Source organism: Doryrhamphus excisus, chromosome 9 (assembly GCF_030265055.1).
Source record: "Doryrhamphus excisus isolate RoL2022-K1 chromosome 9, RoL_Dexc_1.0, whole genome shotgun sequence".
Lineage (NCBI taxonomy): Eukaryota > Metazoa > Chordata > Actinopteri > Syngnathiformes > Syngnathidae > Doryrhamphus > Doryrhamphus excisus.
Window position 1 is genome coordinate 12,160,100 of NC_080474.1, and position 57,644 is coordinate 12,217,743.

The 57,644-nt window shown below is 43.1% G+C and overlaps 3 protein-coding genes and 1 long non-coding RNA gene across 4 annotated transcripts; 1 reads left to right on the forward strand and 3 right to left on the reverse strand.

Annotated features, from left to right (window-relative positions):
* Positions 1-22,288: 22,288 nt before the first annotated feature.
* LOC131135858 (ADP-ribosylation factor-like protein 4C) lies at positions 22,289-23,280 on the reverse strand. Its single transcript, XM_058082229.1, has one exon. It carries the CDS (start codon positions 23,032-23,034, stop codon positions 22,462-22,464), a length of 573 nt encoding a protein of 190 aa, XP_057938212.1. The 5' UTR covers positions 23,035-23,280; the 3' UTR covers positions 22,289-22,461.
* A 2,539-nt stretch (positions 23,281-25,819) lies between these two features.
* LOC131135857 (SH3 domain-binding protein 4) lies at positions 25,820-43,180 on the reverse strand. Its single transcript, XM_058082228.1, has 5 exons — positions 43,010-43,180; positions 36,439-36,640; positions 33,674-36,024; positions 28,506-28,694; positions 25,820-28,238 (listed from the first exon to the last, which is right to left on the reverse strand). The coding sequence occupies exons 2-5, from the start codon at positions 36,560-36,562 to the stop codon at positions 28,014-28,016; spliced, it is 2,889 nt and encodes a 962-aa protein (XP_057938211.1). The 5' UTR covers positions 36,563-36,640; positions 43,010-43,180; the 3' UTR covers positions 25,820-28,013.
* LOC131135859 (uncharacterized) lies at positions 40,083-43,536 on the forward strand. The gene is made up of 3 exons (XR_009131663.1): positions 40,083-40,298; positions 40,480-40,680; positions 42,987-43,536. It is a non-coding gene; the product is annotated as an uncharacterized LOC131135859 (long non-coding RNA).
* A 3,314-nt stretch (positions 43,537-46,850) lies between these two features.
* pde1a (phosphodiesterase 1A, calmodulin-dependent) lies at positions 46,851-56,846 on the reverse strand. The gene is made up of 16 exons (XM_058082922.1): positions 55,368-56,846; positions 53,659-53,685; positions 52,323-52,436; positions 52,067-52,249; positions 51,528-51,594; positions 50,947-51,063; positions 50,710-50,850; positions 50,496-50,596; positions 50,283-50,408; positions 50,104-50,205; positions 49,876-49,996; positions 49,728-49,809; positions 49,299-49,419; positions 47,742-47,926; positions 47,562-47,663; positions 46,851-47,485 (listed from the first exon to the last, which is right to left on the reverse strand). The coding sequence occupies exons 1-16, from the start codon at positions 56,363-56,365 to the stop codon at positions 47,445-47,447; spliced, it is 2,628 nt and encodes an 875-aa protein (XP_057938905.1). The 5' UTR covers positions 56,366-56,846; the 3' UTR covers positions 46,851-47,444.
* Between the last annotated feature and the right edge of the window lie 798 nt (positions 56,847-57,644).

Consider the following 57,644-nt stretch of genomic DNA (forward strand, 5'->3'; position numbering starts at 1 on the left):
CGACCCTCGTGAGGAAAAAGCAGTAGAAAATGAATGAATGAATAAACTTTCCGTACAAGCCCCAAGCACAGGGTTGTCCAAAGTGCAGCCTGTAGCTCAATTTTTATTGACGCTCAGCATAAACTAAAATAAATTCATTATTAATTACATATTTTTTTTTATTAATGACATGTTTTGAGCTAGACTCCAAATTGTCCATAGGTATGAATGTGAGTGTGAATGGTTGTTTGTCTATATGTGCCCTGTGATTGGCTGGTGACCAGTCCAGGGTGTACCCCGCCTCTCGTCCATAGACAGCTGGGATAGGCTCCAGCACCCCCCGCGACCCTCATGAGGAAAAAGCGTTAGAAAATGAATGAATGAATGAATGTTTTGAGTTATGACATTAATCTACTTTGTCACCTGCAACATGAAGCTACTCTGATTTGATTTCAGCATTTTTAATGAGAATGGCCCAACTCACATATAATGTGTCCTGACTCTCGCCAAAGAATCTGAAGGGACAAAGGCTGATGTTGTGCATCACAGCTGCTGAACCTGTACAGTATGAGCAGACACACAGTTAAGCCATCAATAGCCACCATCAGTAGCAACATCCAGGAAGTGACAGATCATCATACCTGGCAGCTGGCTGAGCGCAGCTATGATGGCCAGGAGGCGGATCATGCTGGAGGTGACCAATCAGCAGACAGAGAACTGGAGGAAAGATGGGACATGTTTGAGTTCTGGATCACAACTTTTGGGTCAGTATAGGGTTGGAAGTTTCTCACAATCCTCCTCGATGAGCTCTGTAATGATGTCCAGTACCTATCCAGTACCTGCACTGGCCACACAGCCCCATAGCATGATGGAACCACCACCAAATGTTACTGTGGGTAGCAAGTGTTTGTTTTTGTCATTCCCCATGCGTACCGCCCCTTGTTAAGTCAAAATAACTCCATTTTAGTTGCATTTGTACAGAAAAGGCTTCTTCCGCATGACTTTCCCGTACAGCATCCCCTTGAATAGCTGAACGATGCACAGTGACATAATCTGCACCAAGGTCATGTTGTAGGTCTTTGGAGTTGGTCTGTAGGTTGACTTTGACTGTTCTCACCATGTTTGCCTCTGCTCCATCTGCTTTTCGGAGATTTTTCTTGGCCTGCCACTGCGGTAACTAGAACTGTGCCTGTGGTCTTCCATTTCCTCACTATGTTCCTCAGAGTGGAACCTGACAGCCGAAATCTCTGAGCTAGCTTTGTGTATCCTTCCCCTAGACCATGATGTTGAACAATCTTTGCTTTCAGGTCATCTGACAGTTGTTTCGAGTTACCATATTTCTACTCTTCAGAGAAGATGCAACTTGCAATTGGCCACCTAAATACCCTTTATTTTTCTTTTTTTCTTTTTAAACAAAAAAGTATTTTTATTTTTGAAAAATAAATAAAATGCCATTTTTTCATATAATGCAATTTTGCTTTGTTTCTTCATAATGCCATTGTTTTTCGTTTCTTTCTCAGTTTCTGAATCGAATCTTCCGTTCAAACGAATCTGTAACTGCAACACAACGAGCACTCCATTTGTACTTCAGTCTTGGTAGACATGATCCCGTACCAGCTGGAAACACCATCTTGTTATGGGTTACCAACTTCAGAGCTACTGGATCTGCATTGAAACCAAAATCAACCAGCCGACCTCGCAGCACCAGAACTGATTTAATTATTATTATTATTTATTTTTTTATTTTTTCATACTAAAAACCCTTTCTAATAAATGGCTACCCTTGTGTATGCGGCTCACATTGTCGCAAACTCATGATGTGGGACCGCATTGAACGGGTTTAACCAGCCAATATTCCAGGCGTGTTTGACATTTAACAGCATTAAAAAGAATCCTAAATATTTGTCGGGCAAGGAGCAGTCAGCCACCATGTGACAGCTGGCATATATCATGTCTGACATCTCAGCAGCATGAAGAAGGACCTTTCATAAAACCTCAGGTTGATTCCTTTTCAAGGTGAGCACAAATTAAGACCTCAGACAAAGACACTTTCTGGACCACCAGGAATCGTCTTTTCAATCCACTCTCTTGGCGTTGCGTTTGAATTGTCTTTAAAGTCAACTTGAATTCCAATAAAGAATAAAGGCAGCAGTGATTACAAAGAAGAAAACCCTTGAGGCTGACATGCTTCAAAAGAGAATGTCATCATTTTCAAATCTACTTTGTGGAATGCCACTGAACTTGAAAGACAGAGCAGAGACACTGGGAAGATGTCTTGATGGTCCTGAAGGACAAGTTCTTACGTCTTCTAAAGATATTTTTACTGAGCCATGGGACAGTACAGTATGTTTTTTGGACAGAAATCCAGAACAGGCCCAAGGTTCTCTATTGGGGAGGGCAGATTGATCCAAATAATGATCGTATCAATACCGATGGGAGCATCAGTTTTGTGATTATTTTTCTGTTCTCATGATAAAATCAGGGAATAAATTATTGGAGACGGAAGGGCTTTGGGGGCAAAAAGGCAAAACAGTTTTAATGAGAGCCAAGTTGTTTACTTTTTTTTTGCATCTGCTTTAATTTGGTCAAACAACTGGATATAACAAATGGAAATCATTGTATTGTTTTTTTCATATTATTACATTGTTACATACTTTTCAGTTTTTGACAAATTATTTGTCCCCTGTTTAATTCTCATTATAATCATAATTGACAAATGAAAGGCAAAAATAGTATCAAAGTATGAAAGTATCAATGTCAGTGTTGATATCCAATTATTGTATAATTTGGATACATAATTTGTGGCGATAATACAATTGCTTTAATTTGTCACCCGTTTTAACCAATTGGGATTTCTCTGACATCATTAACTTTGTTGTTTGAACATATTGACATTTATATATTTTAAATTATACATTCTATTTTTGCATTCCAAGTCATAAGGATGGTATGATATAATTTTTTACATTTAAAAGTCAGATTTTAGGAATTATGTCAAAATGAAATAAGGAAGCAAAAGTGGAAAATCCCACACCAGACTCCAGAAGTTTATTAATGAGTGAACTGACACTTCAAATAAAAAATGGACACTGATGACAACATAACATTATTAGCTTACGATCATCTAAATGTTGCATTAATTCATACAAAGTGACAAAAGTTAAGAAGTGGAAGTGAACTCACCAGCAGAAGCGGTGCAGAGATGCTGACAGACCTTCTGGTGGCTCCTCAGTAACAATGAAGTCTCTCCTGACAAGCTGCCTATAAGGTCTTCTGACGCACGTTTGGTGTACTTGAACTTCCCAAACTAGTTTCACCCCAAAACATTCCGCTGACATTTGACTGACAACGTCATCAGAAGGTAATTATTTCAACATGCTCCAAAAAATGACAGTAGAACGTCATGTTAGCTAGATGGTGGGACAAACTAGAGAATTCCTGACATAACTGAGATGTCCAGCATCTTCTTTTGGGTCAGTAAGAATTCACAGAGAGCATGACGACACTGGGCATCAACTTTTACACCACATGCTTATTTAATTCTTAATTGTTGGGAGATGCACTTCAGAAGCAAGCCATGACGATAAAACTATTTGGGGTGGGTGGATATGATGACGTGTGCTTCATTCTTGGCCTCTAGCAGTGGTGTCTGAACTTATTCCATATTCATATACAGTATACAATTATAGGTTATCATATGGTTTGTCTGGTATCAGACCATGTGATGATCTTATTATCACATACTATTTAATCATGAGCTTATTATCACGTACTATTTAATCAAAAGACCATTTTGTTTCCAGAACATGTTCAGTTTATTACATGTATTATATCTAAACAGTGTCAATGTCTGACAATTAAAGTTCCATTAATCAAGTTTGGGGCGGCACGGTGGTCTAGGGGTTAGCGCGCAGACCTCACAGCTAGGAGACCAGGGTTCAATCCCACCCTCGGGCATCTCTGTGTGGAGTTTGCATGTTCTCCCCGTGCATGCGTGGGTTTTCTCCGGGTACTCCGGTTTCCTCCCACATTCCAAAAACATGCTAGGTTAATTGGCGACTCCAAATTGTCCATAGGTATGAATGTGAGTGTGAATGGTTGTTTGTCTATATGTGCCCTGTGATTGGCTGGCGACCAGTCTAGGGTGTACCCCGCCTTACGCCCGAAGACAGCTGGGATAGGCTCCAGCACCCCCCGCGACCCTTGTGAGGAAAAGCGGTAGAAAATGAATGAAAGAATGAATGAATAATCAAGTTTGGGTTTTTTGGTGACTGGAGAAGCACTAGGCACTAAGCACTCGTGCGCTGTTCTCTGATTGGTTGTTTCACGGGCACGATACCAGAGCAGCGCGCTCTGAGTGGAGAGCTACGGGGGCTGATACTGGACATGGTTAAACTCTATATTTTATCAGTATCACTGCCCTGGGCTTTGACACAGTATCATTTCGGCCTTTTCCCGTATCATTCATGGGCGGTTTCTAGGGTACAGGGCCAATTAATACTGTAGTATGTGATAATATACAGTATTTCTACATTCTAGCCACTTGGATATTCCTCATCTTTGAATCTATTAAGCACACGAAAATCAATCATGTTGTTTGGTCTAGAGACGGTGCCAGACAGGAAACAGAACGGGAGGTATCAGCGATGCGGATGCTGAGGTTCTCATTGAGAGTGACCAGGATGGATAGGATCAGGAATGTGTACATTACAGGGACATTACATGTTAGAGGCCTTGGAGATAAAGTCAGAGAGGCAAGACTGCGATGGTTCAGAGGTTTATGGATGTAGTGAAGGAGGACATGAGGGTAGTTGGTGTGAGACAGACATTATTATTACTACTGTAATATTATATACTTGGGACACTCCTGACCAACACCATTAAATATTGATTCTGTTCAGCACAATCTGCGTGACAGCATTATACACAACCATTTTGGTGTATTCTTGCATTATTCCATCTTTGTATGTGTCCTTTGGTTAGAATAATAGTGTACAGTATTAGTATTGGTGGTATAGTAGTCATTGCAATGAGTTGAAATTGTATGAGAGCAGAGCCGTGCCTTATGAAGAGAAAAAACTGGAGGCTGAAAGATGTCAAAGAAGAATGTGACTGAGGTTCAAAGCAACTTTATGGAATGTGACCAAGCAAGAATTACTTAATTATACTTTTATAATCATAATTATTTAATTATTAAGAGGTGATATCAATATGGATATGAATTAACATTGTGGTTAGCGTGACTGCGGTGTACAGTCATGGTTTGGTTCTTCTCCTTTGACGTCACAGTGATGTCCTCCTGTGTTATTATCCTCCAATGTGTTAATTATGCTCCGCTGTCATACAGGTTGTTGTTCTTCATGCTTGCTATTTGGGCTCTTGCCACCACATACTTTATTACAAGAACATTCTTTCAAGTCCTGCCTGAACCTGTTTCTGTCTGCCTGGGTCCATCTTCTTTTGTCATCACCGCCAAACTGTAAAACTGCCTATTTGTTCTTCTTTACACTATGTCACAAAGATGAGTAGAAATGACATACTACATACGTATATATGAAAATGCGCCGTTTTTCAATAGCGGCTATGTGGAACTTGACATGCAAAGAGAAATTACAAGGGAAACAAGTTAAAAGCTTTAATTTAATACGGCATTTGAAGAACAAACACTTAACGACGTTTGGTGAGTTATCAGTATAATCATCAAACGGCAGCTAATGCAGCTATGTGGACTATATAACACTCGCCGTATGTGACAGTCATAAGGCAAAGCAAATAAAATAAAACTGAATTCATCAGACATGATGATCAGCCTTTCTCAGTGGTGGAGGACTAGGGTTCTTTCATTTAACTGAAAGTCTTACCACCAATGTACTTTTACATCCAAAATCCTCTATAAGTTTCAGAAGATGAGTATCAAAAGTGGTATATGGTCTCTTCAAAAAGTAAGTCAAATATATTTTTGTCCAACTTAAGATGGCGACCAGTCCAGGGTGTACCACTCGCCCGAGATACCAGCATACCCTTGCGACCCTCGTGAGGATAAGAAAATGGATGGATATTGCCCTACCCCCTTCTTTTTTAATTACATTTATTTGTAAGTACCTATTTTCTGTGTCCCCTGGTAGTCAAATTACTGACTTTCCCCTTTATATGGCACCCCTGACCAATAGCACCCATCATAAATAACATGAAAAATGTATAATATATATAATATGGTGATATGATTTGGATTATCTCTTTTGGCATCACCAGCATAAAGCCCTGATCTGAGTATTTTTGCTGGGGGGGGGGTCTTGAGTTTTGTTTCTATAATGTGCCACATGCCGCAAATGGGTCGCAGTTTGGACACCCCTGAAATAAAGCAAATCAAATCTCTCCACTTTGTAACTATTCAATTCATATTTCATAATTGCTTCCTGAAAATATTGGGATTTTTTGCATGTTGCATTTTTTTTTCATTGATATGTGCACTGGTATATTCATTCATTCATTCATGGGGGGTGGCAGGGTGGTGCTGGAGCCTATCCTAGCTGACTTCGGGCGAGAGGCCACCCTGGACTGGTCGCCAGCCAATCACAGGGCACATATAGACAAACAACCATTCACACTCACATTCATACCTATGGACAATTTGGAGTCACCAATTAACCTAGCATGTTTTTGGAATGTGGGAGGAAACCGGAGTACCCGGAAAAAACCCACGGACGCACGGGGAGAACATGCAAACACCACACAGAGATGGCCGAGGGTGGAATTGAACTCAGGTCTCGAACACCGAGCAGCCCACTGGTATATTTTGCTTTCAATTCTCATTTTGGTCTTTTCACTCTTTTTCCAGCAGAGGGAACTAAAGACTTTTATGTTTTTTGTTTTCCTGTATTATTATTAATTGTGTCTACCACCAGAGGGCGCCCTCTGTACACACTACAAACCATATTGGCCATTTCTTGTCCTGTCTTGTCTGCTGCTTCATGTCATCCTCTCTTTGCACAGCAACAGCTTCTAGTCTGAACAAGCCGGAAGAACACAGCGTCTTAGGTTCAAGCCAACAATCTTTGAACTGAAAGATACCACATTGGAGTTCTGATAATTCCACCACAAAAACACTGACCTCCATTAAACACGCAAATGAAAAGTAAAGTGTGTTTAATCTCACTGATGAACAAAATTAAGACAAAGAAACATCCCATACATGTTCTTTCTTTAAATAAAAGCTAGGATTTACTTGTGTACAAGCTGTTTACAAGCTGTCATCAAACCAACAACGCTTTACAAAGACTTCTCAACGTGTGCGACATGTCTGGAGCTGCTGCAGCACATTCTTTTCTCCAAACAGTAGATTTTTAACGAGCTTCTTCAGGAAGTGCAACACTTTTTATCTCTTGACCACAAAGTTTCCACGTAGCAAATCAAGCCACGCCTTCAGGCAGCAGCCACAGGAACACATCGGATGTTTATCATTAGGACCACTCCTTTAGGGTTTGGGTTCCTTAACTGGAACATGTTGATGTAAAGATCAAAAGTATTCGTTGGAACGGACACGTGAACGTCTCTGTGTTGGTGTGGTGTTTTATGTGGAAGAGCGACGCCAAAAGAAGGCTGGTAGAGTTTCATGAGAACACATGAAGACAATAAAGGCTTGAACGTAGGAGTCAGTCATGTGACTACTCAGAGCGTTAAGTCTTCAAAGTGAAAAAACAGCAGCCAGGAGATGAAAATCCGTCACGGTCCAATTAGGACATTTCCCTGCTGGGTTATCCCTCAGTGACCTCTCTGAACCGGGATCTTAGACCTCATTAGAACTCTGAATTTAAGGTCTTCACCCTTTTTATGTTGCAGTAGTTACTGTGGAAATACTTACTTTAGTAGAAGTTTCCAGTCTATTAGTGGATTGTCTGAACGCAAGTAGACTCAACACAAAGGACTCAACTTTCTTCTTAGCACAAGTCGTTATGCTTACTCGGTGATTATTGCAAATGTTTGATTCCATTTGTGGCACTTGGATCGCAAATTGCACTCGGCAGTTATGCTTTGTCGTCTTTTCACGGAAAGTAGCTTCACGCAATTGACATGACAACAGCGCTAGGCTAGCTGACTCGTGTTCTAGCAAACTGCTGTGTTTTGCAACCACTTGAGCAATGTTTGAGTCTGGATTATGTTACTGCGTAGTAACCTAGTAGTACCCTACTACCCTCAACACCGTCTTGATGCTTTGATAATTCTTCATCTGGGTTGAGCAGATGTGCAATTCTGTACCAAAACGCTAGGGGCAAATGTTTGCCAGAGAGTGAGCAACCATGACACTCATCGACTATTTATTAGCTTGCTAGCTTCCTTTGTTGTAAGTGAATAATGGTAATTTAAATGAAACAGAGACTGTTATTAGAGCTGGAATGAACCAACGTGTTACAACAGTCACTTTTATTGCAAATATATCCAAAATCAAAGGAGAAGGCCTCCACAAAGATGAGAGCATAATCCAGACTTTAGCTAGCTGCGTTGTTGTTGTCAGCATTTACATTTCATCATCATACCATCCCTAGTTTACACCAGTATGTAGAAGCTCTTTTATCTTTGTAATGCTAAAATATATTTAGTTAATTATTGTTATTCATGACTTTTCTAATGTACTATTTAAAAAAAACAGCAACAAATCACAGCAACAAAAAACAACTGTATACAACAGGGGTGCTCATTAAGTCGATCGCGATCTACCGGTCGATCGCGGAGGTGGTACTGGTCGATCGCTGGTCAATTGCGGCGTGACATTAAAAAAATCTCATCCCAGCATCAATGCCGTCACTTGATTGATATACAGGGCAGCCATTCAGATGACAACTGAATGTTGCCCTTCGGGCGACCAATCAAATCAAACAACGTCTCTAAGTGCAGCAGAACTTACGATGTCAGCCTATCATCCATCCCCGTTACTTGATTGACATACAGGACAACCAGTCAGATGACAACTGAACTTTGACCTTTAGGTCACCGCTCATGCATAAACAACGATGCAAAGTGCTAAGCTAGTCGGCGAATTGCGAGATTTGAAGCCCTCGCTAAAGTTTATGGTCACTAAAATGAGTGAAGGAGCTGGACGAAGTAAAAAGGCAAAAAACATATCACTTCCATACGGATATGGAATATTATACGGATATTATGATACGGATATTATCCATAACTGATAAACATTTGGAAGTGTGCTTGAGGCTGGCTATCAGCAGCTACTGTCCGGACTATGCATCCCTGGCTGGTTCAATTCAGTGCAAGTCATCAAAGTAAACTCAGGTAATTACAAAAAATGTTAATAGTTAATTATGTGTGTTTTGCAATATTGGCTCATTTGGTTATGTAAGGTACATCAACATACATTGTACGTACAAATAATCCTCAATACATTTGAAAATAAATAGATGTTTTGCATTTTTGTAGTGGGTAGATCATTTTGACTCGGTCATTTTAAAAGTAGCTCGCATGCTGAAAAAGTGTGAGCACCCCTGGTATACAATGTGTGAAAAAAAGTTGTTTCTTCTTCTAAGAATACCAGTTCAATAACAATACACTTTCTACATTGAGTGGAACCAGATGAGGTGGCTTGGACATCTGGTCAGGATGCTTCTCAGATGTTTCCCTGGGGAGGTGTTCTGGGCATGTCCAACCAGTAGGAGGTCGCGGGGAAGACCCGGGGCACGTTGAAGAGACTATGTCTCTCAACTGGTCTGGGAACGCCTTAGTATCCACCAGTAGGAGCAGGACAAAGTAGACAGTATACAAGGGAAGTCTGGGCTCCACCACCATGTTCTTCACATTCTCGGGTGGCTGACGTCCACAAACAAGCCTGGTAATCCAGTTTCCCATCTGTACAGGACAGAATGGTAGCACTGCTGTCAACAGCTTGTCTGATTGGTCAACAAGTCCATCATCTACGTACAATCACGTTCGCGCAAATTTCTTCTCAGTCGCCTCTGACATTTTGAATGTTGACACTTTGTCTTTGAAGACCCCCCCCCCCCCCCCCCCCACTTCAAAAGACAAACGTAACGTAATTAGTTGAATGTGGACCAAGTCCTATTGACTGGTCCAAATACAGAGTATGTACATTTTATGTATTTTATGTACGTATTTTTCTGTTATGATGACAGCATTTGTGACCTGCATCAGATCTTGGGCTCCATCTCATTGACTGCATGGACGGCTGATGAAAGCAATCAAAGCAGAAAAACGAAGCAGATTGTCTTCATGTCAACCCGGCTTAGTGCTGATCAGCACGCCATGTTTAACCTCCCGTTAACCCCGTCTGATGCACCAGCCGCAGGAGAAGGACTAGAGGTTTCCTGCTCTGATGTTTGTGTTCTCTGATGTGTCAAAAGCAGTCAACGTTTGTGCGTCGTTTCATCACAGCAACATTGCTTCTGAACTTCAGCATCCAGCAAAAGAAGAACCACATCAAGATCCATCTAATCCCACTTGTCTTTAACACATGGACATCCTTCTAACAATCCAGGAATAAATTATCCTAACGACATCTATTAGAGACGTCTATAAGAGCGAGCTAGAAATTACATTTTTAACTTATACATACACATACATACATCACAAATAATAGTCATGTGGACATGTGGAGTTTGCATGTTCTCCCCGTGCATGCGTGGGTTTTCTCCAGGTACTCCGGTTTCCTCCCACATTCCAAAAACATGCTAGGTTAATTGGCGATTCCAAATTGTCCATAGGTATGAATGTGAGTGTGAATGGTTGTTTGTCTATATGTGCCCTGTGATTGGCTGGCGACCAGTCCAGGGTGTACCGAAGACAGCTGGGATAGGCTCCAGCATACCCGCGACCCTAGCGAGGAGCAAAGAAAATGGATGGATTATTGGTGTTTTATCTGCTATACGTATGTGGAGCAACACCATGAACTTCTCCAACATTCTGACCATTTGTTTAACAGTAAACTGTAAAGGACATCCAGTGGAACGTCCGCCCCGGTTTGCACATATTTTGGTTTACATCCAAAATGTATACTGAAATTTCACCTTGGTTTGCATCCGCCCATTAGGTTAGTATGCAATATGGGGTGTGTAACAAACTGCTGTATTTGTATTAGTGTTTGATTTTGTTTATGTAGCCATCTTGTATCACACTAAGTATCCCAAGGTTAAATCTTAGTTCTATGGCACAGTCCTCGCTGATAAATATCTGTGAATATCTATTTGCGTTCTGGTTTCTATTGGAACATGTGTGTTGATCTCAGAGAAGCAGACCTTGATGTAGATGTGGACCACTTAGCTGCACTAGTCAGTCATGCCCAGTGGACCAAAACGAAAACATGCAGTGCATACAGTCCAAAGTCAAAAAGCCTCAGGGGTGAGTGTGGGATGGCTGACCTTAAAAAGTAGTAACTCTGCATGATTGTTGGACGCTACAAGGTCACGCCATGTGTGGAACCAAGAGGCGATGTCAGGTTATCACCATGACCAATCAGCTTGGAGTTGTTCTAAAAAGGAGATGTGTAATGTGTTTCTCCAGATGTTATAGCATTATTTCTTAATTGTTTTGTAAGAATATGCACAGTACCAATAAAAAAGACAACATTGGCTTTGCTCAATAGCAAGTTATAATTAGCACTAGTGATGATAAGATAATAATAACAATGGAACATTTCTTTGAGCTACATCATGTTGTTGCAAGGACATGTGTATCACGTTTAAAGCAAAATTTGTGTACATGTTTAAAGTGTGCTTGCAGGAGATTATAGAAGTAATGCAACATGAGCAAAAGTGACATCACTTCCACTTTCACTCATCATTATCGATTAGTGAGTCCCTGTGGACTCTCTGGTTACAGGAAACGTCCCAGCATGGTGAATATCACTTTGGACTCTCCAGATGCTTGCCATGTACATGTACATGTAACATAATCACGTCACAAAACGAATAGTTTGTGAGACATCCTGTCAATCTTTGGACCAGATGATCCAGACCTTTGTTTAGACCAGGGGTCTCAAACTTGCGGCTTGCGGAATTGCTAGTTTATTAATTATTAAGTTTCATTAATGTTCATGTTAAAGGTTAAATAACTGTTAATACTGTACATTTGAATCTGAAAAAAATAATTTCTCTACCAACTGTATGTGGTTTCTTACGTTTTTCTTATTTGCTGTTTTATTATTATTTTACTTATTCATTACTGATTGATTGATTTATTGTCTTTATTCTTAATTTGTTTATTTATTTTTTTATCTTATTTTGTGTATAGAAAAATAAAAATTAAGATATTTGAGAACAGTGGAATGTTTTATCAGATATTTTGGTGTGGAAAACCGGAACCAAAGTACTGAAAAAGTGTAGGGTATAGCAGAAGCAAAAGCATTGAACTTTTTTCCAGTTTTTAATAAATGCGTTTTGTTTTGTTTTTTTAAAACCTGTTGCGGCCCGGCTTCACCCAGAACCCCAGGTAAATTGAGTTTGAGACCCCTGGTTTAGACTAAACAGATCTGTAAAAGTGATGTGAACCAACCAGCGATCCGGTCTTCCTGATCCTCGAGCCTACTAACTGTTTAATTGACTTTGCTCCACTGTGAACTGGTTCTTGTCACTTGCCACAAGTCTCAACTCATCCTACAGGTTCAAGGTGTCCCTCAAGGTTCAGTCCACACTGATGGATCACTCAAAGCAACTGTGTCTCAAATGGAATAATTCCATAAGTGCACTTCAGTAAGTATACTGTGTACACTGCGTACTTAGTGCTGTCCCAAATCCATGACTGTCCTTTTTACCAGTATTTACCGGAAATGACAATCGTAATATTTATCGTTTCTTCTTCTCCTGTTCACTACTTTCCACATCTATGGATTGCACTGCAGCCACCATTATTTCATATAGTCCTTCCCCTTCCACTACATAGCCAAAACATAGCACTTTGAGTGCGGTAAAGTGTTCATCGCTGCATACTCAACAGCCAGGTTCTAGTGCACCGCATTTTGCCATAGGCACTCACAATGCAAAGAATAAATGTCGAAAAGGTATATGTGATGTATATTCCTATAAAAACAGAACAAGCACTGACAAGATATTGGACTCTTAGAGTTACAATAGGAAGAGAAACCCACATTGCTTGAGGCTCAGCTGTCTTTTTAGAGGTGTAAACATCTCCATTCAACATTCCCACTCCTTCAAATAGACTGCACTGGGAATTCTGCCAGGACACAAAAAGAGACCAGCACATAAACACACTGCTAAGAGATTAATGCTCATGTCTGCTCCCCCTCAAACGTGCGCAAATGTGCATCTTGTGCAGGATTAGTGCAATGTTGAGGGACCAGACATGGTTGCCTGGCAACGCCGTCTGCACGTGAGCGAGCGAGGGAGCTAGACGCAGAGGGAGAGCGAGAAGAGACAGGGAATCCTCAGTCCACTTTGGCTGCAGATCAGAGGACAGCTTGTCATGAAGAACACTAGAGGATTAGCAGTGTATCAACATGTCGCTGTGACTACGTCTCACAGCTTCATCTTCATGTCTGCATGTGCAAGAACGTTTTATGGTCATGTTTTATTCTCTATCTATTCAGAATCATATAAAATCAAACTGACAGGCTTTGAAGTGCATGCTGGAGAAGCAGGTAGCGCTATAGCACCTAACTGGGAGAGCGTCTTAGCCAATCAGAAGCCAAAAAAAAAAAAACTTGTGGACAAAACACACATAAGTGCAGATGAATGGAAAAAAATGCACTCAGTATCTGTACGTTGGACAACGGTCAAAATTCATAATATTTTTTCATTCATTGATTTATTTTCTACCGCTTTTCCTCACGAGGGTCGCGGGGGTGCTGGAGCCTATCCCAGCAGTCTTCGGGCGTGAGGCGGGGTACACCCTGGACTGGTCGCCAGCCAATCACAGGGCACATATAGACAAACAACCATTCACACTCACATTCATACCTATGGACAATTTGGAGTCACCAATTAACCTAGCATGTTTTTGGAATGTGGGAGGAAACCGGAGTACCCAGAGAAAACCCACGCATGCACGGGGAGAACATGCAAACTCCACACAGAGATGGCCGAGGGTGGAATCGAACCCTGGTCCTCCTAGCAGTGAGGTCTGCGCGCTTAATAATTCAACACAGTAAAAAATTAAAAAATGGAAGACATCTTTCATGTCTTCTTCCCATTGTGAAAGTGACCATTCTCTCCTAGCTGTGAGGTCTGCGTGCTAACCACTCGACCGCCGTGCCGCCCATATCAAATTCCTTTTTAATTATTGCACAATTGAAATGTGGGTAATAAAGTTGGCAAATATTTTCCGGGTGATCCAAATGTTGGCAACAAGTCTCCATCGAGTGGTTGCAAAAAGGAGAGAAAGACAATATTCCGATCATCAATTCTGGTTAGTGCACTTTGGAAATAATGACACAGTGTACACAGCATACTTAATGAAGTGTACTAATAGAAGTATTGCATTTGGCAGTAACACATTAACAACAATAGAAGAAAAGTAATGTAAACACATTTCATTTCACACGTGATGGAGTAAAAGTGGTTAACAGATGGAGATGAGACTTTAAAAAAATACAGATTTTCCTTTCTAGTTTCTGACCAAAGAGGCCTAAATTTGACTTCTGAAAGTTTCACTTTCAGTTTACAGTCAAAACAAACAATGGTGCATGACAGTGTTGGAGTATTTGTACTTTTACTATGACATGGTCACATGACTTCCATTCATCACATATGAGATGTAATAGTGGCCTGGCGTGCACATTACACTCTTTTCTGACCCTGTACATTTTCCAGAATGTCTTTACCACCATAGAATGTTTCTGTAAAGTAAATTCTTAGAAATGTAAAACATCCAAGCATAGCAAAAAAACAACCATTGACTGCTTCATTGATTCATTAAAAATGATGAGTCCTCAGACAGAGGTCCACCTTTGTTTCGGCAGCAACCTGGAATGACTTCCTGTTCATGGAACAACTTCAACACTTCAAATGCCGCTGATGTAAAGCAAACAAAAGGCGAGTTAATGGAAAGCCGGAGAAAAACAACAGCTTTTGTTGTGCTAATGGGGGATGGCGGTTACATTTAGTGAGCGTATAGCGATGATAAAAAGAGGAACTCCTGCTGTGTTTGTTACCCCTAAGCCATCAAACAAACACCAAACTCACCCTCACCCCCCCCCCCCCACCACCACCACCACCATCCCCTGCTGCCACCACAGTTGACAACTCTGAACTAGTAGAACTGAAAGGAGAAATCTCTGCCTGGAGGCTTCACTACAGTCTTCTTGGTTACCATGGAAACACTTGGAACAGTGTGGCTGCTATTTGCAGTATGCTGGCAGAAGTGTTTTTCTTCGTGCTCAGCAAATTATAACAAACATTCTCTGCTGCCCCAAAGAATCCTATTTAAAGTATACTTGCTTTCCTAATTACTACTACCACTACTACCTTACTTACTTACTTACTTACTTACTTACTTACTTACTTACTTACTTACTTACTTACTTACTTACTTACTTACTTACTTACTTACTTACTTACTTACTTACTTACTTACTTACTTACTTACTTACTTACTTACTTACTTACTTACTTACTTACTTACTTACAGACTGACTGACTGACTGACTGACTGACTGACTGACTGACTGACTGACTGACTGACTGACTGACTGACTGACTTACTTACTTACTTACTTACTTACTTTTTATTTTACTTACTTTACTTCTAACTTTCATATGTTACTTATTTTATTTTTTTAACTTATTTTACTTCTTGCTTTCATACTTACTGTATTTCTTACTTACTTTCTTGCCTTCATTTTACTTACTTTCTTTCTTTCTTTTTTTTTACATACATTCCTACTTGTTTATTTTCTTACTTACTGACCTTCTTACCAACATTCTTACTAACTTACTTTTTTACTTACTTTTCCACTTACTTTACTTTCTTACTTGCTTAGTTATTACTGTCTTACCTACCATCTTGCTTACGTTTGTATTTACTTACTGTTTTACTTACTTTCTTACCTACCTTCTTATTTAACTTACTTTTTTACCTTCTTACCTAACTTCTTGCTTACTTTAATATTTACTTACTTTTTTAGGTACATTTTCACTTTCTTATTTACCTTCTTGCTTAGTTTTTATTTACATATTTTACTTACTTACTTTACTTACTTTGCTTATTTTACTTCTTACTTTCATACTTACTGCATTTCTTACTTCTTGCCTTCATTTTACTTACTTTCCTACTTACTTACTTTCTTACTTACTGGCTTTCTAACAAACCTTCTGACTAACTTACTTTTTTCCTTACTTTTCTACTTAATTATTTACTTTCTTACGTGATTAGTTTTTGCTGTCTTACCTACCTTATTATTTACTTACTTTTCTATTTACTTATTTACTTGTTCCTTACTTTATTTTTACTGTCACACCTACATTATTGCTTGATTTGTATTTACTACTTTACTACTTTCCTACTTACTTACTTACTTTCTTACCTACTTTTTACTTTCTTAGTTACCTCCGTCCATATTTTCTTATTGATTTACTTTTCTACTTACTTATTTACTTTATTACTTATTTTTTCCTGTCGTATACACATTATTGTAACTTTTTTATTTACTTACTTTCTTAAGTACTTTCTTACTTACCCTTTTAACTTCGACCTACCTTCTCCCATAATCTCTTATTTACTTCCTTTGTTACATACTTTCCTACTTTTCCTTCTTACTTACTTTCTTCTCTACCATTTATACTTTCTTACTTATTTTCTGTTGTCATTTAATCAAGACAAAATGCCACTAAAGAGTTGATGAGATTAGATTGGATTTATTTATCCCTTGGTTGTGTGCCCCCAGGGTAATTAAAGTTCCAGTAGAAGCAACACCATATGCAGCATACAAGACAACAATACATATAGCAGGACAGAACACAGAGGATGGATTAAGTAGAATAATAAAGTTAGAATAAAAACACGTGTGAAAAATCTACGAGGTAAAAGCCACACGATTGCACATTTCCAGGTTTAGAAAGATTCATCATTCTCTGCGTTTGTTCACCTGGTCACTGGTCACACCAACATGTTCTGACCCGCTTGCACTCACATGCTTGAAGTTAACACCAGACGTGACATGTGCTCATTAGAGACACAAGAGTGCCTTTTCCAGATAGCTGCTCGATGTCCCCAAGAGACAGGAATTGAACAACCCATACCCCCACCCACTGACCGTATGACCCCTTCTGTCGGTGCCCTTTACTGTAAACAGCTATGTAATCAGATTACCATGGCGATTGCTCAGAGGTTCACTGAGACTTAAACAGCTCATCTAAACACAAAATTATCTTTTATTTCTATTGTACTGTGTATTGTATTGGTACTATGTGTTAAATTACACTTAAATGTGCTAGTGTTACTTTCAGTTGGGTTTAACACCTTACTGACTCACTGTCACCCTGTGAGGAGAAAATTAATATTGCAAGAGGATGGTTGCTTCTTCCCGTAAAGCGTGAGCGTCAGAAAGGAAGTGATGCGCTGCTGATAAATGAGATGAATTTCTCAACACTTTAAGTTGCTCTTTCACTTCTTCTTTGCAACACTCTGCCCTGACGTCAAACAGCAATGAAAGGTCGGCAACAACTCAGGCGGGTCCAGACCCGTTTGTACTTATGTGCAGACGCCTCTGCAGAGTGCTGACGGGTAACACGGCTATGCAGCGAGCATGAGCTTGTTGCAACATCACATTACACACGTCAACTTTTTAAACGTGTTGCAACTTTTCAGGGTTTTCTGGAATGTTCCAAATGAACATTGACATACTCTCTGTATGCGTTACATTAGTTTGGACTCTTTTGGAATAATAATCTGTGCTTCCGGTATAACAAACAAAAGCAGACTGTGTATATATATTTATACAGTATATTTTGTTTTTTCACTTTTAATAGATGTGTCTGCACCTTCTTCACCAAAACAAATTCCTAGTATGTGTTTGATCATGGTTAGCGCGCAGACCTCATAGCTAGGAGACCAGGGTTCAATCCCACCCTCGGCCATCTCTGTGTGGAGTTTGCATGTTCTCACCCGTGCATGCGTGGGTTTTCTCTGGGTACTCCGGTTTCCTCCCACATTTCAAAAACATGCTAGGTTAATTGGCGACTCCAAATTGTCCATAGGTATGAATGTGAGTGTGAATGGTTGTTTGTCTATATGTGCCCTGTGATTGGCTGGCGACCAGCCCAGGGTGTACCCCGCCTCTCGCCCGAAGACATCTGGGATAGGCTCCAGCACCCCCCGCGACCCTCATGAGGAAAAGTGGTAGAAAATGAATGAATGAATGAATGAATGTTTGATCATACCTGGCAATAAACAATTTTTGATACTGATTCTGATTCTGAAAGAACAGTATAATCCCTCCTCTTGACACTTTGAACAAAAATCCATCCATCCCTACCCATCGTGTTGAAGCATCCCATTAGCTTTTTCAACTTTCCACCATATTTGATTTAATTTTGAGCATTTTATCACTTTTTATAACTTTAACTTATAACTGGCCCTGAAATCCACAAAATGTATTAATGCTTTTAAAGTTTTTATTTCTGTCATTCATCCATCCCTACACTTTCACGTCCTCCAGCTGGAGTCGCCGCCCCGCTTCCGTCTCTCTCCGGTCCCTCCCCCGGTGCCCTGCTGACCCAGCACAAAAGGAGACGAGGGGGACCGGGGGGAAGGGTGGTTGGGAGGCGGTCACCATTAGTGCTGTGGTGGGAATGGTGGTCTTTAGTGGGAAAGGACAAGCAAAGCTTTATGTTGGACTTCTAGGCCGTCAGCTGCCCCCCCCCACCACCACCCGCGCCCCTTTGCATCATGTCAGGCCTTGTGGGACCACCGCCCCTTTTCACTCTTTATTCTTTTCAGTCCATCCTCCACCTGTAGGTACATAAAATACCTCAGCCTTAGCTCTACTGCTCAGGACCTACGAAGTCAGCTTGATGGTACTGGTACTGACTGGTACTGACTGGTACTGGATGGTAATTGCTTTGTTAACAATTTTTACCATTTTAGCTCTAATGTAACTCCTGACCTTTGACTGACTGACCCATTTGGAGCGGGGGTCAGGGGTCCCAGCATTCCTATATCCACAGACAGCTGGACGGGAACCAGCTGACCCATTACCATGGGAACGCCACTCTTGGCTTTCAAGACAAAACAATGGAAGGCGAGTGCTTTAATCCCCTTTGGGTCGCCACCCTGCTGACGAAGCTTTAAGTGTTCTAACCAGAGGACCTGAAAAACCCTCTGGAAGCATTCGGTTTGAACCTGGACTCTCTATCAGAGTCACAGTTGCACATATCGTGTGTCACATGACCCTTCCACCCCACCCTTTGTGACATCAGGGCGGTGTGAAGTTCAGAGTCACACATTTTGTACTCTAGTCTTTGCTCTGGTGCCGCTTGTTACCACGGCAACAACTGTCAGCGCAGACGAGGCAAGACATGATATGTTTTCATTTACTTACATCATAACATTTGCATACTTTACTGCAAGCGTCCTCACTTCCAATCAACATGATTGACAGCACTTCAGAGTTTCTGTTTTTTATGTTGTTAGATCTCTATGATGTCAGACATCATCCATTACTGGGCTATTTCCAACTTCCCAGCTGTCTTTGAAAGCATCATGAGGTCAGATCACACAAACACTGCATAGAGTCATGAAATCTTCTTTTACGTCATTGTGGCCATGTGTCTGTGTGTATGTGTTGACCCCCACCCCACCCACACCAATGGAATCCTGGCCTGCTCAAACATTTAACGGGCAGGCTGAGGGTGTGTATAGAAGTGCTGTATTGTATGAGTGGGGGGTTCAGAGCCTGGCCATATGACTACGGAGACACAGGGAAAATAAGAGATGAAGAAGATAGTCGAGTTTGGTGGATATGAGAGCGATTCTGACTGATGTTACCCCTGTGTGCATTAACCACAAAATAAAGTGAAGATATTCGGAATCTCAATAACAGGTTTTTATATAGTGTATATTTATTAATAAATCAATGCATAATCATTGAATACAACCTAGTATTAGTCCAAAAATATGCATATTTAAGCAAATTTGAGATATTTTTTGCCTAAATTGAGAATTTTCAAAAATGGAAATGCCTGAATGAACTGAAATACAGTGCATAAGGCATTCAGAAGATGCATTCAAAGACTTGTTATAAGTTGTTATAGTCACCACAGGATGTAATGTGCAGAAACCGAAAGAAAAAAACGACAAGAAATTTGCTAACATGTGAGTATATATTATAGCTTATGTTCTGTTATTATGTCTGCCGTAGCGCATTATAACTTATAATGTGTATATTATATGATATACTATGCACGGTCTGTGGTCATGTTTAACTTTAGCAGATGGTCCCGAGCAACATCGGGTCAAATCGGGTATGTAAAAAAAATGTCCCTCAAAATATGATAATTTTAAGCTTCTTTTATAATAATTACTCATTTGTCATCTGGAAACACTGAAAAAAGTAAAGCAGTCACGACTGGAGACGTCAGTGATTTTTTTCTATGTCTTTGAGGAGCAACCACAAGAACCAAAGCAGATGTCATTTAAACATGTTAAAATGTGCTCGAGAATGCTATGTTATCCATTTGATCTGCTAAGATGTCTAAAAGATACCGTTTACTGTCATAGTGCACACCTTGCTATAGAATGCTGATCTTCTTGGGCCTTCCTTCACTACACCAACACACATGAGCAGATAAGTGTTTATCCAATAAGCATTGTCTTAATGCAGCGTGTTCTGGTTCAGAGGTTCTGCGTGGCAAAATGGGGAGGTCATGTTTCATTTCCTGGAGCCTTTCTAGAAGAAGTCACAGAGGTTGATGAAGACAAAGCAGCCAACAAAGCAGGTCTGCACAGGTAAAGTGTTTGGAAGTACTGGACCAGGTGGAGCCAGACCATAAAGACATTGTACTCTACTGTGTGTAGGTGTGTGCTCCAAAATAACATGCATGACTCAGTCAGTAAGTACTACTTAGTTGCTGTGTCTCCAATGGAATACTTCAGTCAGTACAAACAGTTAAAGTAAACAGTGTACACTACTTAGTTGCTGAGCATGTGAATTTTGATAGCGTCGTGCTGTTCCTAATCCATTAACATTGTTGCACACTTAGCAGAAATGACAATCACAATATTTGCCTGTTTCTTCCACTGCACTATTGCCCTCGCAGATTACTATGGCTCATGGGTTGAAACCATCTCCAGTGTGAACTGCAGATTAAAGTTAATACATGGGAAATTCCTGGGAAATTATTTAAACATGAGAGTGATGGGAAAGAAGGGCAAAATCAGTCTGTAGAATTACAACTCGAGTTAGCCCCTCGCCTTCCACAAAGTAGCCAAGATGGCGACTATTAAGGGTGGTACTGCGAGTGCATGGTTTCGCCTTGGTTTAGTCTATGTCCAGTAGCACGCCAATTGAGACCCAGCCCGACTTTCTGTTCTCGTCTTTTTTTTTATGAGTCAGTAAACGTTGAAGTGTAGTCACATGGCATGATGATGATGGCTACTTTATTAGGTAAACCATCTAATAACATCCAATACAAAAACTCAAACAAGGATGAACATGTTGACTTTTGATGGTCAAATATGTTTCTAATATTTTGACCACCTTCTGTAGCTTCGTAACGGTCAAATCATTAACTACAGCTGCTTCATTGTTAAGTGTGTGTGTGTGTGGTCTTGAGTCGTTGTCCATATTGAGACATGTTTGTTCTCCCAGACTAAACTACAGCAGCAGGACGACACATTCGTCAGTGCACTGTTAAACACATCAAAGCGCACACACACACAGTCTTCTTCATTGTGTGAAGGAATGTTTGTTAGCATGTTGGCATATTTGCACTCATTATGTCCAACCTCACTATTATAGCCACACTGGCTAACTTAAGCAATCTTTAAATAATGATTCCCATAGGAAATAACGGAATCAATCTGTTCCAGTGTCAAACTACGCCCATCATAAAAGCTTTAAGAGTACAATGCAATGTACAAGTGTAAGAGGTGAAGCATTGTATAAATGTTCTAGATTGTAGTATAGCATAAGACAAGTCCTGTTGGGTTCACTTGTTGTGCTTCACTTCCTTTTACACTTGCAATTGACTTGCCTTGTACACTTCATTAAACTTTTACGACTACTTTCACTCTGGAAGAGACCATTTCCAACAAAGCAGAGGCCAACCAGCGTCCTCCATATAGTCTTATACGTCCCAGAGAATTTGTCATATTTACAAGTAAACAAAGTCAGTGAGATGCTGCTTTGAAATGTTTAATACTCCCCAGAAAAAGAAACCTTCAAATGTCCAAATAAAAAGTGCAAAGTTGGACATCTCGTCCCTGCTGAGTGTCTCTGTGGAGGTAGCCAGGTGAGCGTCCAGCAGGTAAACAGGCCAGCCTGTTGGGTGTCCTCAAGCGTTGCTAACATCACCGCTTCTTTTTCGCCTTGAGGCTTTTCCTCCTCTTGACGATCATCTCGTGCAGCTTGTCCATGCCCTCGTGCAAACCCTCGCCGATGATGGCGCAGGCGGGCTGCACGTGGTAGCAGGTGGCCGGAGCCAGCTCGTGCAAGGCCAGCTGCTTCTCGATGGCGTCCACCGGAAGTGACCTGGGCAGGTCCTGCTTGTTGGCGATGACCAGCAGCGGCGTCCCCTGGTTCTCCGCGAACTTGGTCACCTTGTGAAGCTCGGTTCGGGCCTCCTCGAGACGGTCCACGTCCACAGAGTCCACCACGTATACGATCCCGTCCGTGCAGCGACTGTAGGACTTCCAGAGGGGGCGCAGCTTCTCCTGCCCCCCCACGTCCCAGAAGTGGCAGCTGATGCCCTTGGCGCTGCTAAGCTTTATCTTCTCCGTGTTGAAGCCGATGGTGGGCACCGTGTTGACGAATTCGTTGAACTTGAGCCGGTAGAGGACGGTGGTCTTGCCGGCCGAGTCTAGACCCAGCATGACGATGTGAAGAGACTGGAAGGCGGACACGTTGGACAAACTGTTGCCCATCTCGGCGAGGCGTGGCGGGCTGGTCCACCTCCCTGGGGCTCAGGTGGCGAGCATCCAGTAGTTCCGGTCTAGACTGGATCTTGATCTGGATGTCAGTAGTCCTTAGACGCCCAGCGGTGCGTTTCCTACAGACACGTCCTCCATGGACTCTTCGCCGCTACTAACAACAAAACCCGCATAGAGGAGGAGGCCCCGCCAAGCTCCGCCCCTAGCGGCGAGAGCCAATCAGAGGGTAAGATGACCAGTGGCTTTGAACAGGAAGCTTGAAGGAAACAAAAAAGACTGAAAAAAGTGAACCGTCATGATAAAGAACACCTTAATAAATAATAATAATAAAGAATAACCTACATTGATATTGTATGCTTATTACTATAGATCCACTTTTTCACAAAGTACACGAAACTAGCGACACTTTCTGGTAAAAAACGGCAAGACAAAATGCAACTAGTTCTACCCCAAACTACTGCATTAAATTCTCTTATTATATTTAAATCTATACAGTTACTGGCGACAATTATGGCCACTATAAGTTTCAAACTATATCAACTCTTTATTATTTTTAAATCTATCTTGCTCATTGTCGACTCTTATATCCGTGTAGTAATTGTCTCTTTCACAAAAAGCACAACTCTGGCGCCCCTTGTAGGACACCAAGCAGCAGTATTACTTCACATTTTTCAATTTTTTAAATGGAAATATATAGTATTGTAATATGATGTTTCTCCTCTCATTTGTTCGCCTTAAGAAACAACACTGCCAATTGGACACAATTTAAATATAAATAATATGCGTTAAACTGTGGCCATCTTAAACGTTTTATTAACTGCACGGATTGTAAGTTCAAAGATTGCAATCGTGTTATCTAACTTTACTAACGAAAATAATTGTTTATTTGTTTATTATTATTATTTTATTTTATTATTGTATATATTTTTTTACCACTTTAATGTGACAAAGCCAACGTCAGAAAGACAAGAAACCAATAGTACTTCTTTCTACCGTTAGAGGGAGACACCGTATAAAATTTGGACTGCTGCGGTGAGCTTGTTGAGGTTTCGTCTTTGTAAGTTACTGTAAAACAATGTAAAAAAATAATAATAATACTCTACACTGGTAATATCTCCCCAAAAGTATCCCCATTGCAACTATTTTGTTGAAAAAAAAAACTATTCGTGTCCATTCGTGTATACATTTCTTTGGATGAATTGCAGTGTATGGGAAAAATAGTCATCCACAAAGTAGGAAAGTCATAGTTAGAGCATAGAAAACCTGTTTGACTTTCAAAATACGGGTTTTAATATTATTAGTGCCCTTTAGACACGAAATACCAGTCTTATAGTCATCTTTACGCTCCTATTATTCTTTGTTTTAACCACATTGCGTAGGCTACGGGATCACTGCAGGGACATAACAGATGGCCGCCGCTCTTAACATGCTGTACAGTAAGCTAGCAAGCTAACTACTTAGCCTCTCCAATTGATTTATTCTAAACGTAAGAAAGTGTTTCAAATGAAGCAGTGAAGAAGGGCAGAGTAAGAAGCCCAAAACTGCCGACTTCCAAATGGGAGGAATTTTCCTCACTCGGGTATGCTGGAGTCGATCTCAACTGACTTTGGGCAAAAGGCGGGGTACACACTGGACTGGTGGCCAGCCAATCACAGGGCACATATAGACAAACAACCATTCACACTCACATTCATACCTATGGACAATTTGGAGTCACCAATTAACCTAGCATGATTTTTGGAATGTGGGAGGAAACTCGAGTACCACACATGCACGGGGAGAACATGCAAAAATCTGCAAAGTCCAAAACATGCAAAATCCAATGGTGATTCAGACCCAGTGACCAGACTACATCTTTCAAATATTTATTGATTTTGGGCGCAGTCAACCACGTCTTGTTCGCCTACAAAGGGTTAAATTGTCTTAAAAAGCATCCAAGGCCTCACTGTGCATCGCCTTTATCATGTCGTGCACGACTGACCGCACTCCAATCAGAATTCTTTTGGGGAGAAAAAAAAACACGGGTGGGGTGCTGTGTAAGTTGATGGACTACATGTAGCCCCACCCTAGTGGCTGGTTGCGGTAGATACAGGTCAACGGTCATCATGCACAATCGTCGTTAACATACACACTTAATCAGTTCCCACGAGGTCACGCTTTGTCACCTCCAGCAGGCTCACACACACACAAAGGTTGCCACGGAGATGAGCATGCTGTGCTGTGGAGGTCGCCATGGCGCCGGTGTTTACTGGAAGCAGAGGTGGCCGTGTCTCCACCAATGACAGCACTCACTGACAGCGGGGGGGTGGAGCCAACTGTGAGACAAGTGGCTGATGGGCATTGAAAGCACTCAGGACAAGATTGTCTCTCCAAGCTTCTCTCTCGCTGTGCACACACACACACTTATGCACACGCGGGGGGAGGGGGCTCCCAGGTGAACACACACAGACATAGTGGATCGCCCCACCAGGTTTCGGTGTCCCATCACCTTTGACCAGGAGGACAATAAGGCTTTTGTAGCAGCTTTCTTCTTCCTGATGAACACACTTGATAACTTTCTATGCAAATGAGTCACAGCTCAACATAAAATGCTTCATTCTTCAAGGAGTTAACACTCTTCGCTTTAACTAGCACGTGTGGACAGCTTGATGGACGGATGACGTGATCACAGTGTTAGACCTCTGGGGACACCTATTAGGGATATAAGTCTGGTGAAAACCACTGGGGTCAATTGCTCACCTCGTTCAAGACATGGTTAAAAGTGTGAGCAAAGACGCAGGAAGATGGTGCAAATATTTACATTTATTTATATTATTTATTATCCAGGACGCAGCGCACAGACACAGCCAGGTCACATGGCATTGTGTGCCTTTTTGGCAGATGTTGATCAAAGACACAAACGGTCCATGCGGTGAAAACAACTCAAAAGCTACTTGTTTGTTTTGGAGCGTTTGCCCGTTACCATGACAGGCAAATATGGATCCTCAACTCAGACTCCAGGTGCTACACTGAAGCAGAAGCTGCTCCAATATTTGAACCTTCGGCCAGAATGAGACCAGAACCAGAACCGTTTCTTGAGTGGTTCCATCTGAAACTCCAAAAACAAGTCATGAAGAGAAAACGAGCTTCGATGGTCCAGTCCTGATTCTAAAAGCATCCAAGACAGAACGTACGTGTCCCATACGAGGCTGGTTCTGAACGTTTGGCAGCAGGCGATTGGACAGGGTGTCCCTGAAAGTCTGGAGACATGGGCAAAACGCATACACAGCGTAACAACGGCGGTTGTCGACACAACCGAAACCAAAACTAGCCATTGCCTTCACACTTGCTTCAGACTTTGACTGGAGCCATAGGGAGAATTGGCAGTAATAAAGGATTTTTCAATCAATAGAAGTTTGCTGACATGTTTTTCTTCCATGTGTGTATACTTTTATTTACATTATTCTGTTTAATATATTTAATACTCTTTTCTCACTGTGCTGCTGGTGTATATCTTGACTACAAGACTGTCAAGTTTGTGTACAGTTCCGGTGACAAACAAACTAATAAAATAACATTTAATGGCTGTGTTTTGCAATTTACTGTGGTTAATACAATGTTAATACTGCTGTGTACACATTAATTCTGTGTAGCTAGATTTTAGTTTAACCGTCTTAAGAAAAGTATTTAAGTAGTACTTTGTCGACATAAAATTATTTTTTGTAATATATGAATAAATATTTTCTTTTTTAATGTATTGTAAAATTGTAAAATATACATTATCATATGTTGTTTTTATCCATCCATCAGGGATGCTGGAGCAGCTGTCTTTGGGCGGGAGGCAGGGTACACCCTGGACTGGTCGCCAGCCAATCTCAGGTTTTTATATTTTATTTGTATTATTCTTTTATATTTAAATAAGATGTTATTTTATTACTATTTATTAGGGTTGGGCGATATGTTTTATGTACCGGTATAGATTCTTTCAATGATAAGAAATTGACGTATACCGGTAGAAATGATAAAACGTAAACAAGTCGAGTGACATGACATCGTGCCACGGTGGATATGTAAGATGAATTAAATGCCGTAATCGTGAAGGGAATATTCAAGTGTGGAAGTATTTACTTGGCAGACTGCTCAATCGTGGCACCACATCAATATAAACACTGAACAGCCTCCTCCCAACCTGATCAGGTTGACTTGGCGATAAACCCTGGCAAAGGTTGACTGAGTCTCCTCTTACTGAGCGTGATTGGAAGCTAGCAGGGTTAGCGTGTGTGGTTGTGTGTGCGCGACTCCGTCTTGATGATTGCGTGTTTTACGGCTTTAGTGTAAGGGACGTTTGGGACGTAAGGGACCCATGTTTGCATAAACAAAACAAGTGTCATGCAAAATATCTTCCTTATGCAGTTGGAATGGCATGGGTGACTACATCTTCTGTCATCACAAGCACAGGTATTAAAATATGTTGAAGATTTAGTAGCAATGTGTGCAGAGGAAAAGTTAGCCAGTTTGTTACCAATAAATAAATGTGCTTTACAATTTGAGACAAGTGTATTTCATTATATGGCTTAAGACTCTGAATTTGAATCCCAAAAATATCATGACCTATGCTAAGGTCCATATCGCCCAACCCTACTATTTATTATTTAATCAAATAAATTATTTAATGTTTTTGTTATGATGCATCCAGACTTTAGGGACACCCTGTAGGTCAGTGGAAAGCTCACAAAAATAATAAATTACAAGGAATAGTGGGCTTCTGGAAGGACCACAGGAGATAGAACGTAAATAAATAGAAGACACAGCTGGAACCACATGTCGCCATCCACAGTTTGTAACCAAGAAGTTGTTGTGCCACACTCTGATAGAAAAATACATGACGCCGCGGGCCGACGACTACAAAAAGTGTCTGAGGGAATACTGCCAGCAGTCCCGGGACCAGGAGGCACAGGCTGGTGGTGTTGGTAGGAGGGGGAAGTCAGGACAGCTCAGATAGCATAGTCGTCCTGAACAGCAGGGCTGAATGCGGAGCTCCGCAGGGCGTCCAAGCAGTTGACCAGGATCAGCGTCCCAGTCAGATGCTTCCAGCGTTTGGTGATGGGACTCTTCATCTTATCCAAGCCCAAGTGAAGGTCCTGGATCACGTCACGGTAACTGTCGCCGATCTGTGCCGCCCATGTGACAAGGAAGTCGTAAGCCGGTTTCCACATGGCCTGGAAAAAGGTCACATGATGTTTGTGCTTAGGCCTGTCATGTTTCGTTTAACTTTAGTGTTTACACTGTCTAAAAAATACACAAATGACATTATGTAGTGAAACCACTATGTGACGTTAATGCGTGTAGAAGGGAAAAAGTGGTTGCACTGTCAGCAACGTCAACAGAGTGAGATGTCTCTTCCCAGTTCGATATCTAACATACAATATCACAGAACTTCCCATGTTCACTGATAGTTGAATAAAATAAGTTAAAGATGGACGCACCTCACTGTCCACCACGCCGTTTCTGTCACGGTGTGGCGCCTCGTAAGCGTCCATCTGCTGGCGGGAGACTTTGGCGAGCCTCTCTGCCAGCTCCCGCCACCGTCCTGCCACCTCCACCGCCGTGGTCAGCAGGACAAAGTCCATGACCAGCCGGGCCACCAGACCCTGACAGTCCAGCTTCAAGAGTGCCTGTGGAGATGACATATATTAGTGGTTCTGGTGTCCAAAAACACGCTAGGTTAACTGGTGACTGCAAATTGTCCATAGGTATGAATGTGAGTGTGAATGGTTGTTTGTCTATATGTGCCCTGTGATTGGCTGGCGACCAGTCCAGGGTGTACCCCGCCTCTCGCCCCAAGACAGCTGGCATAGACTACAGCATGCCCGCAACCCTGGTAAGGATAAGCAGTATAGAAAATGGATGGATGTGGGAGCTGGGTTAGCTAAAGACTATGGCATCATAGCGTGATATCATAGTGCAAGGGGCCAAATAATTCAGTAATTCATTCATTCATTCATTTTCTACCGCTTTTTCCTCACGAGGGTCGCGGGGGTGCTGGAGCCTATCCCAGCTGTCTTCGGGCGAGAGGCAGGGTACACTCTGGACTGGTCGCCAGCCAATCACAGGGCACATATAGACAAACAACCATTCACACTCACATTCATACCTATGGACAATTTGGAGTCGCCAATTAACCTAGCATGTTTTTGGAATGTGGGAGGAAACTGGAGTACCCGGAGAAAACCCACGCATGCACGGGGAGAACAAGCAAACTCCACACAGAGATGGCCGAGGGTGGAATCGAACCCTGGTCCTCCTAGCTGTGAGGTCTGCGCGCTTAATAATTCAACACAGTAAAAAATTAAACAATGGAAGACATCTTTCATGTCTTCTTCCCATTGTGAAAGTGACCATTCTCTGCCCAACAAAACGACACACTTAACATTTGTGTCTTGCTCCGCACCTTCACATACTACTATTATGCTTGAGTGTCAAAAATGGTACACATCAGCCATTTAGTTCATGTTCAACAATCAATCCTAAAATGCCAGCTAAATAAGGAGCTCCAACAAATTAGAATTCATCTTTCATGTGAACCCCTGAGGAGGAAAACACCTGCTGAAAAACAGGAAGCATCGGTTGTCATGGAGACACATCACAAAACAGTTCAAGGCTGAGACGTCATCCTTGTCATGCTCATGAGACAAAACACCATCTTATAGATTACAATTATTGGGGAAGACCCTTTTCTCTATGCGTTGCTCAAAGCAAGGTCCATAAAAGGTATGCTCGGTAGAGCCTGGTGTGGAAGAAATAGAATATGGTGTGTAGAACGTCTTTCCTGTGTCAATACTTGTCTCACTGGATGAAGACAGAATGAAGGTGATGTGAAAGGTCAGATGTGTGCAGGACTGTGACAGGAAGTGAGGTGGGGGTGTGGAATGTCTAAGGATGTCTAAGGAGTGGAGGGGCTCTAACATTAAGAGTGGGAGGACAGGACATTACATACCAACAAGCTAGTTTAAATATGTTCTATAAACAGCATACACGACCTGCATGGTGGTCGATTGGTTAGCGTGCAGGCCACACAGCTAGGAGACCCGAGTTTGATTCCGTCTCTGTGTGGAGTTTGCATGTTCTCCCTGTGCGTGCGTGGGTTTTCTCCGGGTAGTCCGGTTTCCTCCCACATTCCAAAAACATGCTAGGTTAATTTGTGACTCCAAATTGTCCATAGGTATGAATGTGAGTGTGAATGGTTGTTTGTCTATATGTGCCCTGTGATTGGCTGGCAACCAGTCCAGGGTGTACCCTGCCTCTCGCCTGAAGACAGCTGGGATAGGCTCCAGCACACTCACGACCCTAAGCGGTAGAAAAAATGAATGAATGAAACAGCATCCACTTCACCATCATGAAACGAGTGTCACAGTGCCATCTAGTGGTGTGGCATGCAGATTGTCGCCTCATCACTCAAGTGGATGACTTTGGAGCTTGAAGGTGAACGCTGAGTCTGCAGTGACTGCAGCAGGAGTCTCATTCATTCATACTCAGACTGCATCGAGGCCAATATGTGTGTGTGTGTGTTGTTCAATCAGCCACCATTGTCCTGAAGGTCCTCAGACCCCCACTGCATCAATCAGCTTGTCGAGATGAGTCCAGCCGACATCTGACAGCCAAAAGAGGCATTCCAAGTCACCTTCCATTACAAACACAAACCAAGAGTGACCTGCGGGAGCATCTAATAAACGACCGCCATCCCATACAAGTCTTCCCTCTCCAACACTCAATCTCCGCCCGATTACTTTTCTATCTCATCTTTATTTTCCATCCTACTTCAACCATTCACTGCATCTCAGCTCCATCAACGTTTGTCCAGCCATGTTCCTTATGTCTCATTATGTCCACAAGAAGACTGGTGTGACCCCCTGACCCTCTCTCTGATGAGCTGAAATGAGTGGCAAATTCCGAAAAGTTCCACCGCCCTCTCTGTCTGAGTGGGTCATCAGAAAAAAAAGGCAGTGATGCTAAAAAAAAAATGCAGAACCAAAGATGGAAAAATGAGACTAAATGAAAACAAAAGGGGACTCCTACCCCTTTTCTACTGTGACCAGTTCTGAGCTGGTTCAGAGTAGGTTTTCAGAGCTTTGGTTTTCTATTGTCATAGTTCCACAGTGGCGCTGAAGTGGAGCCATATTTTTTGTTCAACTCTGGCTCTAAAAGCTTGCAGGGGTGAATGCTGAACCGTTTGCATAATAAAGGGGGGGAGGTTGACTCAAGTAAACGCCAGACTCTTACCTCTGTTTCAACTTCATTGATCATATTTGTAAATATAAGGCGACTAATTAGGTCCTCCTGATATGTTCCCCCCTAATAAATATAGGGGATCCACGGCACGGTGGACGGTTTGAAACTCCGCTTAGGCATCTCTGTGTGAAGTTTGCATGTTTTCCTCCGAGTCCTCCCACATTCCAAAAACATGCTAGGTTAATTGGCAACTCAAAGTTGCCCATAGGTATGAATGTGAGTTTGAATGGTTGTTTGTCTGTATAAGCTGCATAGAAAATGGATGAATCGAGGGGGCGAATGGGAGGGACCAGGATCTAGTATTGTGGGGGAAGGCGCCTACTGGTCCACAACTGGAGCTTCTGTTTAGTTTATGAACAATGAGGCAGGAAACATCTGCAGGCACCTGAGCCTTCATCCTTCACTATCAAAAACTTTTGAGGTCTTCTTGGACCCCCTATCAGGGAGCAGGACTTGAGAATCTTCTACAACATGTCAGCACTTTTCAGTCTCATGACTCGAGGGGAAGTTTGGACTGGAGCCAGGCTAGGCACAGTCAGTCAGAACTACAGTAAGTAAAAAAAAAAGGGACAGGACTTACTCCTCTGACCACAAACAATCAAAGCTGCTAAAAATAGACTTCCTCTCACAGCCAATCAGGGAATGTCTCCTCTTCCCCGGGGATGAGAGCAGGATCTAACACTCACAAGTGGACCCACGTTCCACCCAAGCTCCAAAACCAACACAAGCAGCACAAGCAGAGTGAGATCCCACTACAAACATTCATGCACCACAACGTCTCCACCTTCTTGTATGCTCTTTTCCATTCTACAATTTGTGTCTATAAATGTCTCTGACTTTAATTACAGTGTTGTTTCTTCAACTGAATGACCTCTGACCTCTGTTCTACTGACAAAAAGACACATGCGGTGTTGGCCTGGACACGGGTCATCTTACTTTACACCTTTGCACTTTATTAAGCTCGTTTGTCACCTTCTGAGCGCATTAAAGTGGACTCTGAATAAGTATAAAACTCTACATTCTTCCCCGGCCTTTGTTTTGTTGCTTCGCGCTAATTCACTGAAACACTAACTTCAACAGACACTGCATCGAAGCACAGTCAACTAGCATGACTGGACATGACAGCATACCAGAGTAGTAAATGGGAGCCAAATAAAAAGTGATAAAAGAACATAGATAAAACTTTTTGGCAAAGTGCAAAACAACACCCGGTTCAGTGCACCAGTTAACCATTAACACACTGGTAGTGTTTCCCATCATACCTGTCAACATTTGGATTTGAAAATATGAGGAAAATCCTGGGAAAATAAGGAATGCATGTAATCCAATGTTTATCAAGTGCTGCTTCAATAGGCTGTTTTGTTTCCATGGAATTTGAAAATATGGGAAAATTACTGGACTAGGAAGACACAGGACAAGAAATGCAAAATATGTGATTTTCTCTGACAAACAGGATGAGATCGATCAAATAATCGTCAAATTGGCATAACTGTCAATTACAAATGTGCATGTCATTTTTGGATTCCCCTCTCAATCCCCCCACGAGCCCCATTATGTGTTTATGAGGAGGGCTACAGGCTACAGCTATAGTTTTATAAACAATGTAGTAGCAGCTAGGCATAATACAGCATGCTCAATTAAGTGTTTAAACTCGACTTTACCACTGACAGGGCCTGGTCATCTTTTCTATTATAGCTGATGACGTCTTGTCATTCCGTGAGAGTTTCCCGGAGTAATGCTGCTTAAAATGCTTGATGAGTTTGGTCGTATTCAACTTCCCCAGTCCTGTGCCACCACAGGAAACTTATGCATGACAAGGTTTGCACTCAGTTGCAGCGTCTTTTTCGGACTGTAACAAAAAATACACCCAGCCCACATAGTTCCTACTCAATGCTTAACACATTAGCACACACTGTTGTTGCAATTATGTTGGCTCTATTCAGTCACTGTTGGGTAGAGCGGATGCTGGCGTGCCAATATCGGAGGTTTTCAATGCGGGCCAATTTAATCTGATTTTCAGTTTTTTTTTCTGTCCCAATATCTGCATGCTATGTCAGCTGTGTGTGATAGGATTGGGACACCCAGAGTACAGATCCTCAATATTGGCTTTCTTGACAATATCCAATATTGTCTTCATAAAACAGGCATGCAACTTACAATATAAGAATTTTGTTAATTTTCAGTTGGCAGTACACAGACAGTGGTATCATGGCCACAACATTAGGTACACCTGCACAGCAGCTGCATCAAATGACTTTGTAGTAACATGCAAGAGGCCTCCACTGACAAAGTCAATTACAAGCAAGTGAAAGTAAAACTGTAATGTAGTATGTGCAGTGAACAAAACATTAGTGTAGTGACGTACCGTCAAAAGCTCCTTCTGGAAGGACTTGCGTTCCTTGCTGTCTGCATTATTGCAGTCTTCCTTCAGCTTCTCCAGTACACATGCCACCCGCTCGGGTTCACTGTCCAGTTCTGCTCTGCAAAAATGAGTCAAGGGTAGGTTCTCATATCCAAGGGCGTCGGCGAACGCTCGCCAGTTGCCAATGTTCTCCATCAGGATGGTCCTGACGGAGGCATAGATGTAGGTTAGGAACTTGCAGGGCCTCAGTACCTGCTCCAGCAACAAGGATGTAGTAAGCTCTGGCCCGCTGAAGTAAATGGGCTTAACTTTTCCGACCACCAGTACGTTCTTTGTGTGGACGAGACCCATCCGGCCTTGGTAGTATCCAATGTACCATTCTTTGGTCCACAATTGACCCTTCAGCTTGATCTTCTCTTCACTCAGCAGAGCAACAAAATCACCTTTCTTGTACTCCAGCAGGTAGCTATTCTTGGTCTGTCTGATGACCGTCTTGATCAGCTTTCCAAACTTCAAGTTGTTTATTCTCCTGTCCTGAAAGACAGGATACTTGGTGGCTACGGCCAGTGGAGACAAGACGATCTTGCCCACCTCTTTTTTCTTGAGGAAGCGCCGCTGCATGGATGTCTTGGGCCCAGTTTTGGGTGGTGGTGGCGGTGTCTGCACACAAAACTGTGCCAGAATGACATCCAGGTCATCTTTGACCTGAATCCTCAAGGTGAAGTCAGAAACATCTGCAGAGTTGCGGGAGGTTATAAGATAGACCAGCCGGCTTACTTTGCCCAGTTTGATCTGGAAGCCACGCACCACCTTGGCCTGCTCACTGGCTTTCACCTCGTAGTTGGCCATGTTGGAGTACACCCCAACACGCAGGTCCTGCGTCCTGGACAGGACAAATTGGTGCTTCCCCCACAGCTGCAGCACTACAGGTGGTGCCGCCTGGGCCTGCTTACCCACCTCGTTCACCAACAGAGATTTTGGAGCACAATCATGACCAAACATGGCGACCACTGTTTTGAAAGAGGGGTGAATGTGTTTGGGGCCGTATACACCTAAAGTAATCTTTTTGACAACGTGATCCCACACTGTGGAGTCTGGAGACGTGGTCTGGGATTGTGCCACCACACACACATACATGCAAGGCTCCAGGTTGTCCAGAGACACTTGGACTGTATCCCCATACAGGTAAGTGTGTGGAATACGATTGTAAGGCCCCTCTTTACAGTCGCTTCTGACACACAGAATCTCTGTCATGTCCTTGTTCTCTGCTTTGACCACAACAGACACTTTCATCTCCAGGGTGATGGTGGTTTTTGTCTCCATGTTGCTGAGCTTGAGCTCCACTACAGGGCTGGAGGTGCTGCAGCGGTCGTTGTTCAGTTCCAGCGGCGGGTCCAGCAGAGCTTTGATGGAGATCTGCTGGGTGTCCCCCTCCGCTACGTGGCCCTCAGGGATGTGGACACTGATGTTCGTGTCGGGAAGCTGGACAGCACCCCCTGAGCTGTCCAACCGGCAGACAATGTTGGTCTCTACCGGCTGTGTTTGACCCCAGCCCGGGTTTTGACCTAAGGAGTCCAAGTCGTGGCATGACCTGGCGAGCTTGCGGTGAGTAAGCCACGCGGTTCGGAAATCCTCCCTACTCTGGAACTGCTCTGGCGCCGGCGCTTTAAGGTTGCTGAAAAAACTGCCGGACATTTGAGGGTTGTCTGACTGTGCCTGCAGGATAGACATGTCAGACAGACTGTAGGACCGCTTGCTTCTAAAGAAAGGGTTGTCTCTTCGCAGTGACTGTCCCATACCTCCTGTGGGACTTAGAGGGTTGAAAAGGCTGCCGCCAAATCCATTGAGGTCGGCGGTGCTGCTAACGGACTCTGGTCCCGATGGAGTGTCAAACAAAAGAAGATCAACTGATTTCTCATTGCTGTTCTGGTCCAGGGAGCTCTGAGGACCCCCGTGTAGAAAAGGGTTGGTCGAGGTATGTGTTGTTGTGAAAGGATTGCCATTATGTAAGGTGGTCGGCTTCAAAATCGCGCCGGCCCACTCCCCTAGAAGGTCCATTTCTGTGGCCGCTTCCTCCTTGCCATCACCCACAGTGTCGATCATCCCGCTGTCACTGAAGGACGAGTCTCTGAAGTTGATGGGCTCCACGTATGCAGCTGGGATGTAACCCATCTCTGTGTTGTTATGGGCGTACCACCACTCGCCTCCTGATGTGTCCAGAACGTAGAGGCGGTCCCCTTTAGAGAACTTTAGGGTGGTGAAGCTGGATGGACAGTAGTCTTTGATGGCCACCACCTCTCTGGCGGTTCCAAAGGAGGCAGTTGCATCCAGACGTAAGGCACTGGGAGAAGGCACTGGAGAGACAAGACCAAAGACAGTATCACTTAAAATCGAATGGGAACTGAAGTGAAACCAGGAAAAAGATAAAGAGGTTTTAATATTAATCGAGTAATCAGAAACAACATATTTAAATTGACGTTGTGCATAGTGTCACTGGTGGTTAATTTTTTAGCCTTGTTTCTTCAGTTTATTTTTTCTCTTTAATGCAAACTAAATGACACAACTAAAGGTACACTTGTTTTACAAAATTTCATCAAAACATCAAAAATAGCTTGTTAGAGTGTAATTTCTTCATAATAACCAAAATCACTATGCCATTGTACGGCAAAAGAACTTGTTTTTAGGCATCCAATGAATAACCTAGTGTTGGTACGTCCTGACAGTGTCAATAAGACAGCTAGTAATTAGTTAGCATCGGCGCAGCTGACCTTTGACATCAATGAGACTGGACTCGGACACGCCCTCACTAAGGTCAATGAGCGTCCCCTCAGACTTGCAGCGCGGGAGCGAAGCGTTGTTATTGGCCGAGGCTCTGATCCGATGGGCGGCCATGATTGGATCTCCTCCTCCTCCTCCTGCTCCTCGTTCAAGTGGGTTCTCTAGTGGGATGTCAGCGGCCACCCCTCATCTCTGAAAGACACCAGAGATATTTTCTAACATGAACGTTATTGCTCATCCATATTTAAGCTGTGCCGTTCATCCATTATTCATCACCAGCAGAGGCCTTTTGATCAGCATCTCCTAATTGGACATGTTTACCACCAAGCAGCTACATTTTCAATTGGCTGCTATCAAGCAGACTCACTTTCAAGCCTTCTGAGCAACGTAGAGCCTCTCCGTGCTACATCATGTATGGAAACACAATAATACCTTTTAATCTCAGCGCCTGTTTTCATATTTATAGACATCACTAGCGGAAGTTAGCATTTTTAACCCTGTTAGCATGCTTGTAAATGTTTCAACACAAGCACAAGTGGCAGCAAGTTGTTTATTAACATTAGCATGACTGGTGTGAAGGTAAAAAAATGTCCTCCTTACTTCTTATCAGAATTTAGCACAGGTTAAGTTTGTTAATGATTTTTCTAAGCGGATATTAAGCTCTTTATGTAAAAACCAAACAGGCTACTGTCAGCCAAACTAGGCCAAAACCACATCAGCAAACTCAACTGTCCTCCTGCACCCACACATGCAGACACAATCGAGTCTGTCAGGTTCACAGGCAGTCGGAAATCACAAATGTCTTGAACACTACACATTACTTATTTAACTTTTTATTACTGTTTCATTTGATTCTTGTACTTAGTGTTTTTGTGTCCTTCACGTATGCTGTGTACAATGTGGGAGACTTAAGTGTTCATTTCTGTATGAGTTCTGATTTATTGTTCTCTCCTTTTGAATAGTGAGTTTCAATCAGTCGACACACCTTTGTCAAAAATATCAAAAATATCTGCCAGCTGTTTTCTACCCACTTCTCAATTGCATAACAATTCAAAAAAATGAGTTTTGTCTGCATGGCCAAGATGGGGATGATTGAGTGTCTAACACTGTAGACTCACCATTTTGACAAATTCTGATCACAGAGTGTGCTGCATTTTGCCATATTTTTCCATGTGAACACACTCATGCACTCAAACGATTAAATATAAGTACAGAAGCGTGCTAATTGAGACACAGCTACAGACAAATAATGCCGAGAAGGGATGGATCAGTAAAGGTGGACACATTGATTTGACCTGTGCGCTCAGCTACCTGTGTGTCATTGTGTCTGTGTCATCTTTGTCTGTCACCATGTTTGCTTCAAACAAATATGCTGACAGACCAAGATGTGAGAGGACAGATGTGGGTCAGTGGAACACAGCAGCAGACACCATCGTTCATAATTCATAAGCCTGTGCTGCGAGTTGCATCACTCGCTACACAATCAAACTACACGTTAAATTGGATCTATGATTAATGGATCTACAATGGAAGTGCATCGTGTACTCTACATTGTTGCTTTTCCTTCTGATTTAACCTTTTTTTTCTTTCAAGCAGACAAGCAGTAAGCCTGTCATGTGGAAAACAAGCAAGCAGGAGCTTTTTAATGGACGGCATCTCCATGGTAACTGAACCTCTGGATCAGAGGAAAACATAAAAGCAGGATTTTTTGCAGGATGCTCAAGTCCTTCAGCGGTTCACATCCAAACAGTACAAGAGAGTATGTAAGTATAATAAGCTACATATGTAGATTATTATAGCTTATTATTTATTTTATATTCTTTACATTCTTTACATTCTTTATGTACATATTAAACACAATTAGTTTGAAACTATTTAAAATATTTTTAAAAAATGTTTTGTTGCTCTTTATTTTGATAAATGCATCGCCTGCTGGCACTTGCACATGTATGACTAATAGACGTTCACTTGTTTCTTATTATTGAGAGAATGAAAAATACTATGTAAAATGTGTAATCAATAGCATATTGATCCCATAGGCGAGCTACAAGTGGCTATCACATTGATCGAATAAAAGCAAACTTACTTTTGTAAGTAAGTAAGTAAATAATAGTAAGTAAGTCAGTAAATAATAATTTTCAAATATCTCTCGATATCGGCCATTTTTGATGCCGCACAGAATATTGTGTCCTAGAATTATATAAACATGGTATCTAACAAAGAAAAGATTAGCCTCTCATCTGTCCTTCAAAAAAACTTGTTTGTAACTTTAGTGTTCTATTCAAACATGACAAGTGTATTTAATGACAAATTAAAAAAGCACACTGAGTGATGTGCTGTGTAAACAAAGTACAATTTAAATGTTGGCAGTCACATTAAACACAAATAGCTCACTCTCCTCATATTTTCAAAGTAGTTTTAAGAGTCCTGCGAGTTGCTTTGCGATCATAATCCTGGACTCTGAATTTATACTCTTTGTACAGGACATATTTCTATAACAAATGTTTAATTGTGTTAACTGTGTTATTTTGAAACAAAAATTAATTAATTTCCCATGTATTCATATTACTCTAAAGCTGGCATCAAATTAAATTAAGTTTATGTCAAATACAAAATTGTGTTAAGTGCTCTCAGCACTTAAATAGAAAAAATGTGTATTTGTCAAAATAAAAACGCGGCCCACCACCACAGCTTCCAAAAATCCACAGGGAAACCCTGAAAAACCACTGACAATTTCAATTCATCATGGTTTAAGTCCTAAATGTGTGCTTCCTTGTGGATATCACAGACGCAGGATGTTCATATCTGGGTGGTCCAATGGAGCTATCAGCTGGACCACCCAGAATACAACACAATGCGCGAGAAAACCAAAACAAAAGACCCATCCCAAACAAATGTCCACCTGTTTAAGGAATGACATATTTTGTGATGTCCTCCTTGAGGATCTCACTAGGACCCCTTCATGGTAAATGACGTATTTGGGTAGAGTCCAGATGGGACTGTTTTGGGTTCTAGTGTCTCAGCAACACAGATATCTGGCCTGGATACAGGGTTGAGAGTGAAAGTGTCAACCGATAGCGAGCTAATGACTGTAGTGAGGAACTGTCAAACAGTTCTCCCTTCCTGTGGAGGCCCATACAATGAACCCACCCTTCAGCCCATCCCAGCACTGTAAGACAACCCTGGTGTGAAATAAAATCACTGACCCCAAGTCCTAAACAGCCCTTTCTCACATCCTGTGGAGAATGACGTGCCAGAGGAAGGAGTGACCACCTTGCAAGGAAACCCAGAAGCAGAGAAATTGGGTGGGAGTTATTATTCAGAAGTAACAAATGTAATAAAAAACTCAAGACATTGAGTTCTTTGACACATTTGGAGATGGGGAAGTCTTAACATACAAGCTCACATCCACTTGGGGGCATATTTGCATAGTAGCTGAACATTGCTATGATATGCTATGATGTATTAACATTTCCAAGACTGTTTCTGACAGAACTGACAGTCCCATGAGGAGTGGAAGAACAATGGAAAGTGGGGGTCCACTTCATCCCTCGGATCACAGAGGTCACGCAGTCCCAACCTTCACCCTACAGCAATAAAAGCATCTGGTCTCACTGCAATAAAAGCATCCTGGTGGTCAGAGAAGGGGCTCCTTTGCCGGGAAGACAAATCAGGAAGTGAGGAACTAAGAAGGAAATGCCTTTGTGATGATGTCTGTAAGGGAGGGTCCTCTTTCATTTTTGCATTCCAGACATCAGAAGTTGGTGCTGGAGGAGTGCTAGTTGACGTCCATGACCATAAAGGTCTTTAATATCATCTGGAATCAGCTAATTTGGACAACACAGTGTAGGTAAGGCACATTGTCCTTGAGATGTATTAGCACTTGTACGCTAACCTGAAACTTGTTTGAGCTGTGTTAATAGTAGCAGCTAGCTGACAACGTGTAGTACTTCACCATCATGGCTGCCTAAATGGAAGCAGTCAAAGACAGTAAACATTTAGTTCCCGATCTTGGACGCTGTGTGTTCCAGAACCACGCGGGGACTCGCCTCGAAGCCGCAAGCATGCAGAGACATCTCAGCTGAACCAGCACACAAAGTCACATGATGTCAAACAAACTTATCCAATTGAGTCAACACCACCGTAGCCTGAGGCAACCAGTGTCCTGGCCCGAGAAGCCCTTTTTATGCTATCATCAGCCAAAAAGAGTTTTGTTATGAACGCCCTGACATGTGAGTACATTTGGTGTTTGTAATAATAATAATAATAGATTCCATGATTTTTAACTTGAATCAAGATGTTGGGAGACAAAGGCAATTTCCGGAGGTCGGCAGCTCGGAGCCCACTATACAACATATCCAAAGAAGGTTCTGTGTGCTTCCAAAGTGAGCAGGAGCTCAGGGTTCAGGCCGGGAGGAATGTGAGGAATGTCGAGCTGCAGATGAGATCATGAATTATTCAAAGGTGGAGAGCGGAGACAACATCAGCGTCATGGTGACCAAGAGGAGCCAACCCTTTTGTCATTTTGCTCTCATTGTTGTCCGTCTTGCACTGACACACCACCATGATGACATCACAAAAACACACATACATTGTTCAGCCAGCTTGCAGGGAGGTGTGAGATAAATACTATTCACTCATAAGGCCGTTGACATCATTGTTTACATCTAAGTGTAAGTTTGGTGGGACTGCTGTGGCTCAGTCAGGTGAACTCTAACATTTGCTGACGACAGCCTGAAAACGCAAACAATCACAAACAGGTCTGGATGTTAACAAAGACAACAAACAAAACAACAATGTTGTGCTGTTGTGGTGTAGTCTCCATTCCTGTGCACCTTTACTACACTACTACCGTGTCACATGACCCATATAGAAACTGAGGAGTTGACTCACGTGCAAGCAGGCAGCAGGTGAACAAACAAACATGTCTGCATCAGGACCGAGCAGCCCAAACAATACCAGCCTGCGACGTGACCAGGAGGTGTATGCTAACCCCCCGCTGGGGAAGGAGGAGGTGGAGGGTTGAGGCTTATCTAAGATCACATGTGTTCATTTAAACAATGAGCTCCATTCAAGAGAGGCACAACTTTCTCCAAACATCCACAGAACCATCCCGGTGATGTTGTCAGCTGACGTCCAACACGTTCCACTTTCTCACACAGTTTTTTTTCATGTTTGCTTGTTAGTCACAACAATTCAGTTGTGGAGGGGAAAACACTGCTTTGTTATGTTATTGTTGTCACTCCAAGATGCTGCATTACCATGGCAATGCTCTTTGACTACCCATCTGTCAATCAGCGTTATTACTTGCTCCCATGGTCTTGGTTTAACTCCTCCCTGCTTCTATTTGAAACCTGTCAATCATGCTGCAGTCTACAAAACTGGGAAGTGGACCATTCAACCATTCAGGGATGAGAAAGAGTCAAGAATTAGCCTAACTTGAGTTCATGTAAAATCTACTGAAGGTGTGCCAATTTAGACTAGCACTCTTAACACTTTAGCACTCTTTTTTACTGTAAAAACACCAGTCAAAGAGCTTCTATATGACAAGAGCAGCTGCTGTTCTTAAGAACCTACTGCAAAGACATCAGAGATTATCAACTAGTGGGTCACGACCCGGACACGTTTTCACAGGGTTCCCGGTCTTCGGTAGAGATTTCTTCAACATTCAAGCTACTCCCTAGTAACGCTACCTACTGGTGCTGATAATGTGTTGTTAGTTTTGAAAAGTTAACACTAGGTTATAAATCATGCCTCGCGCGTGTATTGTTGAAGGTTGTGGCAATAAGCCAAAAAGTCAACTTTAAGATTCCACATGCTATCAACAAAACGACGTACATTGTTAGCTAGCTCATATTAACTTATTTTCTGGCGTTATAATGTGTGTTCATGTTTCACATAAGTATTATGAATAATGGACAAATTTTAAAAAAGTGTAGTTCCCCTTTAAGAACTTACAGCATAAATGCTACCCAAAGATCCTCTATTTTTGACAGGACCAGTCTGCTGTTTTGTCATGTCATTCCCAGGATGGATTTGGCCCACGGGCCACAAGTTGAAGCACGTGATATATTCCCACTTTTATCGAACGCAGATCGTCTTTTGGGATCAACGCGTCACCCCCTGGCGGCCTAATGTATAACCACATATTCACTCTTGCATCTAGCAGCGCCAAAAGATGTCCAAATGGACTTCGGTCACTAAGATAATCTAGCTAATCAAGAGTGATGATGATGATAATGAATTCCAAGCGGGTGTAGCGTCGTTACATCTTATCTCCATGGCAACCACAAGCAATGGCCGCCTGCTAAGGACACTTCCATGTTGATGAGCTGCTTGATTCCAGACTCTTTTTCTATCCTGACCAGAGAAAGCCAGGACTCCCACAGTCACTGTGAAAACAACTTGGACACAGCGTCCACGTCCACGTAGATGTTTTAAAGAGGACGGTGTCCTCAGCGTGAGACAGAAACTTTCACTAAATTCTTCACACTTTGGCGTCTTTTCGACTCTCTCTGCCCGCATTGACGACGACAAGAAGAAGCAAAGATGGCAGCTCACCTCCATTAACCACCAACCACCGCACGGCCCGTCTCCCACCGCCAGCCAGGCGCCCTGAAGCCGAGCAGCCGCCGTCGAGAGAAGCTTGTATGTCCGCCTGCCTGCTGGAGGCTGAGTGGCCGCCTGAGCCCCGCCAGGCCAGCGGCCAGCCCGGCTGATGTCACCGGGCCGGGGAGGGGCTCGGGCGGGTACAGCCCTTCCCCACCACCGTCATCAACACACACACATCATTATGTTATATGCGACAAAAACATGCATAATCTGAATATAAAACGTAATCATGTAAACAACACCCCGCAAATACACTACAGTCACAATACATTAATTAAATTACACTATTCATAACTTTAATAAAATGCCCAAACCCTCTTATGAAGTATTTTAATCAATTTCATTATATTGCAAGAGGATAATTGCACTTCCGGTATAGGTTCTCTTATTGAGAGTAAAGCATGTACAATCAATTTATGACAAAACGCTTAACATTGAATGATTAACATTAACATTTCACTTAACATTGCTCTATTTCCACCATCCATGAATGGATGGATGGATAATAAAATATATAACACTATAAATAAAATATTTTTTAATTAATGATATATTTTGCATATTCATTCATTCATTCATTTTCTACCGCTTTTCCTCACGAGGATCGTGGGGTTGCTGGAGCCTATCTCAGCTGTCTTCGGGCGAGAGGCAGGGTACACTCTGGACTGGTCGCCAGCCAATCACAGGGCACATATAGACAAACAACCATTCACACTCACATTCATACCTATGGACAATTTGGAGTCACCAATTAACCTAGCATGTTTTTGGAATGTGGGAGGAAACCGGAGTACCCGGAGAAAACCCACGCATGCACGGGGAGAACATGCAAACTCCACACAGAGATGGCCGAGGGTGGAATTGAACCCTGGTTTCTTAGCTGTGAGGTCTGCGCGCTAACCACTAGACCGCCGTGCCGCCTATTTAGATTTATTAAAAATGTTGAAAAAATATGTCTTTACATTTGTTGTAATTGTTTAGTACAGTGCAGTGTATACATTTTTTGAGTTGTAATCAAATAAGCTAAAAGAGCAGACATGCAAAAGCATAAAATGGACATTGTAAAGTACGTGCATAAACGTGTGCCTCCAACAGACTCTAAAGTGGGCCAGCCCTCCTTCCAAAGTGGGACTCAGCGTCAGGACATGTCACTTCCAGCTGTTCCTGGTAAATAAAGGCAGGAAGAATCCAAACAAAGCTGAGAAGCGGCAGCACTTCCTGCTTGGGAACGTAGTCTGTGTGAATGTTCCTAACTAAACGTGACCTACAACATGCTGGAAGTGGAATTAAAGCCTACGATCAACTTTGATGTCATTATATATATATAAAAAAGCAAAGGTTACCCTCAGTGAGCACTTTCAAATGTGGTTGTTGGTCAAGAACACGGCTGTTTTTAAAAACATATACTTTTCTATGCATTTTGGCCTTTCATCTCTCTCACACACATGCACCCCCACACACACAGTGTTGTAAGTCACTTAAAACATCTGGAAAAGTCCTCTTATTTGTACAAAATTGTCTCCTTCATCCACTTTCTGTTTTTGGTTTATATTTAAGTTAACTTTATATTTGATATACTGTACATTTAGGCTGAATCCCAATTTACACCTTCCCCCTTGTCTTCCCCCTTACCCCAGGTTTTGCTCGTTCACAAGAATCAAGTGGTGTCTCAATTCTCCTTAAATTGAGGGGTAAGTGCTATGGGGTGTACAGCCCTAGACACCAAGTGTGGTCGGGGAGCAGACTTAAAATGAAGGGGTAGGCAGAGCTACAAAACCTGGTGTGATATGTTTGTTTGGCACTATTTTGTTGAGAGTACGGTTACGCGGTTCATTAAACTAATAAAGGCGGAACCTCCCGGCACTCTGGTTCTGGTCAATGCGGGGTATTGTGGCTACCTGCGTTAAAAAGACAAAAAAACATGTCTCCTGTCTCATATGTATCTTGCGACTGCAGGCAGAGGAGGAGGCTCCTCCCATGCGAATGGTCGGCAACTTGCTGCAGAAGAGCCAACAGGTTATGGGCCCAGGAGTGTCTCAGGTACAGCGGTGCACAGCAGGGGCCTGCCACCGCGATTTGATGGAGACAAAGCCCGTTACCACATCTGGAAAGCAAAGTTTTTATAGTACTTGAGGACAATTGGCCTCAAAGTTGCTATCCTTCGGAGCAATTCAGCGGCAGGAACTAATGCGGAGGAGGGTGCAGAAGAAGTTTGGTAACTGGGCTGCACGGTGTAGGAGGGTTAGGGTGCAGGCCACACAGCTAGGAGACCCGAGTTTGATTCCCCCAGTTTGCATGTTCTCCGGGTACTCCAGTTTCCTCCCACATTGCAAAAACATGCTAGGTTAATTGGTGACTCCAAATTGTCCATAGGTATGAATGTGAGTGTGAATGGTTGTTTGTCTATATGTGCCCTGTGATTGGCTGGCAACCAGTCCAGGGTGTACCCCGCCTCTCGCCCGAAGACAGGAAACATTATGAACCATTTAATTATCTCATCTGCCTACAGGGCATCTGCCTACATTTCTTCGTGGCTTCTTCCCCTTGGCCCTAGATTTTAAGGGGTAGGGTAAGGGGCAAGACCAATGGGAAGGGCTAAGGGCTAATTGTGAAGACTTTCTGATTGGGTAAAGTGGCCTTACTGTTGGACATTATAGCCACCTGTTGCTTTGGCATGGACTATATATCAATTAACCTTCTTAAATGGGTGTTTTGTGAATGGTCATCTGCATAGTTAATGTGAAGCAAAGCATGTTTGATTGTAATCATGTTAGACAACTCACCTTATTGTTATCTATTGTTATATATTGTTATATAACATTTTTTCTGAGATGGTTCAAAGTTCACAGTGTTTGGTCGTCTTTGGTTTGACCTTTAGTTTGTCACAAACGTGTCCTCCTTTGGTGCGTTCCTCATCTTGATGGTTCTTGAATGGGCTGTTTTGTGAATGGACTTCTGCGCATGTTTCAAGTTTGATTGTGATGAGGTACACTCATCTCACCATCTTCTGGTGCTATGTAGGTTATTACAAATTCAGTTAGCTTTTCCCACTAGTGTTCACAGTGGTTGGTCAGCTTTAGTTTGTCACAAGTTTGGGCCTACCTCATTTTCACGGTTCTTAAATGGGACGTTTTGGGAATGGAACTCTGCACAGTGAATTTAACTACTGTTAAGCTATTCACAAATATTTTTGTTAATCTCTTTTTGCCTAAAATCTTTGTCCTGCATTTTATTTTTATTACACTTGAAAAATTATTGGAATTGCTATAGTCAACATTGCCCCTATATTTACAAGTTTCAACACCAAAATTTGTTGTATTGCCCATCCCTATGTTCCAAACTGACTTCCTTTGAGGCTTATAATGTCAGTATGGGTCATCTCTGATTGGTGGAAGAGTCAGGACGAAAGACAAGCAAACAGTTAATTGGCTGTAATCAATAACAGCTAGTGTGCCTCCAAATAGAATCATCACAAAGTTATCATTTGTTATCTTAAATCATAACTATTCTCAATACTACAGAACTATACAGTATTTGATCGTGGTAGGTTCGTGTTCCTCTGGCGCTCTCTGGTGGTGGTAGACAGTTGCACAAGCATAATAAGGTACTGTTACTGTACTGTTAATGAATGCAACGAGTGAGACTGTCAATCAAAAGTCAACAATGTCTTTGTAAAGACAGAGCTTGTGTACCTAATGAAGTGGCCAGCTGAAGGGTGTATTAGATGCGCGTTAAAAGACTCCATCCTGTCCAATCTTTGACTACACTAGTGACCTGCAAGAGACGTGACTGGACCAAGTTGAAAATGTTTAATACAAGTTTACAGAAGCTAGCTGTACAGTGCACACTCTCATACACACACACACACACACAAAGTGCACAATAGCGACAGCACACATCACATGAACAGACACAGTGCTCAGAAGAATGTCGTGATGGAGGCCCTGCCCCTTCGCTGGCTGAACAGTTTGGGGGTGAAACCATTTTGATGGTTGATCTTTATTGACAGCCAGAAGAAGCAACAGTGATGAGCGTAAAAACATCAGAAGCTGCGCTAGTAGAGCAGTGATCCACAGCACTGATGCATGGTGGGACATGCAGGCTTGATAGCTTCTAGATTCATCTACAGTGTTATACATGTGGACCCTCCCTGCCTCTAATGGGACAAACGACACGGGTACTTCCTATCAGCTCCATAGCTCCGCCCCACTATGTTTGGACAATGAAGCTGCTAGGAAGCGCATGATGCCTTCATCGTCACTAGTAAACAAAAGATCTGGAGGCCTCCTGGAGGGCCCTTGAGGCTCCCCAGGACTGGTTCTGTCACTGCGCTTCTTTCGCCAAGACGACGGTTTCCCCTCAAACGCTTCACAGTGGATGTCCATCAGGTGTTTTCGTCTTCCTGCTCCTCTCCTGACCCCACCCCTGCAAGCGTCACAATAGCAACAGGTCAGCGCACATACAGCTCAGCGAGTGTGTACTTGCGATTCTCCGCTCGCACCATTCCATGTGGAGTGGTCCGCAGCTTCGAGGTCATTGGAGTCCTGTGTTTGGTCCTTAGAATCCGCCCTCTCCTGCTCTTCTTGCTCCTTATTGGCTAACTCTGGCCACACACGCAAACACACTAAGTAACCACGTCACATCACGATGTCGTATGCGTGTATGTGCGTGCACCCCTTACCGTCCACAGAGAGTTCTTTCCATCGCTCCTTGTTGCCGGCAATGACACCAGACAGGTGCGCCCTTAGCGCCGGCAGGTCAATGGCGGTCAAGGAGAAGTCCAGCTGCCCGTCATCACTGCTGCCATGGCGACCGCTGTTATGTCGTTGGACAGACTCCACAGTGACAGAGCCACTTCCTGTTAGGCTGGAGGATGAGTGACATCACCGGCATGCGGTTCAAAGACACCTCATATGGTAATCAAGCAGTGTTTGACCCCGTCATCCGTTCCTCCACACACTGGAGCTCGAACCCCGGTCCACACATCCCCACTGATTTAGAGTAAAGGGCTGTTGTCCAGCTCAGCTTTTTAAGGCATCAAGGAGTCACGTTTACTCACACAGCCACCCCAACTGGGATTCGTTACGCCCATCCCACTAAGCGACACTTTTATCTGAGTCACGCCCAACATAACTCTCCTGTACAAGCCAGGACTCAAACTGAGGTCCTCCAAATGAGAGTCGAGAGAGCAAGGTATCACGCTAAAAGCCAGAGCTGTCAACATGATGTCCAAAGCTACACATAAAGGGGACCTATTATGCTTATTATATTATTTTCCACTTTTCTGACCTATGAATGTAGTTAGAATGTTGTATTCTCGTGTTAAACGATGCCAAAGTTTCAGATAATGAGGTTTGCGCATTTGGTAGTGAGTCCTAAAATAAGTTTGGGATGGCTCAAAATGCTTGGTTTAAGAAGGTGTGGTAAAATCGTTCCTTTGTGATGTCACAGAAGGGGAACGTTGTTATTTGTAAACTCTCTGCGCTCCCCCAATCCCGGCTCCCCCCAAAATGCTACAGCTATATACCATTGAGAGACATCTTGAAGTAAACTTTTTTCCTGAGAAACCTCGGACTGTACAGTCTCTACTTGCGGATTGGATTCGGGATCACACATGGCTGTATGTTAAAAGTTGACATTTTAAAAAGTCGCCGTTTATGAACTCCTATAAAGCTGGTGGCACAAACCGGAAGTCTTTATATGCACTCGCCATTGGGCAAAACAGCTGTTTATCAAGTCCTAAACAGTTAAGCGGCACAAAACGTAAGTGTTTTTATGCACTCAGTAGTGTGACCAACCACAGCATGAGCCGCTGCCCACACCCTCGGGTTGTATACATTAAAACAGACCGTTTTCGCGGGAACCACAGCTGAGTAGGTGCAGATTCTGGAAGAACTAGAAAGCTTTCTGTGCTGGCTGTATAGTTGCTCTATATGAGTCCAAAACTCAATACAAAGGGCAGAGAAATTAGCATAATAGGTCCCCTTCAAGGAGTCAAGGAGTCAAGGAGTCACGTTTACCAACATACTCTCGCACAGCTGCACCAGCTGGCGTCCGTTATGCTAACTAATGAGCTGTCACAGTTAATTAATAGCTCATCACTACAACTTTACATTTATTAAAGTGGATAAGAGTCAGAATGACTTGCCCCCTGAGAGTACTCGTTCATCACACAAATGAATACAGGATTTATTTGTTTGACTTGTGAAAATTTGTGTAGGAGGACGGGTTCTGATACCTAGACCGCCTGTTTCCTGTCTCCCGGGCCTTTCTTTCCTCGTCTATCAGAGGACCAATCACCTTTTCTGTCATGTCCACAAGAACACTGAATGTCGGCTCCACGATGAAGTCAATAAAACCTGACACAGAAGAAAAGAGACAGGAAGTGACATTTTATGTCATTTATGTGGACATAAGTACGTATATGGACACATAAAAGTGACATCACATGGTGGCAAAAACAAGAACCCATTAGACTTATTTTAATAGCTCGGCTCTTTTTTCTTTGTGAAAATATAATATTATTTCTAGATTTTTCTATGCCCCAGTCCAGGATGTACCCTGCCACTCGCCCAAAGCCAGCTGAGATAGGCTCCAGCATACCTGCGACCCTAGTAAGGATAAGCGGCATAGAAAATAGATGGATATTATTATTATTGGTTCTTACCAATCTGAGATTGTGCTATCATGGTGGCCTTGCGATCACAAAGAGGTGAAAAAGGAAGTCCGAGTTCGCCTTCTTTGTCTCCCTAAAAAACACACCATTAAGCATGTCAGTCAAGATCAACATCATGACTTTGTGTGTGTGTGTTGACCTGTCTGAAGAACTCCTCCATCAGGCTGTGCGTCCAGCGGAAGTGCAGCGGCCACGCTTTGGCAGGATGACTGATATCGGCGGCATGAAGCATCAGAGATAAGACCTTCACTTTGTCCACACTGCAGAGATGTCACATGGTCACCAGAACATCTGAGTCTTACATTGAAGGTGTCATTGATATTGTAAGCTAGGAAAAGCTTGGCACGAGGGTTCAAGGTTCACTGACCCATGTGACTGTGTCAGGGTGTTCCTCATGGTCTTGATCTGCTGGAAGTGACACGACATGTCAGTGGACATCACCATCTCAATGACGAGCGCCCTCAGCTCCCTGTGAGAACACAACAACATGACAGCCTATTAACACTGTCTCGATGTGAGCATGCACGTACAGGTGCGTGCGTGCACCTCCAGTCGTCCTTGTTCAGGTTGATCAAGATATTGGTGTCCTCCTCCGCCATTAGCCTGTAGGCGGCGCTCACGTGGTGGTTCTCCAGCACTGACCTGTCATTGTAAAAGATGGCCACCTCCGACCTGGCACATGAATGACATATGAGGTCAAAGTGCACGATATCTGCACACATGATAGCGAACAAACTTTGAGGGTTTTGAGGGGTCTACCTTGTGTGGATGTGGAAGTTGTTGGTTGTTCCTGTATGCTCAAAGTCATGAATGGCCGCTGCAAACACCATCGCTAGAATCTCCAACTCACTGAGCCAGTGCTGCGCACGCACACACACACACACACACTAGAGGTTAGGGTTTCTAGTGGAGTCACCCTCTCAGAGTTCCTGTTGGAGCATCTTTCCATCCAATACAAGTACTGTAAAGATACCATGAGTCCAGTATGTAGCATCAGGAAGTGTGCTGTCTGGGTGACGTCAGCGGCATGGACCAGGTTGTGGTATGGGTTTTTGTGTTTACTGTAGCCATTCTCCAAAGCCTCCACGAACTGCACCAGAGCTGGGACCGGGATCTGGACACAGGACGGACTGTGGCTAGAACTGGTCCTGACTACTGGTTACAACAGACACACTGTGTGGATGCTCCAACAACATGAAAATGTGTGTACCCTGAACCTGGTGATGAGGTCATAGCGGGTCAGCAGCTCATAGACCAGGAACTTGAGGGCATGGTCCCCAGTGGCCTCATGTAGGGCAAACACATCAAAGGACCACTGATCTACGTCCTGAAAAAATTACAATAAGAAGAGTCAAGGGGCACCAAAAAAGAAAAATAGTAAAAGTTGTTGTTTATATACATAGTGTATATTTGGGACGCCAAAATGATAATGTTTTTAATGACTGGACGGATGTGATGATGTCACTGTTGATTCAGCTGCAGCATTTATTCATTCATTTTCTACCGTTTATCCTCACGAGCGTCGCAAGGGTGCTGGAGCCTATCCCAGCTGTCTTCAGGTGAGAGGCCAGGTACACCCTGGACAAGTCGCCAGCCAATCACAGGGCACATATAGACAAACAACCATTCACACTCACATTCATACCTATGGACAATTTGTAGTCGCCAATTAACCTAGCATGTTTTGGGATGTGGGAGGAAACCAGAGTACCTGGAGAAAACCCACGCATGCACGGGGAGAAAATGCAAACTCCATCAGCTGCAGCAATAAAACTTTTTTTTTTAATATACCTTCAGAGCTGTCAGAGCCGTGGGTGGGTACGTGAGTCCAGCCATGTTAGAAGTCCGTCTGTACATCCTGTCTCACACACACACAAACAGATAAAAATATCATGAGCAGGCAGCCTCCCTTCCTTCCTCCTCCACACTTTGTGAGCAGGATGGATTGTCAGTCGCCATGGTAACGGCCGTCCAAACACAGTGCGGCTGATCATTTTTGATTTCACGCGTCGTTAAGCCGCTGCAGATGAAGCGATACCTTGCTGTCAACTACGACTAATTTGAGTTCTAATGACAGCGGACCTCACCATCATCAACATCATGCTCCACAGTGTGTCTACACACTAACGTCATTACATCGTGCCTTCATCCTCACTATCAGGCATCACTTGGTTCTGTTTTGTTTTTCATCGCCTCACACATTCTAATTGGGATTTCATGTGTATTGGAAGCTGTCCATTGGGACACATTGTGGTGGTCTAACACCGTGCATGTGTTGTTTTGTTCCAACACAATAAACTCCTTGATGCATGAACCTTGAAGAACCTCACCTCTCCACAAATATTCCCGCTTGCACGGCGTGAACGATGCTGCGGAATCTGGGCTTCTCCTCAGAGCGACGCTTGGCCACTCCCATCTTCCTGCTGAAGGTGCACGCCAGCCAATCACGCACCTCGCTGGGCACCGACTCAGCCTGCAATTCACTGAGCTCATCTTCGGGATCCAGAAGACGTCTGTACAGAACCTCAGCACAGTTAGAGTCTTTTTTTCCCCCCCACACGTCCAACCACCCATGTCCCGTCTTACTTGGTCTCATCCGTGTAGACGGTGTCCAGCATTGAAACCGCCAGCTGCAAGTTGCAACGCAGCTCCTGCAGGTCCACTACACCGTGGTCCATTTGGTCCAGAACCGCTTTGAGCCTGACCACACAAACAGTAAATAAAGAACCGTAAGGGCTTTGTTACTGCGACCAAGGACCTAACTTAATATTGTTGGGTCCATGTGAGTGTGAATGGTTGTTTGTCTATATGTGCCCTGTGATTGGCTGGCGACCAGTCCAGCCAATCTGGGATAGGCTCTGGGATAGGCTCCAGCATGCCCGCGAGGATAAGTAGCATTGAAAATGGATGAATGGATTGAATTAAGTAGTTTGGAAACTTGTGTGAAATAGTGGCACATCAATGCAAGCTTTCTCAAATCAGGTGAAAGCAGGAAGTGATTGTGGGATTTGGTGAGGTAGCAGATTTCAGAGGATGCATCCTACAGGGTTGGCCATGAAGTTTTACCATGATGATGTGGCCAAGTCAGGCGATGTTTTGTTTTTCTCACTTTAGAGGTGCTCATCACTCTGCTGTCAGACTGTCTAAGTGACAGTGGGAGGTCACATTTTGCACCTTCACAGCTCTGAAGTGACGTGTGTGTATGTCCAGATGATGGCACAGCCAGTCAGCGGAAACCTCTACCATCTGAAGGTGAAGCTCTACTAATTTCTCACCTTACCTTAAGTGGTCAGACCCAGTTGAGGTAATAGAAATATTTAAAATAGAATAATAACATTCATTCATTCATTTTCTACCGCTTATCCTCACGAGGGCTTGCGGGGGTGCTATCCCAGCTGTCTTTGGGTGAGAGGCGGGGTACACCCTGGACTGGTCGCCAGCCAATCACAGGGCACATATAGACAAACAACCATTCACACTCACATTCATACCTATGGACAATTTGGAGTCACCAATTAACCGAGCATGCACGGGGAGAACATGCAAACTCCACACAGAGATGGCCTAGGGTGGAATTGAACTCGGGTCTCCTAGCTGTGAGGCCTACGCGCTAACCACTCGGGCGCCATGCAGCCCAGAATAATAAGAATAAATGAAAGTTAAAAAGTTAAAGGTCCTTAAATTTACATTTTTAAAGTGAAAACTCAATTTCCAGGAATTATTTAGGTCTTAATGGGCACATATATGCATCATCTTCACTCTTGTAGCTGAAAAGCATCCTATTGTTGTCACGGCAACCAAACACTTTCCTTTACACAGCATATAGTATGTTTTAGTTTCCACGGTAACATCTGGGCACACAGAGAGACATTTTTAAGTTATAGGAATTGTGACTCGTAGACTGTGTATGTGTCCGTCTTACCTCTGTGATGTGTTTTTATATTTCTGCCTGTAAAAAAAAGAACACACAGGCATTTATGTGCATGTACCCAATATACTTTGATATCTGTTCATGTTGTGTACACATACAGTTCACGCATTTTTTTCTCAATTGTACGCCCTGCACACCCACACATATACATTCCTACATACATGTTTGTAGGCCCTACACACTTAATAATCATATCTGTAAAACCTGCATGCCTACACATGGACAGTCAAAAGCCCTATACACCTACGCATGCATCTTTGTAGAATCTACAGGACCTACACACTCATGCATTGAGGAGAAAGATGTGATGAACATGCAAGTTTTCTCTCATTTCATCACTCAAATCACATGAGAGCAGAGACACACAATAAAACAAAACAACAACATAAAGATGACAGAGTGACACATCATCTTGTCAGTGCAAACGAAAAACTACTTTGCTGAGAAATAAAAAGCATCTCCATCTTTGTTTGCTGCATTGAAGGAGCTTGTGTGTGGTTGTCATGGAAACTAGCCAGCGACATACAAAAATATTTGCTCCTCCACATGGGATAAACCTGTTGGTTCCTTCATGTAATCTCATTCACAGCCAGGAGCTACACACACACACACACACACACCTCCAGGAACGCAAGGTTGTGTGTGTTAGTTAGCAATCCAGCTAAGAGACAGAAAACAAATGTTTTTTTTTTGTGATAGTCACATGACTATCACCTGTCATATTGTCATTTAGCCCCACCCAAATGTTACCAGCCAATCGGCTTCGTCCCTCTCCTCTGGCCTTTCGGCCTGAAATAATGACTCAATTCGTCCCTGCTAAGTACTCTGTGCTTCATGCTTTGTGACATACTGATCTGCTGCACACATTGACGGCCATCTTGGACTCTTCTGATCGCTTTGTGGTTTAGCATCTCTCGTGTATTTTTGGAGTTTCCCACCTGTGATGAAAACATCTGTCCACTGATGGATAGAACACAGCCAGCAGGCACGATGATTCTATTTTAGTCCTATGATGACTTCTGCTGCAGATTAGCAGAAGTGAGAGACGTTTGGAGTGAATGTGTCTCCCTCACTGTTTGTTTGTCACACATTTGACTTGCCAGTGTGCATGTGTGTGTGTGTGTGTGTGTGTGTGAGGATTTGGCAACACAATGCACTTTTATTTTAGCAAACTCATCTTGTGGACTGCTGCTAAATCCTGGTTTGTTTAATGTCTTGCCCAGCAGTGCCAGTGGACTAAAAAATGTAGACGTCTACTTCAACTACTCCAGTTGGGAAATGAAATGCATCTCTGCACATGATGGAGTCACCGATGAGGTCACCTCTTCAAACAATGAATTTGATAGGTTGACTTGAACAAATCTCCCAAGTCCAAAAGGTTGCACGGGTCACTAAAGTGGACCAGGACTCTGGTCCTGCAGGCCACCTCTGGCAGTCTTCACTGACTGACCGCTGCTTGGCAACACTGTGACGTTGCCACAGCAACCATGCAGCACCAAGGGGTGTTGTTGTGTCACATGCACGGATTATGTTGTTAGTGCACATGACAGTCCTAAGTCACACTCACACATAAATAAACATAAAAAAGCACATTTGACATCGCCATGGTGACCAATGTGCTCATTATTAGTGGAGTCATGACATCATTATCGGCATAACATGACATCATCATCTAGCTTCAGTACTTCCTGTTTACTTACATTCCTCTGAGGCGATTCAGAACCTGACTGTTGTGGTTTTGATCCAAAAGATCCACAAAATCCTGCAACTCCTCCTCCTCCTCATTCCACCCTTGCTGCACCTCATTTGCCTTCACCTCCTCTTGTGGAATCTCTTCCTGGAATTGCTCCATTTGATGTTCTTCTTCAAGCTGCACATTCTCCTTATAATTCTCCTCTTCCTCTTGCTGTATCTTATTCTCCTTTTCCACCTCCACCTGCTGCATCTCCTCTTCCTCCTCTTGCAGGACCTCCTCCAATTCTTGCTCTACCTCTTGCTGCACCTCCTCCAAGTAAAGTTGCTGTATCTCTTCGTTTTCATCTTGAACTACCACCTTAATTTGTTGTGCTTCTCCCTGCTTCATCTCCTCCTCCTCCTCTTTCCCTTGCTGCTGGTCATTTAGTTGCACCTCCTCAGTGGGATTTTCCCGCTCAAACTTGTCAATTTGCTGCACCTCCTCCTCCCACTCTTGCTTCACTTCCTTTTCCTCCACCTCTTCCTCCTGCTGCACCTTGTCCTCCCACACTAGAAGTACCTCATCATATTTTTGCACGTCCTCCATTTCTTGCTCTTCCTCCTGCTGCTGCATCTCATCCTCCTCTTGTAACACTACCTTCATATGTTGCTTTTCGTCCTGTTGCACCTCCTCTTCCTCCTGCACTTCTTCAGTCGGATCCTCCTGCAACATCTTGACAATCTGCACCACCTCCTCCTGTTGCACCACCTCATTTTCCTGCTCCGTTTGTTGCTCTCCCTCTTTCTGCTCCCCCTCCTCTTGTACCTCCTGCCTTTCTGCTTCCTCAGTTTCCTGTTCCTCCCGCTGCACCTCTTCCGTCCACTGCATCTCCTCCTCCTGTATCTCCTCCTCAAGTTTCATCTCATCTTCCAGTTGTGGAACATCTTCCTGTTCCTCTTCCTCCTCCTCTTCCTGCAGTTCCTCCTCCAGGGACAGCGGTGACTCCTGCACCTCCACGTTCATATCAGTGTAGAGGAGGAGGAGAAGGAGGTGAGTTGCCGTCGGCCAGCTGTCAGACTGCCAACATGGATGCCAATTGGTGTTGGGAAAAGACGGAAGTTCATCCAACTTGCAGTGACGTCAGCCAGCAGCCGACCAGAAATGGCACTGATCTCTGATCTGCTGTGACGGAGGAAGCGAGGGGTCAAAGTTGACAAAAGGTCAAAGCGGGGTAAATGACAGCGTCTCGGAGAGGATGAAGGATCGTCTGTGGACGTCCTGCTCGGCTCAACACTCCGACACTGCCGCTGAACGATGCGGCTCCTCATCCCAGAGAATCGCCGTGGCAACGCAGGGAGAAAGTGAAGACGAGAGAGAGACAAGAGAGCGAGAGAGGACGAGGCGGGAGCAGAGAACATTACACAGCATTGCCATGGTAACAACAAAGCTGTTGCTAAGTGTGATGGAATCCTGCACACAGACCTCCTCTTCAACCTCCTCCTCCTCCTTGTTTAGTCCCGCCCTCCTCCTGCTTCATTTCTCAACCTTTCCTTCCTCCATGTGTTCATCAACATTAAGCAGGAGGAGGTGGAGGACCTGCAAGTTGAGGAGACAAAATAGTTTGCTGTCCTCTAGCCGCCCGTTCCGTCACCATGACAACATGAACATTATGACACAATCCAGTCAAATAAATGTTGAGCAAAGAGTCTTTTTGGTTCTGTCATAGAACTTGTTTTAAAAAAAACATCCCACCTTGTCTTAAGGTTCTTCCCTGCAATGTGATTGGTCGATCCACAGACACGCCTCCTCGTGCTGTATTTGCTCTTGATGGGCCGTTGTTTTGATCCCTCTGCTGTGATTGGCTGTAGCAGGACACCTGACCAGAACAAAATCAGATTGAAAAATTGGGAGAAGCAACTTTAAGCTCAGGTTTAACCTCAATTTTAACCTCTTAAGTACAAAGTATCCCAGTACTGGGAGTGATGGGGACTCTATCTATACAGTTGATCCCTGCAATGGGGAGCCCCCTACGAATGGCACAAAACACATGTTAATCTTAAAATAACATCCAAAGACATATTTCCTGTGTTAAAAGTCTGCTTGAATGATGAGAGAGAGAGAGAGAGAGAGAGAGAGAGAGAGAGAAAAAGATAGATAATATATATATTAGCTCATATGGCTAATATATAGTAGTAAGCAGCCTAGTACTGGCGGCTAATATACTAACATTAATTCCAAAGGGTCGTCACTACAAATAGAACAATAATATAGCTTTTCATGCCAAAGTGCTTACAAAACAATT

Bases quoted from the DNA above. Each gene is read 5' to 3' on its own strand.
- LOC131135857 (XM_058082228.1), bottom strand. From the start codon at position 36,562: ATGGCCGCCCATCGGATCAGAGCCTCGGCCAATAACAACGCTTCGCTC. The intron at 28,695-33,673 runs GTACGTCACTAC...TCATCTCCACAG, and splicing joins TCCAGAAGGAGCTTTTGACG to GCACTCTTGAAGCTGGACTG. The intron at 28,239-28,505 runs GTGCGTCCATCT...ACCTTTTTCCAG, and splicing joins ACGGCGTGGTGGACAGTGAG to GCCATGTGGAAACCGGCTTA.
- pde1a (XM_058082922.1), bottom strand. From the start codon at position 56,365: ATGAACGTGGAGGTGCAGGAGTCACCGCTGTCCCTGGAGGAGGAACTG. The intron at 53,686-55,367 runs GTAAGTAAACAG...TTTTTTTTACAG, and splicing joins CTGAATCGCCTCAGAGGAAT to GCAGAAATATAAAAACACAT. The intron at 49,997-50,103 runs GTCAGTGAACCT...ACATCTCTGCAG, and splicing joins ACCCTGACACAGTCACATGG to TGTGGACAAAGTGAAGGTCT.
- LOC131135858 (XM_058082229.1), bottom strand. From the start codon at position 23,034: ATGGGCAACAGTTTGTCCAACGTGTCCGCCTTCCAGTCTCTTCACATC.